This window comes from Panthera tigris, chromosome B4 (assembly GCF_018350195.1).
Source record: "Panthera tigris isolate Pti1 chromosome B4, P.tigris_Pti1_mat1.1, whole genome shotgun sequence".
Taxonomy (NCBI): Eukaryota; Metazoa; Chordata; class Mammalia; order Carnivora; family Felidae; genus Panthera; species Panthera tigris.
The window spans coordinates 138,439,157-138,510,096 of record NC_056666.1 but is presented as its reverse complement, the minus strand read 5'-3'; the positions used below and the strand labels follow the sequence as shown (position 1 = coordinate 138,510,096).

At 54.2% G+C, this 70,940-nt stretch overlaps 1 long non-coding RNA gene across 2 annotated transcripts; it reads right to left on the bottom strand.

The window, feature by feature from the left end:
- Nucleotides 1-31,757: 31,757 nt before the first annotated feature.
- Nucleotides 31,758-40,624, bottom strand: LOC122240167. Of its 2 annotated transcripts, XR_006219528.1 has the most exons (7): nucleotides 35,440-37,341; nucleotides 35,174-35,334; nucleotides 34,935-35,079; nucleotides 34,103-34,253; nucleotides 33,781-33,881; nucleotides 32,441-32,585; nucleotides 31,758-31,827 (listed from the first exon to the last, which is right to left on the bottom strand). It is a non-coding gene; the product is annotated as an uncharacterized LOC122240167 (long non-coding RNA). The 2 variants fall into 2 exon arrangements; XR_006219527.1 differs by lacking the exons at nucleotides 35,174-35,334; nucleotides 35,440-37,341 and adding an exon at nucleotides 40,448-40,624.
- Between the last annotated feature and the right edge of the window lie 30,316 nt (nucleotides 40,625-70,940).

The following is a 70,940-nucleotide window of genomic DNA, read 5'->3' as shown; positions in this document are numbered from 1 at the left end:
TTCTAGAGAAGAGGTTGGCCTCACCTGCCAGGGTCCCCTCTGTGCGTTTTCTCCACATCGTGGTACCATAACTCTTCTCTCACTTGATATCTATTCTATGTGGTCAATGTGATTTTATTTTTTAAGTTTACTGATTTATGTTGAGAGAGAGAGTGAGAGAAGGGGAGGGACTGAGAGAGGGAGAGAGAGAATCCCAAGCTGATCCCACGCTCAAAGCAGAGCCAGACACGGGGCTCAATCTCACGAGCCGTGAGATCATGCCCTGGGCTGAAATCAAGAGTCAGATGCGTAACTGACTGAGCCACCCAGGCGCCCCAGTCTCAGTGATTTTAAAATGTTTTGCCCTGCCTTTCCGGTTGTTTCTGATGGGATGTTGGTCTACATCATCTGTCCCCTCATAACCAGAAGCAAACTCATGCTGATCTTTAGGGTTCTTTTCATGCTTGGTGTGGCCTTCTCCATGTCGCCTAGTGCAGCGTGAGTATTTTTGTTTCCAGGTCTATCTGGGATTACCCTGTGTCTTTAGTTTCCTGGGGGGATTTCTGAAACTAATCTGCATTTCTCATCCTCAAGGCCTGTTCTGTGTTGTCCAGGGTTTCGCACCTGTTTGTCTTAGGACACTGTTGGCTCCACACTCTGGGCCCTGGGGCAGGTGTGTGTGTGTGTGTGTGTGTGTGTGTGTCCGGTGTTTGTCCCGTGTGTGTCTGCACATGAGGACACTCAGAGTGTCCACACTACGTCTAACAGAAAGTTCAGGTTCCATGTGCACTAACAGCACAGGCTCAAGTTTGGTTTTACCGACATGTCATGTGTCCATTGACACCCAGGGACCAGAGCTGACCTCTGAGAGGAGGGTTCGGGGCACCAGGTGTGAACCACAGGCCCCTTTTCACAAAGGACATGGTACATGGTATGTTGTGCAGGAAGCCGGTCTCCATACGGGGCTGCAGCTGGTTCCACCCCAGACCCCCATGAGTGTGTCAGTGCTCCTCCCTGGGCCCCGATGAGTGTGTCAGTGCTCCTCCCTGGGCCCCCATGAGTGTGTCAGTGCTCCTCCCTGGGCCCTGGTGAGTGTGTCAGTGCTCCTCCCTGGGCCCCCGTGAGTGTGTCAGTGCTCCTCCCTAGGCCCCGGTGAGTGTGTCAGTGCTCCTCCCTGGGCCCTGGTGAGTGTGTCAGTGCTCCTCCCTGGGCCCCCATGAGTGTGTCAGTGCCCCTCCCTGCGCCCCGGTGAGTGTGTCAGTGCTCCTCCCTGGGCCCTGGTGAGTGTGTCAGTGCTCCTCCCTGGGCCCCCATGAGTGTGTCAGTGCCTCTCCCTGCGCCCCGGTGAGTGTGTCAGTGCTCCTCCCTGGGCCCCGATGAGTGTGTCAGTGCTCCTCCCTGGGCCCCCATGAGTGTGTCAGTGCTTCTCCCTGGGCCCCCATGAGTGTGTCAGTGCTCCTCCCTGGGCCCCCGTGAGTGTGTCAGTGCTCCTCCCTGGGCCCCCATGAGTGTGTCAGTGCTGTGTGGTAGGCCAGGAACCTCCATCGGTCTTAATTTCTGGCTGGGAAGTGCGTCTGTATTTCAGGCATGTGACGGACTCTCCTTTCCCTTTTCAACCCCATCTGTTCTTTTTACATTTAATGTGCGTTTAATCCCAACCTCCTGTGTCTGAAGCAGCATCAGAGGACCCTGAGGCCCTGTTCCGTCTTCTCTCCTGGGCAGAAATCCCAGGGGTTTGGGTTTCAAACATTATCACATCCCATTCCCCCGCTGACCCTAACATGAGTGTCTGGTCCCTATTTTCTGGGGAAGGAGAAACACTTAGAGAAGCGATCAGCTGTGTGACTTTGGAAAGCTCTGTGACACGGGGTCCGGTTCCAAAGCCCATCATCTTCCTGACGTGTGGTTCTGGAACCAGGCAGCACCTGTGTGCCTCTACGCCTTGGGGTCGGGAGAGCAGACGCTCCGCCCCGGTGACGTCAGAGGCCAGCAGGTGCACGGCTCCGAGTCCAGAAAGAATGTCTCTGAGCAGAAGCTTGTATCCTGTTTGGCACAGGAAGTGAAGTCAGTAAACATTAGGGGAGCAAAGGCTCAGTTTCCATCAACAGCAGGCTGGGCGCTGGAGGCAAGGTGACGTGGGGCCGTCAAAGCAGGTTCCAGTTCTCCTCCCGCCTCTTCTGAAGAGGGCTGGTCGCTCTGCCGGGCGCCCTCCTGCCACTGACTCTGGGCCACGGACGGAGGAGGAACGTGGCCCGAGGGTAGTGAGGAGACACAGCGGTTGGCAGCGATGAGCCCCGTTCCTGGACAGCAGGGAGGGTGCCCTGAGGGCAGCGTGGGGACCATGCTGAGCCTCTGATGGAGAGTCGGCGATGGGGTGGATGAGCGCGGATGCAGGGCTGTGTGAAGGATGGGGACGAAACTGAGACCAACCTGATGTTGCAACATCCCATGGGGGGAGAGTGGAGGGGGGTTAAATCTGCCAGTTGGGGAGCCCAGGCTCTAACTGGTGTCCTTACACTTTCCGTTAGGTCGGGTCTTAACCAGAAATCTATGACAAAATATTATTTCCCATTTTCCAACTGATCCTGAAACCTGGATCTTTCTAAGTCTGTCCTCGGCACAGACTTTCAAAGATCCAGACTGTAGCTGGCCAGGCCGCGGGGGGCACGCGGTTGTCCCAACCCCGCCCCCCACCGCAACAGCATCACAGGGTCGCTGGCTGATGGCCGAGTCCCTCAGTCTGACACCAGGCCGACCGAGCAGGGGCCGGAGGGGCCCTCAGCGCAGAGAAGAGGCATTTGATCACCTGCCAGGCCTGCGGCAGGGCACAGGGGACGGTGTTCCGCAAGGTGAAATACATCTCTGGAAACCCACTTTCCCAACGTTTCCGGCTCCGTCCTCGGTCCCCCGCGTGGGACCCAAGAGTATCGACTGTGCTGCAGGGTCTGTGATTCTGTGTGTTCTCACCTGGGAGAAGGAAAGGTGGAGAGGTGGTTTCTGGGAAGCTTTGAAAAGCCATTATCTAGAATCAGAAACACGAGCTGGTTTGTTTTGTTCTTTTATTTCCTTCTGAAAGCTGAGCAGTCAGAGCTCAGCCGGCCGGCTGTCTTCCGGGTGGGCAGGAGGGAGCCCGCGGACTCGGTGGCCGTCTACGATAACTGTCCCGCCTGAGCAGGTGACAATGACATGCAAATCACTCCCTGCGACCCAGAATAACAGATGACGGGAGAGGGTTTGTTGGAGAGCCGCATTTCCCGGGAAGGTTGAAGAAACCATCCGGCTGCTTCGGTCCCCTGAGCGGCCCTCCCCACGGCTGACCTTGTCTGGGGTCAGGGCGGCAGGGGTTGACTCCCACCCCCGGATGCCGGCTGCGTTCAGCTCGCTCGTGGGAGCACAGCGGCCGTCAGCTCAGGGAGGTCACTCTGTGATGGAGACACGTGTCCCTCGTAGAAGCTCCACATGCAGAGCCGGCCCCGGACCGGCGACAGAGGGCCGCACTCTGAAGCTGCTGGAAGTCGCGAAGGGACGTGATGGGCCCTCCGTCCTGGGGCCTGGCCTGGGGCACATCCTGGCCAGGATGACAGCTGAGTCTCAGTCTGACACACACCAGAGCGTTTTTGTTTGTTTGTCTGTTTTAACACTTTTTTAAAATGTTTATTTATATTTGAGAGACAGACAGAGGGGAGGGGCAGAGAGAGAGGGAGGTGCAGAATCCGAAGCAGGTTCTAGGCTCTGAGCCGTCAGCGCAGAGCCCGACGCGGGGCTCGAACTCCCAAAATGTGAGATCATGACCTGAGCCAAAGTTGGCCGCTTAACCGACTGAGCCCCCCAGGCGCCCCTCGACAGGAGCTTTGTGCCTCAGTGGCTGTGCCGACGAAAGCAGAACAGGGTCCTCAAGGCAGACAGCCTCTTCCGAGTCGGCTAATACACCCTGACTCGGGGACCCCACCGGGACACAATGTGCTCAGGAGGTGCTGACAGGGGTGAGCGTAGCCCCTCGCCTGGTGTGGGCGGGGCGCGAGGCCTTCCCTGATCGGAGTGGCACCTGCTCCCTGCCGTTCCTGGCTGGGTGGGGCAGCCAGAGCCGTCAGCGCATCGTGGACACGGGCATCCGTACGTGACTCCCGGTCCTCCCCAGGCCCGGTGGTCCTCCGTGCGTGATTCTGACGCTGACCTGTGCGGACAAGACAACGGAAGAGAAGGTGGCCTCCGGGCCTCCCCTCCGCTCCCCTGCCTTGCCTGACGGTGGGGCTATTCTCCTGGCTCTCGGCTTTTCTGCCGCCCACCCCCCGCCCCCCACTGCGATGTGCAGGGTGCAGAGTGGAGGCCAGGCCCCTGACCCCGTCTGACCTGCCGTCCAGGGTTCCGCACCGTCTGCCTTCACCTCTGAGTCTCTGATTCAAGGAAACCTCCACTGGGCTCAGTCCTCCGGGGACACCTGGGGACACGTGGTGGGACCTCAGTAAACATTTGCTATCTTTAACTCGGCTGAGGGCAAACCCAAGAGAAAAGTGTGCTCGAGGTGTGTTTGTTTGTGACCCACCTTCTCCGTAAGTGCAGGTTGAACCGGACATTGCAGGGGCGCCTGTGGCAGAAAACCCGTCAAGGGGACAGAGCGTGTCTGCGATGCGGACAAGCCACACCAAGTGGGGCACCCGAGGCGGAGAGCCGCCCGACGGGGTTCGGTCCCCCTGCTGGGGCTCCTGGGGGGGGGGGCGGGGACTGCAGACGTAAGCACTGTGCACATGGGGCCCGAGAGGGGCCCCTGGAGAGCCGCCGGGGCCCCGAGCCAGCTGCAGGTCTGGAGAGATCCGGCGCCCACGCAAAGACAGGCGAACAGCGGGAAAAGGAAAAGCGGAAACATGTGGCACAGCGTGAACGAATACCGTGCCTCTGGAGCAGGAGAACCACTCTTATCCGGGCTGATTTTCCCTCTGCTAGAGCCCATCTCGTGAAGAAGCCACGGCCCTGAACCCCTTCCGAATCAGCCTCAAGAACAAAACCGTACGTATTGTCTCCTTCCTGTGAAAGCATGATAACGATGTCTCCCTTTTGCCCCACCCCCTCCCTCTTTCCACCTGCCGGGGCTGCTGCTCAGGTCGGGGGCTTTGTACCCGCTGATCAAATAAATGCTGTTTCCATGCGGCGCCTGCTTTTCTCTCTTTCTCAGACCCTCGTGCCGGTGAGGCTCCCTCCATGCGGTCGGGGAACTTGCCCGATTGCTTTGCTGGTGTTTGAGGGATGGACCCTCCGCAGAACTCAGACTCAGCTTGCATCCCGAGCCCAGGAAGGCCCCCTCAACGTGCGGCACCCACCCCCCAACTCCACTTTCCTCTGGCATCGGATCCTGTCTACACCCAACGGAACTCCCTCTGACCCACGCGAATGCTTCTGTCTCCCCCTTCCAGTGGGAGCGCCAGGAGAGCGGGGCCTGCCCGTCCTGTCCCGCTGTGTCCCCCTCCCGCGGGAGGCCCGGGGCATCGCGGCTGGACCGGCACTGACCTGAAAAGGGCCACGCACTTGACCCCCCAGGGAACGGAAGGGGAAGCGGTTTCGGTCAAACGGGGCAAGCGTTACCGCGGGCAGATGATCATCTGAGAGGGATTTGTGGTTAAGACATGGGGAAAAATGCCAGTTCACAGACATATCAGTCCGGGTTTAGTAAGAGCAGAAGGGGAAAGATGCCGAAAACGGAGAATGTTCCGCAGGACGCAGAGCAAACATGGAGGAAGAGCTTAGACCCATGTGGACGCCGTGGAGCCGACTGCGTGGTCCTCACCCACCCCAGGCCCTCCCTGCCCTCCCCGTCCTCCCTGCCCTCCCCTCCCCCTCCCTGCCCTCCCTCACCCTCCCAGCCCGTCACCCACAGCGGCTGGGCTTCCATACTCTGCCCCCCCTCACCAAACACCTGCCTGTCTCAGGGCCTTTGCACATGCTGCCCGCCCTCCCCAGGAACGCGAGTCCCTAAGATACCCTCAGGGCTCGCTCCCCTGTTCACTTACATCCTGGATAAAGGGTCACCTTCGCAGAAAGGCGCACGGGCTCCTCGCCCCGACCCTGCATCCGCTCTGCGTTTCTTTCATCACCTGATACAGAGAATGATTCCTTTCTCACTTTTGAATCAGTACCTCTCCCTCACGTCACAGTTGGTGCAAGAATTTCCAAGGTACAGATTTCAGGAAGAAATTCCATCCAACTGCTTCTCCACCCGGTGGGTCCGGCCTCAGCCAGGACAGGAAGGAATAGTCGCCCTCGGCCGGAGAGGGTGGAGCCCCAACGGGCTCTTTGGCTTGAAAATCGCTGTCTGTGGCCTCAAGTGTGTGTGTGTGTGTGTGTGTGTGTGTGTGTGTGTGGATTTCATGGCGAGGAGCCTCCATTAAGCCTCTCCTTCTGTCCTGGGATAAAGCAGGGCAGGGAACGTCCCTCGTTCGCGTTCGCTCATTCACCCCTTCGTATACGGGGCAAGTGATTTGCGGGGGCTCCTCTGGCACCCGGGACCCTGTGGTGAGTCGGGACACTACACGGACCAGGTTCCGGGCAGCTCCTGGCAGGGCCGACTTTCGGGGGCACCCGCAGGTGGTAAAGAAGAGACTTTGGGTTTCGGGAGTGGTAGGAAGTGAGCCGGTGACAGGCGTGAGCAGATCAGGTCACATTAGCCGGCAGGTGGGGAGGGGTGGGCAACCAGGAGGGAGCTTGGGGGTGGCTGGGGCCGAGGTCAAAGCACCCAGACAGAAGGACCCCCTAGGAAGAGCGAGGGTCCCGAGAAAGGACACCCCACCAGGGTGGCTCGAGTTCTGCTGTCTAAGGAGGCGGCTGCTGGCTTGGACCTGTGCGCACAGAGAGGCGGAGCCCAGGCCTTGAAACTCCCGGAACCCAAACATCATGAGAAGTTCAGGGACAGAAAGGAGGTATTCGATGGAGAATCAAACGCCTGGGGGCCAGCACTGAGCAAGACGGGCAGGGAGGCGGCCTGCATGGGGGGGCCAGTCCTGGGCAGGCTGCAGACCTGCTCGAGCCCGCCCGTGTCTGTCCTGCCCGGTCCACCTGTCCGCTCTACAGCAGGGGCGTCTGAGTGCGGGGCTGGGACGTTCCGGGGCAGGCTGCCGTAAGATGCCCGACACCGTCACAGCGATGGCTGAGGGGCAACGCCAGTTCACGAGGGGAAAGGATCCACCCCTCCACTCGCTCGTGAGCAGAGAGTTACCCGAGCAGATGAAAACAGAAGCTTCCAGAAGGTCTCCCTCCCCATCGCTTGAGAGTTGGCTTGCAGCCCCACGGTGCCAGGCCCTGCCATTAACCTCCAGCGCTTTTCAATTAGCAGCTGTGAGGGGTCCTTGGCAGGTGTCGGGGATTTGCAGGGACGGGCCCCAGGGCATCGCCCCAGGACGCCTTAAAAGGGTCTAAGTGTTCTGTTGGAGGGACGCCCAGGAAGCATCGATCAGCTGCCGGTGGGACGCCTACGTGCGGGGAGGCTTCCGGCCCCAGACCCCATCCCTGCCTCGGGGAGAAGGGTTGTCGGTGGGGCCCGTTCAGGGGCCGCCACCCACGTGACTCGCTCTGGCATCTTCTGCGCTTGGCTCCCCGTGGCGGGTGGAGAGTGTGGGACCAGCGACATCACAACTCCCGGCCCAAGTGAAGGGCTTTGTGCCCCTCCCCCCCAGTAAGGACAATCCGGTTGAATGAACATGCTTGTGTCCGTGTGGCCACTAGGAAACCAGACCAGCGCTCCCCACTTGTGAGCTGCGTGGCCCTGAGCCCCCAGCCCTGAATGTCACCGCTTCCAGAATTTTCTGCATGTCCCAGATGTGCCACAAAAGAGTCCCGGGACCTTTGACAGCTTGCTCCGCCTCCCTGGGACTCACTTTCCTCGACAGACCCTGCAGATAACGGAAGCCATTTCAGGAGGACATTTGAGAGCACGTGGGGAGGAGAGCTCTGCCCCCACGTAAGGCTTTGTCCCCGTGTCCCCAGACCACCCCCCCTCCCCGGGGGTGCTTTCGCGAAGAGGCAGGTGAGAGTTGCAGCTCGCAGCAAATACAAAGGCCACGGGCGGATGCTCGCGGTGAGTTTCCCCTGAGAGGCTTCAAGGCACTGATTCTGGTGTGTCCCCACTGTCCCCGGGACCTCTGCGGCCCCTGGCCCCTCACCTCAGGGCAGATCTGAGCTCTTGCCCCAGTGGGCTTTCCTCCATAAAGAGGAGGCTCCTGTGGGCCACCTTGCGATGCTGGCCCCTCCCTCAGGACGCCGGGGCTGGGAAGGCCCTAGAGCAGATGTGAGGCCCCAGGGCTGCAGGGAGGGGCTCCCCTGGGGGTCCTGTCAGTGGGAACTGACTAGGCCTGTGCTGACTCTGGGGGGGTCTGCAAAGGCCAGGTGCCCCTCATCTTCCCGTGCTCTGAACAGACTTTCAGAAATTCCCTTCATTAAAAGACTACCCCCTGCCCTACCCCCCTCTCCCGTGCAGGGAGACGAAATCCTTGGAGAACCCGCGGACCGCAGGGCTGGGGCGGGGCGGGTGTGCCAGAGAGGGAGGACCAGCTCGCACCCCACCGGGTGGGGCCGAAGCTGGAGCAGGTCCCCCAACAAAGTACGAAACTCGAAACCTAAAATCAGGCCTGAGTCCCTGATGACCTAAGACGAACAAGGGACACCTGGGGGGGCTCCGTCGGAGGCACATCCGACTCTTGATTTCAGCTCAGGTCATCATAATGATCTCACAGTTCGTGAGTTCGAGCCCCGCATGGGGCAACAGTCTGGAGCCTGCTTGGGATTCTGTCTCGCCTCTCTCTGTTTCTCTCTCTCTCCAAATAAATAAAATTTTTTAAAATGTTTTTTAATTAAAAAAAAAAGACCGAATAAATTAGTGAATGGGGTTTGGAGACAAGTCTCCCCCAGCAGAGGATTCCAAACACATCCACAGATATCGGGCCCTGGAGTTGCTGGGGCCGAACCCCCTCCCTCCGTGTGGGCCGTGCACACGGGCTCCCCCCGGAGGGCAGGGTGGACGGGGGTGGGGGTGGGGGAGCCTCAGCCAGGTGACCGAGGCGGACACCTCGGGGATCAGTCAGGCCGACTGACGGCAGGCACCCTGATGGGGAGGGACGAGGAGGACCCTTCACCTGTGGGCTTCCTCCCGAACCCGGGACCCCAGTCCAACCCCGAGCAAAACGTCAGACGGATCCTGAGTCACGTTCTGGCAGGATTCCCGACCGGTTCGCCTCAAACCGGTCAACATCATGGAAACCAAGGGAAGTTGGGAAACTGTCCCAGCCCAGATGCTAAGCCGACGACAGCTACATGTTACGTGGGACCTTGGAACAGGAGAAAAAGGCATGAGATTAAAAAAGCAAAAACAAGGGGCACCTGGGTGGCTCAGTCGGTTAAGCGTCCGACTTCGGCTCAGGTCATGATCTCCTGGTTCGTGGGTTCGAGCCCCGTGTCGGGCTCTGTGCTGACAGCTCGGAGCCTGGAGCCTGCTTCCGCTTCTGTGTCTCCTTCCCTCTCTGCCCCTCCCCTGCTTGTGCTCTGTCTCTCTCAAAAATAAATAAACATTTAAAAAATTTTTTAAAAAGCAAAAACAAGAACAAAAATCAAGTAAAAAGCTCTAGAGAGACCCTGAATGGCCCAGTGACCCAGCAGGGAGGTGGGTCTGGTGCACAGGGGATGGTTTCATGCCTTCTCTGCTGTTTTTCTGCAAATCCATAACTGTTCTAAAAACAATAGCTCCTTTAAAGACAGCCCCCTGTGTCTGGAGGGGCCCTTTCATCCAGAGCACGCAGTGCCCCTCGAATCTCTCCAGGATCTCTCCACAGTGAAAACCTGACGATCTGTACTGTCCCTCCCTGAACACACAGCCGCCGAGGGTCCCGTTGCTGCCCCTGATGACGGGGACCGATTGCCGCGGCGGCACATTCTCCGGTGTCTCTTCCGGTCCCTCCCTTCTCTCATCGTCCTTGAGGGGAATATCCGCCTCAGAGATAATGGCCTTGGAATGAACACGTCTTATTACCCTGAAGGCTCAGCCCCCAGCGGAGGGCCGCGGCCAGCTCAGTGGACCCCGTGGGGTGCTCCTTCCGCCCAGGCAGGGAAAAGCTAAAATTAACACAGCCAGACAGCCTCCTCTGCTCCGAGCCAACCCTTCGGCACACATGCGGCCCGGGCTTCAGACCTCTCCCGCTGGCCCCAAAGCTTGGGTCAACCTGGATGTGGGCAAGCTGTTTCCAGGCCGGGAAACCCACCTGCATCACCTAGGAGACTTTGGAAGGCCCCAGATTCTGCACTGAACCTGCTTGCTCAGCAGTTCTGGGTACAAAGGGAGCACAGAGCTTTGCTGTGTGTGTGTGTGAGTGGAGGGAAGCGGGAGCCAGAGAGAGGGGCGTCATCTCAGACCTCGTCCTCAGGAAGGTCAGGCTCACTGCCACCGAAAGAACCTGGTGGCTGCAGGAGGGCGGGTGGGTCAGCAGCCACAGTCGAGGCCGTTTTCTCTCCTCCGGGGGAGCCGCTCAGGAGCGCCTGGCCACCAAGAAAGGGTGTGCAAAGCCTCCAGAGGGCCTGTCAGACGGACAGACAGCCTCCCAGCCCCTCTCGGGCCGGCACACGGGAGTGCCAGTCTAATAAGAGCCCCAAAGGCTGCCAGCAAGATGAGAGAGAGGGCAGAAGCTGGCCGTGCCCCGCCCCGGCTGCAGATGCTCTGCCCAGAGCAGACCCGAGCACAGAGCCAAGAGGAGCCCCCTGCACCCAGTCACATTTAAAGTTTTGGTTATCACACTGGACGCAGCGCACTAATAATGATCGACTTTCATTCCCTGGGAGTGACAAAGAAATTCAAGGACCTGCCTGTTCCTCTCATCCAGGGCAGGAGAATAAAGCAGAGGGAATTGAAAGGGTCAGCGGGGGGGAGAAAGCGATCCCGCTGAATCATGACATCCTTGTTTCTGCACACAGTGGCCGGCTGGCTGGCTATATATAACACCTGGGTGCACGCAGTGTAGGTCCGAGCGGGCACGGAGGGCCGTGCTCATCGTCGTCACGACCTCGGCATCGGAGTATACACACCGTGTGCGATATTGGAACGCAACGCAATGTGTTCGGCATACGGCCTTTGTGTCATTAATTGTCCTTCTGCAACGGGCACTTTCCACCCGGTCAGGGTTCTGCCTTGTGGGCAGGCAGCCGTGTTTTTAACCAAAGCCCAGCTGGTGGACCTCTGAGCCATTTCCCCCTCTGTCACAAGCAGGTGCCGCCGCGAAGATGAGGCCCCCACGGCTCTCGGTCGGCCGGCCCAGGTGCTGCCAGCTCCTGAAATGGGTGCCCTGTCCTCGACCAGCGGGGCGCTCTGGCTGCTGGCTCGTGAGCACCCGCCCGCTCTCCAGCGTGGCCCCTGGCCTGGACGTGTCCGGGAGGGGCTCCGCCCGGCAGTCTCCATCCTGGGGTCCGCCTGGCCCTGAGGGCAGCGGTCCGCAAGCCCCGGGCTCACCAGCGCCTTTGGGTTTCTGAATGAGGCAGGCACGTTCTCAGGGGAAATAAAGCCCCGAAATGGTGCCTCTTCCCTCATGGACTTCTAATTGACATTGTTCCCAAGGAAATGACAACACTTCATTTTCTCATGTCCCAAGGAAGTGCTTCCCCAGAGAGCACCGGGAATGTCTTTGCGGCCCCTGGCGGGACATCCGATGAACACCGCAGCGGGAACGACGCTCCCTGGGCAATTACACACGACAGTGACCCTCTTTATTAGGTCCCCATGCAGCATATCAGAATCGGCGTCACAGACCGAGCCTTGCCCAAATCCTCACAGAATGAACACTCGAGCCGGATTCAGCAAACTCCTACAAAAGCTGCCCCATGGATGGAGTGCATGTCGTGCACCAGACATCATTCCGGGCCCCAGAGCAACTATCGTGAACACGGTCAGGACACGATCAGTTGGCCAAGACATCAGACGGTGATTGGCTCTCAATAGAGCGTCGCAAACCAGGAGAAGCCCCGTGACCGGTGAGGGGGTGCGTGTGACAGCAGAGGGTGGCGTGGACACGACGTGTGGCAAACACTGGGGTCCGGGGCTCTCTCCGCAGTGGAATGACCTTCAGGCTGGGAGCGGCGGGAGACACAGAAGTTTGTGGGTCCGTGAAGGGCGGGGGAGGGGTGAATCCCAGGCACTGGGGAGGCTCCGGGCAAACAAGGGCTCCCGGGTGCAGGCACAGAAAGAAGGTCTGGGGGCAGGGCGGCACGTGGCGAGGTGGACGCTGCGAGGCAGACATTGTGGGGTGTGTTGTGCCCCCCAAAATACTGAATCCTGAACCCCAGTCCCTACGAATGGACCTCATTTGGAAACAGGGTCTTTGCAGAGGATCAAGGTAAGATGAGCCCATCAGATTGAGCCCTAATCCAATGACTGGTGTCCTTGTAAAAAGAGGATGCTGGGACACAGACATGCACAAGGGAAGACAGCGTGAAGATGTGGGGAGAAAGTGGGTATCTACAAACCTAAGAATGCCTGAGGCTGCCAGCAGCCAAGAACGGTTTCTTCCCCCTGGCCTCAGAAGAAACAGCCCTGCTGAAACCTGGGTCCCAGACCTGTAGACCCTGGAGCTGGGAGACAATAAAGTTCTGTGGTCCTTTGATACAGTAGCCCTGGGTCCCGGCTGGTGTCGCCAGTGGGTGGGATGCTGCGGGGCCACGGAGGAGCGTTGAGCAGGGAGGGGAGCCGGTCAGACCCAAGTTGAAAAAGATGCATGGTGGGGGCCCCCCGCCAGCCTGCAGGGCTCGGTCCCCCAGCTGGAGATGCTCACGAGGTTGCTTTCGAGGACAAGAGCATGCTGGTCTCCGTGAAATGAGCTGCATGCCCAAGTGGAGTAAAAATGTTCTCAGCCATGAGAAGAAACAGGAAAATGCCACTTGTAAGTCACCAAGAGAAACGGGTGCTGAGGTATTGCGGGGTTGGCTTAGCAAGTCAGGGCTTTTAATTTTTTTTAAAAAAAATTCTTTTTGAAGTGCATTTAGTTTTGAGAGGTAGAGAGACAGAGCTTGAATGGAGGAGAGGCAGAGAGAGAGGGAGACACAGAATCCGAAGCAGGCTCCAGGCTCCGAGTTGTCAGCACAGAGCCCGATGTGGGGCTCAAACCCACGAACCGTGAGATCATGACCTGAGTCGAAGTCAGACGCTCAACCGACTGAGCCACCCCGGCACCCCAACACAGCGCTTTTAAATCAACCCAAACAGATACACTGGATGGATTCTACTTCAAGAAACAACACCAGTTTCTTCAAAACGTACCAGTTACAATACGGACGTATTGCCATCTTCAGTCACTGGTAAAGGACTGCTCTCCACCTCAATCAACTGGAAAGCAGACTTCAGCAGAAAGAGGCCAAGCACGTGGGCCTGGGCCAGTTTCCATCCAGGAGCTGTGAGTTGGGGCCCAAGTGCAGCCAGGCCTGACAGAGGTAAGGAGGTGGGGCTGGACTGGAGACGTGAGTCCCGAGGCCAACGGCTGGGCTACAGACGCCAGCGTGAGAGTCTGAGGGGGTGATGGGGTGGCGGCTGGGGGCCAAGAAGTGTCTGGAGACTCAGCCCCCCCCGCCCCCATGCTGGGGTAGCCTGGGGTCCAGGCGTGCCCTGTGCAGACACCCACTGAGCACCTTTTGTCATTCGAAGGAGAACCCAGAAGAGCCCGAGACCTGCAGCGTCTGTAGGCCTGAGAGTAAGGGAAACAGTCTGGGACAAGAACCACACGCTGGGACTGATGACCCAGCCAAGGTCCACTCACTATAATGAAGTAAAAGAGCCTGACAAAATAAAACAGATCTGCCTTCCTTCTAGGGGGAAAAATAACACACACCGAAAAAAATCTCACCCCCCCCCTTGTAAGGAAGGGGACATAATCGACTTTCCCTGAAATGTGTCACCACAGTGTCCAGAGAATAATAAAAATATTACCAGCCACAAGAATGGGATGGGAATGGGTGCCCCATGGGTGACGGAGGAAGCCATCAAGAGACAGAGATGTTGAGTGGGATGGTGAGCGAGGCTGTTTAACCAGCAGTTTTCAACACATACAGTGATTTACAGAGAAGGAGGGCTGTAGTGAGTGAACAAACAGTGATCTCAACAGAGAAAGAACTGTGGTAGCAAAGAACCATACAGAAGCACCATATCTGAATTTTGAAAATTCACCAAAAGGAATCAAGAGAGATTGCATATTTCAGAAGGACACGTGGACGTGGGGACAAAACAACGTAAATCATCTTATTTGGAGAAAAAAACTAACAAGCCAACCAACAAATAAATAAATACAAGTCTGAACAGAAGTAACGAACAGAGCCTGAACGGCCTCTGAGATAACGCACGTGATCCAGCAAGTGCCTGAAGACCCACGGGGAGGGAGGGTGGGAGTGGACTGCAAACGAGTGTCTGAAAAAATAATCATCAAGTTTTTCCTGATTTTGATGGGAATAAAATCTAAGAAGATTCCCCTGCAGGATGAATTCAGACAGAGCCATGTTTATGCATAATCACAGACAACCAGATGAAAGTCAGATATGAAGAGAAAGTCTTCAAAGCAATAGTGAGAAAAGGTATGTTAGCCGCGTACGGAGGACTCATCGGAAACTCTGGAGCCGAGAAGAAAGGCGCCCCAGTGCCTTCAAAGTGCTGACGGGAAGGAAACTCACACCAGAATTACATAACCAGCATAATGGACTTCAAAATGAGTGTGAAAGACAGAAAGACAATTTTTGATAAGAGCAAGGTGAGAGGATTAGCCACCAATGAGCCACAACATACGAAACGCTAATGGGCGTCCTTTTCAGATTTGCAGGAGGAATCGAGAAACGTCAGGGGAGCCACTGTTCACAGAAGTGATCTTGTAATAACATCGTGGGGTGGGAATTACCGTGCACGGAGCTGCAACGTACGTGAGGGCGACAGCAACACAGAGGCAGGGGCGGGGGCCCTCAAACAGCATGACGTTGCTGTGGGCCTCTTACATCTTTTAGGTGTGATTGTTCAACATCACCTCTCAGAGACTGAGAGAAGTTAAGGATGCATCCTGAAATCCCCGAGCACTTAAACCACACACAGATGCACACACATAACACTAGCATATCAGCTGAGGAAATAAAATGAAATTCTGAGTTGTGTTGTGTCAAAGGCAGGACAAGGCGGTGGCAGGGGGAGGAACAAAAACCAGAGAGAGCAAAGAACAAAAAAAGTACTGTAAACCCAACCAAATCAATAATTACATGAAATGTAAATGGTAAATAACACTCCAATTAAAAGACAGAGACTATCAGAATGTATCAAAAAGCAGACTCGGGGCACCTGGGGTGGCTCAGTCAGTTAAGCGTCCGACTTTTGATTTCGGCTCACTACACGATCTCACAGTTTGTGAGTTTGAGCCCCATGTTGGGCTCTGTGCCGACAGTGTGGAGTCTACTTGGGATTCTCTCTCTCCCTCTCTCTCAAAATAAATGTTAAAAACAAAACAAAACAAAAAGCAAGATGCAACTCACTATGGGCTATTTACAAGAGAAAACTCCTAAACATAAAGACAGATCAATTGAAAGCAAAAAATGGGAGGTAGGATATAAAGCCAACAGCAGACGTTAGGTTTCTAGCATGGCTAGAATCTATCCGATAACTTCCAGTCCAAGACGAGGGTTTTACAACTAGAGATGAAACGGGAAATCTTATCAGGACGCAATAACCAGGGTACCACAAGGATGCATCATATCTGAGCCCAGTTACTAACAGAGCTGCAAAGTCCAGGAAGCAAAAACTGACAAAAACCAACAGACAAATCCACACTTATATTGGATAGAACAAATAGCAAAAAATAATAAAATAAAATAAAATAAAATAAAATAAAATAAAATAAAATAAAACTATTTATTTATTTTTATTTTTTTAACGTTTATTCATTTTTGAGAGATAGAGAGAGACAGAGCATGAGCAGGGAAGGGGCAGAGAGAGAGCGAGACACAGAATCCGAAGCAGCTCCAGGCTCCGAGGTGTCAGCACAGAGCCCGACACGGGGCTCGAACTCACGAACTGCCAGATCAGGACCTGAGCTGAAGTCAGACGCTTAACTTACTGAGCCACCCAGGCACCCCAATAAAACCAATTTAAAATTAAAAAAAAAAAACAGGGTATAAAAAACTAACAAAGATTTGAAGAGCAGAGTCAGGCTAACTGACCTAATTGGCGTTTCTAGAAACTGCACCAGACAACCGCATGACGCACATTCTTGACGCTCTCCGTGAGATGGTCCCAAACGTAGGTCATTCGTTGGGCTGGAAACCGCCTCCGTGAATTTCATACGATGAAAATCTTACGTGGCATGCTATCCGATTTCAAGAAAACTAAATTACAATTAATAACAATAAGAAATCTTTAAAAATCTCCACGTATTTGGAAATGAAACGATACACGTCTTTTCTTCCCGCTGTCGTTTAAAGAGTTGTGCAAACATCTGCACGATCAGTTTTAAAACACAGCGCGTGGTGTTTCCACCAGACTTATATACGGCGAATCCTCACTCCCACCACCGGCCCGAGGAGAACATCGACCTGCTTTCTGTCACTGTCACTGTGCCTTTTCTCTGGGTGTTTCATGTAAAGGGAGTTGTGCAATATGAAGTCTTTGACACCTGTCTTCTTTCACTTAGAATAATGTCTGTGAGCCTCGGCTCTCTTGTAGTGTCTTCCTTTAATCCCCGACTAATATCCCATTGCCTGGAAAGACATTTTGTTCAGCCATATGCCAGCTGATGGGCACTGAAATTGTTCCCATGTAGGGGCCACTGTCATCATCCATGCACAGACCTTTGTTTCCAATCATCTCGGGTCAGTCTGGGGGGGGGGGTGGCATCGTGGGGTTATATCTCGAACTTTTTAAGACAGACCACCTGTTTTCCACAGTGACTGTATCCTGCTGCGTTCCCAGTGTTCACGGTGGGAGCCAGTTTCTCAATATCCTCAACCACCCCGGGCACGGCTGGCCTCGTAGGTGTGAAACGGCATTGCTCCGTGGTTTACTCTGCAATCCCCACAGGACGACTGGGACCCGGCATGTTTCTTGTGTCTTTTGTTATGTGGATCTATATCTTCCTGGGTGAGATGTCGATTCAAGCTTTTTGTTTAATCGGATTAATTTTCCCTCTTATTGAGTTGCAGGGTTTCCTTACATATTCTAGACACAGATCCTCTGTCAGAGATATGATTTGCAGATATTTTTAATGGTAGGCAAGCAATTACTTTATTTTCTTAAGAATGCCTTTCAGAAAGGGCTGAAGTTTGTAATTTGATAAAGTCAGTTGACCACATTTTTTTTTTGTCAGGAATCACGCTTTTGCTATAACGTCTAAGAACTTTTGCTCAGCCCAAGGTTACGAGGATTTTCATCTATGCTTGATTCTAGAAGATTTTTAGCTTTCACTTTTATAGTGAAGTCTGTGGTGCATTTTGAGTTAAATTTTGCGTATAGTATGAGGTAAACGTGTACGTTGCTTTTGTTTTATATACGTAGATATTCGATTGTCCCCGCGCTATTTGTCAAAAAGACTCTTCTTTCCTCCATTGAATTCTTTTGACATTTTTGTCAAAACCAGAAACAGCCTCATAAATACGGAGAGCAAACTGGTGGTTGCTGAGGGGAGGGAGCGGGGGAAGGGCAAAGTAGGAGGAAGAGACCAAGAGGCACCGACTTCCAGTTATAAAATAAATAAGTCACTGGGGCACCTAGGTGGCCCAGTTGGTTAAGCATCCAAGTCTTGAATTCATCTCAGGTCATGATCCCAGGGTTGTGGGATCGAGCCCCGTGTTGGGCTCCACGCTGAGTCTGGAGCCTGCTTGAGATTCTCTTTCTCTCCCTCTCTCTGCCCCTCTCCTGATTATGCAGTCTCTGCCTCTGTCTCTCTCTCCCTCCCTCTCTCTCTCTCTCTCTCTCTCTCTCAAAAACAAAAAAATAAATAAACATTCAAAAATAAATAAGATAAAATAAATAAGTCATGGGGATGAGAAAAACAGCACGGGGAGTATAGTCACTAATACTGCAACAGCCTCATCAGGCGACACATGGAGGCTACATTTCTTGCAGTGAGCATTTTGTGATGCGTAGACTTCATGGAAGTCGCTATTCTTTACACCGGAGACTAATATAACATCGTACGTCAACTCCACGTCGATTGCAATTTTTTTCAAAAGAAGCGAATTGCCTAATAAGTGCCCCACGTTACGTGATTCCCATCATCTGAATGCTTTTCCTTGAACCGAGACCTCATTGTCTGGATGTCTGTGACTCTACACAAAATCTTGAAATACAGTCGTGTGGGTGTCTTCCCACTTGGTTCTTCTTTTCCTGCTTCCTTATTCTTTTTCTATATACATTTTAGGACCATTTCCACGCATAAACCTGCTTGGATTTGAGAGGGCTTGTGTAGAATTTACAGATGGATTTGAGGAAAACTCCCACCTTGCCAATACTGGATCTTTGGATCTAAGGACATGGAGAGTACCGTCTCAGTTTATTTAGATCCTTTATTTCTCTGAGCAAAATGTTTTATGCATGTTGTGGTACAAGTCTTGCGCCTTTGGGTTATATTTATTTCAAGGTGTTTATTCTTTTTGACACTATTGCGAATGAAATTGTTCAGTTAATTTCATTTTGGGGGTTGCTTACTGTTACTTAATAAGTTTAAAAAACTACAATTGATGTTTCTTTTATGAATTTTTTTAAGTTTATTTATTTTGAGAGTGTGCAAGTGAGCATGGGGGAGGTTAAGGGGCAGAGACAGAGAAAGAGAGAGAATGCCAAGCAGGCTCCACGCTGTCAGTGCAGAGCCCGACACGGGCCTCAGACTCACGAGCTGTGAGATCATGACCTGAGCCGAAATCAAGAGTTGGGTGCTTCACAGACTGAACCGCTCAGGTGCCTCATAAATACAGTTGAGTTTTCTATGTTGCTCTTGTGTCCTGTGACCTTCTAAATAAAACACGAGGGAAGAAGAAATTGTAAGAGACATCAGGAAAGATTTTTCAAATTTATAGTAAAAAATATAAGAAATCAAAAGTTTGTGAAATGCCTCTAAGGCAATGTTTTGTGGGGAAATTTGCAGTTTTAAATGTTTATACTAAAGACAAAAAAAAAAAATTTAAGTTTGATGTTTAAATTTCACCTGAAGAAACTAGAAAGAAAATTAGATTCAAAGTAAATAGAATGGGGGCGCCTGGGTGGCGCAGTCGGTTAAGCGTCCGACTTCAGCCAGGTCACGATCTCGCGATCTGTGAGTTCGAGCCCCGCATCAGGCTCTGGGCTGATGGCTCGGAGCCTGGAGCCTGTTTCCGATTCTGTGTCTCCCTCTCTCTCTGCCCCTCCCCCGTTCATGCTCTGTCTCTCTCTGTCCCAAAAATAAATAAAAAACGTTGAAAAAAAAAATTAAAAAAAAAAAAACAAAGTAAATAGAATGAAGTAAATAACAAACATAAAGCAGAAGTAATTTAATACAAAAAAATTTCTAAAGTTCCATTTGGGTTTTTAATAAGATTTAAAAAAACTTTGGGTTTTTAATAAGATTAATAAAACTTAAAGAACACCTTGCAGGAACTGACCAAGAAATAAAGAAAATGTAAATTATTAATATAAAGATGGAAAAACTCGGTATTAATACATAGCCTATGGACATTAAAGAAAAAAACAATTTATGACCAAACCTTATGCCAATAACAAATTAAACAGAGAAATCTTATGGAAAGCACAATTAACAAAATTAGCAGACATTACCAAAAGAAAAAAACAAAAAAACAAAACAAAACAAAACAAAACAAAAAAAACAAACAGAAAAACATGGCAACGTCCTTCACAAACACAGATAAGATAGTAATTCCTACTAAGCTACTACTGAATTGAATTTAGCAGAACTTGAATATAAACTACACAATAAGCAAGTGGGACTTCACAGGAATGAAGTCAGTGTAACATCCAGGTATCAATCAAATAACATGAACCAATAAAGGAGAAAACCTCATGATCATCTCAACAGGTGCAGGAAAAAATACTTGGTCCATTCAACATCTCTTCATCCGGAAAACTCGTGTCATACTAATAATTGAAAGGAAATCACCGGAACTGCTTGAGAGTGTCTGTAAAAAGCACCTATAGCTTCCATTACTTAACAGCAAAACACGAAGGCTTCCTTCCTAGGATTTTGGGAGAAGTCAAGGATGTCTGCTCTTCCTTTGTACACAGAAGAGGGGGCAGGAGAGTCTATCCAGTGCAATCAGGCAGGGACAAGGGATCAATAAAGATAAGGAATAAATGGGGCTCCTGGGTGGCTCAGTCAGTTAAGTGTCCGACTTCGGCTCAGGTCATGATCTCGCGGTTCGTGGGCTTGAGCCCTGCGTCAGGCTCTGTGCTGACAGCTCAGAGCCTGGACCTGCTTCGGATTCTGTGTCTCCCTCTCTCTGGCCCTCCCCCCACTCACGCTCTGTCTCTCTCTCTGTCTCTCAAAACTGAATAAACATTTTTTAAAAAGATAAGGAGTAAATGAATAAAGGCTCAAAAGGAAGACCAAACTTACTTCATTTTCAGATAGGATTGTCCGCTCCGGGCGCGGGTGGGGGTGGGGGCAGGGAGGGGGAAACAAGGAATCTGTCAAAACAAGAAAACAAGAAATCTGTCAAAACAAAAACCAAATGGTTTCTAAAACTGATAAGCGATGTCGGCAAGGATGGAGAATAGAAGTTCAATATGCAAAATTCAACTGTATATCTTTAGAGTGACAGCAAGAAAATAGAAAATAAATACATACGTACATATATTTATAATCATAGAAAAGCATATTTGTAAATAAATAGGACGAAATATCTGCAAACTCACCACCCAGAAAACTATAAAACATCTTTGGGATTAATTTAGGAAGATGTAACGAATGGAGAGGCGTGTATGTTCTGCATGAACTGGAAATCTCATTTTTCATATGGTGTCAGCTCTCCCAACTGAAGGAGAAGATTCAACACCATCCCAATCAAAATTTGCAAGTTCTTTGTAGAAATTAAGAGAGGCTATGTCTATAGCGTTTCTAGATCTTGGAGAGGCAATGATTTCTTAGAGGAGACAGAGAGATAAATAAAGTTTCAAATTTATTAAAGATTTCATCAAGATAAAAACTCTACTTGTTAAAAAATACCACAAAAAATATAAAGCCAGGCCACAGACAGGGAGAACATATCTGTAATACATACATCTAGGAAAAAAAATATAGTTTGTATACATTATATGTGTAAAATTAATATATAAAAATGTTTATACATTTTAATTCTCTCTCTACAGATAAATGGTGCATGCCACCTAAAGCCAAATGAGAACCACTTTGGACTCATAAGAATGGTTAAAATTTAAAATACCAACAACCTCAAACATTTGTAAAGGTTTGGGACAACTGGATCCCTCCTATATTTCTTGTGGAAATGCAAAATGGAACGACTACCTTGTAAAAATGGTTTGCTACTTCCTTAAATAGTTATGCATATCTCTACCCTATTACCCTCCATTGCCACTGAGGGAGGTAATGAAAACACATGTCCACAAAATGACTTTTATAAGAACGTTCCTGGCAGCCTTGAGCGTCACAGTCCCCAACTGGAGACCACACAAAGATGAACATGTTGAAGTGTATCCGTGCAGCAGATAGCTACTCCACAAAACAAGTCCACCACGCTACTAATACATGTGATGACCGAATAGATCTAGAAAGCACGCTGAGGGAAAGAAGCCACACGCAAAAGCATACATACCACAAGACTCTATTCATGTGAATTTCTAGAAGCAAAAAGAGTAATCCATGGTGATAGAAATCAGAACAGTGACAACCTCGTTAGGACGTGTGCCGGAAAAGACTGGACGTGGCTAAGAGACAAAGCTCTGCCTGGGTGGAAATGATTCAGATCCTGGTAGGGGTGCAGGCCCATGGGCACCTGCCTTTGTCAAAGCTCAGGGAACCGTATACTCAATACTCAATAACCGTGTACCTGAATAAAATTAGAAACAAAAATCCATGACGTACAATGGGAGAATATGTTTTAATATAGATCTCCAGAATGTAGCAGAGATTCTACAAAGTAATAAAAAAGAGGTAGAGACTCCCAGAGGAAAAAAAAAATAGGCGAACAACTTGAACAGGCACTTCTCAAAAGTAGACCTCTAAATGCGTAAACAGGGAGAAAAGATGTTCTCCATCATTAGCCATTGGGAAAGTACAAAATAAACAAGGCAAGCACTCTACTGTCACCAAAATGGCTCAGATGGGAATGGAAAAAAGTGACAGTACAAATACCAGGATGATGGGGATGGCCTGGGACTCTCTGCTCTTTTCGAAGACTGGGTATCTGTGAGTCACAAGACTTAACATGCTCCTAACAGTGGACCCCGAAAACTGCCCCCAGTTATTTATTTTGAGAGAGAGAGAGAGAGAAAGAGAGAAAGAGGGCAAGCAGAGGTGGGGAAGAGAGAGGGAGACAGAGAATCCCAAGCAGGGTCTGCACCATCAGCGCAGAATCTGAGATAGGGCTCGATCTCATGAACCATGAGATCATGACCTGAGCTGAAATCAGGAGTCAGATACTTAGCTGACTGAGCCACCCAGGCTCCCCTATATATACACTCTAAAAGGCATGTGCAATCATGTTTCTAGAAGCTCCACATGGAATAATCCAAAGCTGGAAGGAGTTGAGGTACCATCAGCCGTGAAGCAGACACATGAACCACACAGTGTCTTCACAGGATGCCCACTGCACCTGTGAGCTCTGATTCTGGCAGTGACACAGGTGGATCTCCCAGACCTCATGCTGCTCATGGAAGCCAGACTCTGAAAAGCCTCTTAAGTTCAAGATCGCATTACGTGGAATTTGAAATGCACACAGCCACGTCTAGCAAAACAGAGGGTGTGTATTATCTGTCGTTTCAGGGAAGGGTGGGGTTTAGAGATTGGGGGAGGGACCTCTCCAAGTGTAGCGTTGCTGATTTGGTGGGGTTGCTTTAAACCAATTCTTTGGCTACTACTTTAAGCTTGTGACTGGGGAACAAGAATGGCCAGCCTTCCCACCCTTTCTTGAAACTGGAGAGTGGTAAGATTTTATTCTCCGTGGTTGTCGACTGGGAGGGCAATTAGGAGGCACCAGAGGTGCTGGCAATGGTCCACTATCTTGACCTAGACTGTGGTGACATGTGTGTTTACTTGTGAAAGTTCCCAGACATCGCATTTGTGCAATTTACTGCATGTAAGTTTACAAAAAACAAAACAAACCCCCCCCAAAAAAACCAAGAACAAAAAACTTTATAAATGAAAAAGGTAATTTTATTTATTTTTTTAATGTTTTTATTTTTGAGAGAGAGACACAGAGTGTGAGCGGGGGAGGGGCAGAGAGAGGGGGAGACACAGAATCCGAAGCAGGCTTCAGGCTCCAAGATGTCAGCACAGAGCCCAACATGGGACTCGAACTCACGGACTGCGAGATCGTGACCTGAGCCAAAATCTGACACTTAACCGACTGAAGCACCCCGGAGCCCGGAGAAAAGTAGTCTTAAATAAAAGGCTAATGTGTATTCAAGAGCAAATTAGAAACAGGTTTTTTTTTAAAGGAAGCAATAGGGACTAAGAATTTAGAGTAGGAACTGAGAAGACACATCTGAGGAAATAACTCAAACGCAGCCCAGAGAGGTAGGTATGGAGCCAGTTTAACACAAGACCGGGGGGATAGCATTGCGATCAGGCCACAACAACAGCAGGCGGGATTGATCCTCACCATTTCAGCGAAAACTTCTATTCCTAGGAGGTCATGCAGTCGTGCAAACTACCAACATCATCTTCGTTTTATGGGTGAGATTTCAGAGGGACAATGGGGTTTGTAACATGTCCAAGGTCACCCAGCTAGGAACTTATGGAAGTAGGACTTAAACCCAGGTGGTCGTCAGAGATCATGTTTCAACCATCATTCGAAATTGTCTTAATGACAGAATGAGGAAGTCTAATATTTCCCCCACACACACAAGGAAAGAGAAAGCGAACAGAGAGGAAGGCATACTCACCGAGCTAAATTCCCATAATGTAAGAAGAAATGAGTCCCTCCAGTATAAGAAGCTCTCATATCCCGGCGCCTGGGTGGCTCAGTCGGTTGAGTGTCCGACTCTGGCTCAGGTCATGATCTCACGGTTTGTGGGTTCAGGCCTTGCGTCAGGCTCTGTGCTGACGGCTCGGAGCCTGGAGCCTGCTTTGGACTCTGTGTCTCCCTCTCTCTGCCCCTCCCCACTCACCTTCTGTCTCTCTCTGTCTCTCAAAAAGGAATACATACTAAAAACTAAAAAATAAATAAAAAAGAAGCACTCATATCCAGGCCGGATAAAGCCAACTCCACACCTAGGGATGCTTTTAGCAAAACTTTCATCCAGTGTGTCCAAGACGGCCTCTGAAAACCAGCCAGGTAGAGAAGGACGAGGGGGACCCCATCGTCATTCTGCCCGCACCTCCCCTGCATGCTGTCTACCTGCCTTCCCAGTCCTGACACCCGCGGCTGTGAACTTGCCAGCTGCCTTCTGTTGAAGGCAGAGGTCGGCGGGGGCCTGCATCCAGCACCTCTCCTCTGGAAGCCCGTGCCTCGAAGGCCACCCCTCGGGGAGCTCCAGAGCTCGCAGGACCTGGTAACACCTCCCTTCTCTTGCCTTTGCGGTTCCCAAGACCTCCTGCTGCCAAGTGTGGGCTGCCTCCTGACCTGCATTTCCTGCCTTAATTCCACCTGCAGTTCCATTACTACTGTTAAATCTTGCCCTTGAACAACACAGTTTGAACCGCACAGGTCCACTTATACTCAGATTATTGTCGATAAATACCATACAGGGCTATAAGCGCATTTCGTCTGCTTTATGATTCTCTTAATAATGTTTTCTCTTCTCTAACTTACCTTAGGGTAAGCATACCATATGTAATAAATATAACACACAAGATGTGTGCTAATAGTTTAGGCCATCAGGGAGGCTTCTGGTCAATAGTGGGCTCTTCGTAGTTTAGTTTCTAGGGAGTCTAAATTATACGCAGACTTCGGGCTGTGCAGGGGCCGGTGCCCCTAGCCCCACAAGGTTCAAGGTCAACTATTCCACTTCGTTAACCTCTCCGTTTGCTCCATCCACGAATTCTGTTTTCTACCGAGATCCTGATCGATACTTGTTGCTACCACGAGGCACCAGGAACTTGAACCTCCAAATGGGATTTAGAGACTGGGTTTCTCACGTCGTGGGTGAACGCACGGGGCCCCCCTTGCTGGCCCAGAGTTTTGAATAGTAACTCCTGTACCTGCGGTACCTCGGGAGTGCTGGCACATGGTTGTGAGTCATGAAGCCACTGTTTCCCCTGAGCACCATGGCCACAGGAACGGAGACGGACATTGAGGTAATTGCAGGGTATGTGTGGCTCTGATCACATCCCTGGAGAGACTTTGAGAGCAAGTTAAATTAAGGGTCTTGTGCCGTGAAGCATGCTGGGATAACCAGAAGGCTTGTAGGGCAGCCAGAAATGAGTCTCTTCTCTTGAGTGGCCCCAGGGCAGCTGTGACTGAGGATCAAATACATGATACAATTGAGCGGTTTGCAGAGATTCAAAGTGGACATTGTGTACAACTCACAAGTTTCCTAACTTCCACGCTGGGATTAAGGACGGATTGGAGGGGCACCTGGGTCGGGGGGCTCAGTCGGTTAAGCGTCCGACTCTTGGTGTTCAGCTCAGGTCACGATCTCATGGTTTGTGGGATCGAGCCCCACGTCAGGCTCTGTGCTGACAGTGCGGAGTCTGCTTGGGATTCTCTCTCTCCCCCTCTCTCTCTGCCCCTCATCCACTCACACATGCATGCGCTATCTCTCTTCCTCAAAATCAACAAATAAACATCAAAGGGGCGCCTGGGTGGCTTGGTCGGTTAAGCGTCCGACTTCGGCTCGGGTCATGATCTCACAGTCTGTGAGTTCGAGCCCCGCGTCGGGCTCTGTGCTGACCGCTCAGAGCCTGGAGCCTGTTTTGGATTCTGTGTCTCCCTCTCTCTCTGACCCTCCCCTGTTCATGCTCTGTCTCTCTCTGTCTGAAAAATAAAAAAATGTTAAAAAAAAAAAACACAAAGAACTGACTGGAAATGAGTAGGACCTATGGAGATGTTTGGGAACACACAAGGAGCTGGGGACTTTGAACCTCCAAACACCCATGGGGGTCTCTCTCTGGCAGAAGCTGCTGGACTCCTGTTTCCGATGAGTTAACATCCTGCTATATAAACACTTTTCCGTGACCTCATAAGGGGATGCCAGTTTTCTCAGGACTCCCTCCCAAGCCCCTCATGTACTTAAATCTCAGCTTAGCCCAGAGGGACGGTTGCAAGGTCTGCTTTGGGAGAAGGCGGGCAGCGTATGCGCAAAGCAGCCATAAGATCTCACCCGTTTGGATCAGTAGGTACCTAAGAACCCTTAGGGATGGATTCTGGCAGGCTAGACCGGAAACAAGGCAATTTAAGCTTGGATCGGGGCAAACGCGTTAGTAAGGACGCACTGGGCCGGGATGTAAAAGTCTCCACTCGAGCGGCTGGGAGCTCTAAGCATGTGCTGTGCCTGGACGCTCATCGGACACCCCACTGGTTGAAGATGAGTTACACAAATCCTTCCTGAGTGAGGTGACACGCTCCCGCCAGTTTGCCCGGGACCTGCTGGGTTTTAAAACCAAAACGTCCTCTCTCCCGGGCAGACTGGCCACCTTGGTGGAAGACTGGAGCGGTTCTCTCCTATACAACGCCGAGTTCAGCAGCCCCTAAGCCTCGCACAGGGCACTTCTTTCCCCGGGACATTAAGAACCCCTTGACCCCGTGGTGGCTGCCCTCTGAAGGCCGGTGTCATGGCGGCAGGCTGCGTCACTGGGCTCCAGTGAAACGTAACGGCAGTGAAATAGGCAAGTTTTCTCACTCGTCCCTTATTCAATGTTCTGGGAATAATGTCTTATTCTGGTGCAAGAAACGTGATTCGTGTCTCCATAGTGATTCACGACCTCACACCCTGTGCTTAGACTGTAGCCAGTTTACGGAACCGAGGCCCTCTCTCTGGGAAAGCCCAGTCCCTCTGGCGAAGGGCCTCACGACGCGTACTCGGAATGTGCCCCAGTCCTTCTCCAGAGGGAGATGTGGCCATTTACCAGGACAGCTGTCAGGAAAGGGAAGTACTATATGCTATTCAGAGTTCAGGCTAACCCCTGGAGACCCAGCACACCAGCGTGGCCAACAGGGAGTCAGACGATCCACGGAGCTTGGCTTAAAGTGGTCTCACCCCGGGTCCAATGGGTCGGTCGGGCCACCCCGTGATTATCTGTGCGGGTTTTGAATGTGGACTCGGAAGAGACATTTGTAGCAAGCAGCATAAATCCCGCATGGTTTTCCTCTGTCTGGCAGGATGGCCAAGTGCAGGTCCTGAACTATTCTCTCCCACAACCGGGATAAGTATGGCCGTGCCACGTGCCTGGCGGATCTCGGAGGTCTGGCCCATCAGCAGACGGGGCGAGGGCAGCGGTGGGGCTTTGTCTCGTCGGCCGTTTCCTTCTGTTCTACGGCCGGAAGCCAGAAGCATGCCGAAGAACTAAGGACGAGTTTCAACCCAAACACTGGTGGCTGCTGATGGCGGCTGCTGATCGCAGCTACTGTTCGGGTGTAGCTGATGAGGTTTGGGGGTGATGGTGGGGTTCACGGGGTTCGGAGCCGATGGCCAAGAAAGAATTCTTGAGGATGTCTTTGGTGCAAAAAGGTGATTTTACTAAAGCACGGGGACAGGACCCCTGGGCAGGAAGAGCTGCGCTGGGCTGGCGTTGTGCATGGTGACTGGTTATGGACTTTGAAGTTGGAGGGGGGCAGTAGAGGCTAAAGGGAAGCCTCCAGAAGGACTTTCATGTGCTAAAGAGGACTCAGAAGATACCTGAGGCCTGGCTATTGTCAAGCTAAGGCTGTTGCCCTCTAGCAAAGCATTGACATTAGGAAAGGTAGGGGATACCTGGAGAAACGTTCTACTCTGGATTTGCCTCCAGCATTTGCCCGTGGGCTGCAGGCTATAAGGACTCGTAATTTTATCTACATTTCCTTCTTGGCTTTGTTCCCCACATCACTATGGAGGGGAGGGTGATGTTGGGGCTCCAGGAAACAGTCTATGGTTTCTGGAGATGAGGCTAATGATGAGACAGCTTTTCTCTTGTAATTTACTGAGACATTTGCAAACTCATCAGTTTAACCATTTGTTTTCTGTCCTCTCCGTTGTCCTGGGGCAGCGGGAGGGCCTGAGGACCGTCCCAGGTACCCCACCTGGGGTGGGGGCAGTGAGCTAGTTTGTGCTTTGCGCCCAGCTCGCCTGCTGCTCCCGAATCACAGTAGGTTAACCCCGGGCTGCAGAACCGGATCCCCAGCTGTGCTCTTTGCTGTGTCAAGAGAAATTTCAGTTTAGAGCCTCCTGGTCTCTGGTCCTGGGAAGTGCTCCTCAATTTATTTGGTGAGTTCCGTCCCCCACCCCGTGTGAAAGCCTCTCCCGAAACTTAAAGCCAGGGTGTGTGACGTCCTGGACTGATGTACTCCTTTTTGCTCATGCTGTCTCCTGTCATCATTTCTTTGTCTGTAGGTCCCCCGTGGGTCCAGCCTCTGGAGAGTCCCTGTATTGTCATTCTAAGGCACCTTTGAGCAGAAGCCAGACTGGATGGGTGTGTTCCCTCTGCCATCGAGAGGATGGCGGCATCTGCAACACCTTGCTGAGTCCTCTGTCCGTCGTGAAGACCTTACCAGACGCGTTCGTACACGAGCGAAGACTTGTCTTTTCTCCTCTTGAGCGGGAAAGGTGCCACTCTGCCCCGTCATCTGTGACTCAAACTTTCCTGGAGTCCGAGAGCGGTCCCCAGGCCAGTAGACAGTTAGCTTTGCCCAAAGATGACGATGTCTCATGGTTGCAGGCAGTAAATGACTGAGCGTGTCACGTGACCGTGGGCAGCGGTGGGGGCGGGGGGGGCCTGCTCACAGCTGCCGCTGTGCCCCCATCAGCCCTCTCGTCCTTGGACCGTGAAGCTATCCTCATTAGCGCTAAATGCGACGTTGCCACCAGCAAGGTCACTGGGAGAGACTCACACTCCTCTGTCGCCTGCACGACACCAAAAATAATGAAAAGACCATCTCCCAAATCAGGTTCTGGTGAGGCCCGTGGTGCCCTGATGGTGACATTAGAACAGACTAAATTTTTGTCATTAAAACGCAGCCATTGCCGTGGACGAGAAGGAGCCCCAGAGAGCGGGCTTCAGATCTACGCCTTGTTTCCCTGAATTATGGAGAATTAACCAGCTTCCATCCCTGCTTCCGGAAGGTGCTGGCGGTCTCTGGATTGGAGGGAAGGGGCCCACGTGACCACGGAGCCCGGAGGGGGTGGCGTGTGTCTGATTTTGCCTTCAAGAACAACAACCGCAAAAATGATATTCGATCATTAAAAGCAGAGAAGAAGAGATATTTATATACGAAATGAGTGCTTTTGATTTGATCCCTGGAGTAAAATGTCATAAATAGCTGTTAATTTGGGTCTGTTTACTCAAAATGTAATGCCTGCAGAAAATCTATTTGAATCATCACGAATGTAATAATGTCTGCCAGGAAGAAGGCTGGGAGTGATAGCAGCAATTTGGGCTGAAGCTTGAGGATACTGGGGCTGGCATCTGCCGAAGTGGAGCCTAATTAATGTCTGTGCGCTCCCCGCCAAGCGGGCCAAACCCGCAGAGCATCAATCACAGGCACCGGCCGGCTCCGCGGGCCTCACCGCAGCGAGAAAACTCACTTTTTTTCCAGTGCTAAATATTAGTGCTATTAATATGTGGCCCTCGACTGTTTTCTTAACTCTTTTGATGAAAGGGGTTAATTATCACGATGATTATTTCATCATACGATTTGGTGGCTCTGCCTGGTGAGACAAAAGACGCTTCCCAGGACGAGAGGAAGGATAGCCAATAAAAGTTGTTACATGTAAACACCACACAACGCTCGCTAACAAATGGCCGCATCCCCGGTAATGATGTCCCCGGAGAACGGCGCTGGCGGTGGAGCGGGGACCTTTGGTCCCGGCTCTGTAGCCGAGCAAAGACAGGAGCGGGGGCCATTTGTTTTTCCGGACCATCCAAGGGCGAGTGCCCCCCGCCCCATGAGGCTCCTGCTCTTGCCACATTGTTTTTTTCCTGGAGTATTTCAGATATCACAGTATTTGGGTCAAAAGACCAGAGGAAATGCCCTTAATTTCGCGTCCCTTTCAGCCACCCTGGGCTGTAAGAGTTCGTTTCAAAAGCTGTGGAGTGACTGTGAGGGGGCTGCCTGCCTCCCGGGCCCTCCTGTGCCCTGTAGGCCTGGGGGGAGCCAGCTCCAGAGAGACCAAAGTCTTTAGCCAGGATTGAACACACTCGACACCATTTCCAAGCCCGTTTTCTTTCAGAAGAGCTAAGCTACGGACTCAGTCCCCCTAAAACCCCCATCTGAGCCCACGGGATTGGGCCGTGGCTCCAGGGTATGGTCCGTCCCCGTCTAGGGCAGCCCCAGCTGGCGTCCTCACGGGCAGCAGGCTGGTTCAGGTGGACAGGGACGCAGCCCTTTCTTTCCATCCAAAACCGGGAGGAATGGTGTCTTGTCCTCCGCAGGCTGTGGGCCAGAGGTTCCCACCCAGCCTCTTTCTGGGTGAGCGTCTCGGCCTCTAGGGCCTTCCTCTCTCCCGGCGTCCCTGGGGGGCTCCGTGCTGTGCCCAGGGCAAGCGGCTGCTGTGGCCCGCCGTCTGTCCAGACACTGATCTCGCTCCCATCCCCTCGCCCAGACGAGTCCAGCCCCTCCCCAGGCTCACACTGGCTGCCACTCAGGGCTCGCGTTTCCTTCTGTTTCCTTTCTATTGCTGTTGTGGACACAGAATCTCCTCTGCGGGACTGGGCCGTCCTTCCGACCCCTGATGACCTCTGCTTTCTCCCTCTTAGCCCGGTTCCTTCAGAGCCATGATGCATCTGCCCCTGCGTGCCCTGTGTTGGAATAACTCCAGTAATCTCAGGGACGCCAAGACTTTCTCGTCAGTCTGGGCCGCGCAGGAGTCAAAGGCCTGGCCGGGCCATCTACCCCCTGGGCTGCCAAGCAGGTGCTGGTCTGAGGCCCAGAGTCCTTCAGGGGCGAATACAAAGCAAGGCGAAATGCCAGCCGAGCACAGCTAACTGTCATGTAAATACGAACAGAGGACCTGTAAGATAATTACGGTGGAGTCGCTTCGGTGATTCTGACTCCTGGGTTGTTGGGGTAACTCCCCACAAACACACCCCCAGCTCAGGTGCTCTGGACACGGGAGGTTCGCTACAGGAGGCTCCTGGAGCAGAGACTAAGCACCAGGAGCCATCGGTGGGAAGGGACTCCGCTTCTGTCATAGGGCTTCATACGGCACCTGCTACGTGGCAGGAACACAGCAAGTGGTGACTGGGTGGGTGGACGGACCGGTACAATCACAAAATCAAAATACAGAGCAGTGTCTCTGCTGCCCCAGACCCTGTGGTCTTGGCCAAGTTCAGCCACTCCGTTTCCCCCGGAGACCCTCCTGAGGACATGGTGAGCCCCTCCTAAAGCCCTGGTTTACTGTCGAAGATAATTCACTCACAGACACGAGAGCCTCCGTAACGCGGGTCAGACTGTCGAGATGTTTCTCGAGGCTGGAAATAAACGTATAACAACACTTGCATTTGGAAGCTGTCTTTAATGCGGCGCTAAAATCCCACCGGCAGCAGCCTCACCGTCGCCTCGAAGCTCAGCCTGTCGTTTCTGCAAAAACACAGAAACGAATTAAGGGGGAAGAAAATGAGAAGCTCAGCAGTCACGCCCTGCTGAGGCTGGCTGGCATGAGCGTGGGGGAACCAGCGGCAACGTCCGGTGATGCTAGGGAGGCCACTGAAGATGGGCCCCGGAGGGAGGCTTTCCGCAAAGAAAGGGGACATGGCCGCGAAGCTGGGCTTGTGGCTCCGGGAGGGTGGACAGGCCAGTAGAGCCCCGCCAGTCCCACCACGTTGTCTTCCGGTGCTTTCTCCTCTCTGCTGGGCCCGCCCCCCCGAGGCGCTCCCTTTCCGTGGAAGGCCAGGCACCAGGTCACCTATTACGGACGAGGGGACTCGGACTCAGCCCATGGCTGGCGTGGGGACTCCTGATGTAATAAAGACAGTTAATTAGGAAGGGGCACCAATGGATTTCATCAGATGCGCTCATTTCTCTCTGAACGACAGGTCAGGCTGCGCTCAGCTGGACGGCAGAGCCCCAAAGTCCCACCCTGGGGCGGCCCAGGGACCATGTCCTTGAGACGGGGGCATGAGGGCGTGGGGACCCCTGTGAGCTCAGCTCTGAACTTCGCCCTGATCACCCAAGCGTCTGAGGCTCTCTGTACCTCAGCTCCCTCGCTGGGGCTGCCGAAGCGCAGACAGCATCGACGGGATGCGGCCGCCGGGGGCGTTCGAGGGGCAAGTGCAGGTCAAGCGTCCTCAGTGCTGTTCTCCTGGCCGTGATTGTGTCACTGCAGTCCCCCCAGGACACTGTAGGACGCACGCGTGTGTGATATAATCAATAGCAAAGCCAGGAAACATGTGGCCTTGAACCCCCACCCCAAGGGAACCCCCACCCACACAGGCCTCTGAAAATCTCGGAGACACCCCTCAGGGAGCCTCCTGTTGATTCAGTTTTTTGAATGCATTTTTTTAATGTTCACTTATTTTTGACAGAGAGAGTGAGAGTGGGGGAGGGGCAGAGAGAGAGGGAGACACAGAATCCGAAGCAGCTCCAGGCTCTGAGCTGTCAGCACAGAGCCCGACACGGGGCTCGAACCCACAAACCGTGAGATCATGACCTGAGCCGAAGTCGGACGTTTAACCGACTGAGCCACCCAGGCGCCCCTTGAACCTATTTGAACAGAGGGCCCAGGCAGTGTCCGGGCTGAGAGTGCTCATCTAGATGGCCACACTTTGCACCAGGACAGGCCCCAGGACACTAGAGACCCCGTCAGAGTCAGGGTGAAGCGTCTGGGCTCTGGGGAGTGAACGGCTGAGCGAGAACCAGCTCTCGAGCCCTGCATCGCGGGCACCCTCCACCCCAGGCTTGCTCCAGCATCCGTGGAGTCCTTGGTGCCATTGCTGCTGAGCCAGTGGATGGATGGGAGAAGGCAGTGACGCCCAGCAGGCCGACCGGGGCGGGTGGGCAGAGCCGTTGCAGGGACAGCCTGGGTGGAAGGTGGAGCAGAGCTGGGAGGTGACAGGGAGAACCCTCTTGTGACCCGTCCTCCCAAATAGCACAGGGCTGGTTCCGCATGAAACCTCAGACCAAGCACAGGGACGGAGGGGGCCGGAAGGAGCAGGTGCATCCACAGCCAAGTGAGGGAGGGGAGGGGCCTGGGCCCTGCACTTCCTGGACCCCTGTGCAGCCAGGACACAGGGTGCAGAAAACTCCCCTCTAGTGCCTGGGGCTCCCAATGCTCGTCCTACCCACGCCCGGGGGCTGGGGGAGGGGGCGTGAGGGGCCCCTGTCAGGGGGAAAAGACAGGGGAATAGAGAGAGCATGGTTATACACGAAGCGATTCTCTGCAGGCTTCATCAGTAAGCGTCTGTTAATAAACACCGACCGCGAGAGCAGCCTGGGGCACACTCTGTCCACCGTGCGTGACAGGCAGGGGGCTCCCAGTCCACACGGGGACTCAGCCATGGGTGAGTTTTCTAAGAAAGGCTGTTCACAGCTCACATGTGATGGAGGAGGGAGCCATCTTTTGGCCTAGAGAAGTCAAGGTGGGCTTCTCGGATGAGGAGACATCTGGAGAGGATCTTAAGGTTCTGGGTTGCACTCTGTGAACGGAAGAAGGTTGTCAGGAAGGCTAGGACACCCGAGCAGGGCTGTTTCCTTCACCCCATCCTCGCCCCTTCCCTGTCTACGCCCCTACACATGCATCTAATTTCCCATGAACCCAAAAGGAGAGATAGCCACAATTAATATCTTTATGCAAATGTTTTGTGCCTCAGGGCATACCCTTGCTGTGATTTATGAACAATGATTAAAAATAACTCACTTAATGTAATCTAACATGAACAAATACGAGGAGACGAGATTAAATTAAATTTCTTCCCCCCGGAAAAAGAACTCTGAAGGTCACCAGCCTCTTGGAAACACAGGTGCGTTCCTTCATTGGTGTTCAAGGTTTCAGGCCCCAAGATGGAAGCCTAAAAATAGAAGAGGCTGCATTTAATATATTGTCCCGAAGTTAAGTCTCTGCTTCCGGTGTATCGTGAGCCCCTGTAAGGTTTCTTTCTGCCCTCAGAGTCAAGGTTTGGAGCTGGGAGGTGCTGGCATGTTTATTCAACACTGGGGTCTCCCCCTCCCCCCCCCCGCCCCAGGCCCACGTGCTTCCTTTCCAGGAAGGGCCCGGGGAAGAGATCAGCAGCATCCAGAACTTTTCCTACAATCCCTACTTTAGTTCAAATTACTAGTTTCCAGGTGCAAACCCCGCGTACAGCTTCCCAGAAACACAGCTTCACGAGGTCGCAGACCCAGGACCTGGAGCCAGGTTTCCACCTGCACAGGCTGCCCGCGCATCCTCGTTGCCGAGTCAGTATGATCACGCCACGTGGGGAGGGTCGGGAAGGGCACATTTGCGGGAGAAAGGCAGAGGACAGCGTTTCGCATAGGAAGTAATTTTTAAACCCAAGACCGAGAGCAGATACGAAACATAAATCATATGACGTGGCCGTTTAAACATTTATCTGCCGTCCGGAACTATCACACGGGCATCTTGCTACGCCCACACCGGAAGAGGTCACACGTCCCCGCTTGGATGGGACACACGCACGCTGACTCAGGCGGCACGCCCAGACGTTCCCTCTGACATTCCACCTGCCACCTACTTGACAAGGGGACCAGCGCGGTCGGGAAGGTACGGAGGGGCCTCTCCCCGGGGCGTCTGTGCCCTCAGCGTCCTTCCTGGGGACGTCCTGACATTCTGGGTCGATTTCTTGAGCTCAACTCGTGACGGCACCAGTGGGTCTTTGTCTGCAAGAACACGTGCAAAGACACCGAGAGTCAGGCAGGTGACACATAATGTGGGATCATTTGCACCACAGGACACAGCAAAAGCCTCGCAAACCTCAGCGACCCCAGTGTCTCCCATTTCTTTGCGATGACAACCATCCATCCCTCTGTCCAGATGGGCAGGCCGCCAGCCTCCACCAGGTCACTCAGACGCCGCTTTGCACACACTCAGCGCGAGGGGCTGGGGGCCGTCCGTCCCTCTGTCCTGCTGTCCGCCTGGCAGGCCCGAGGAGGAGACAGCTGTTTATTTCTTTTCTCTATGCAGACAACATGCCAACGTTGTCTCATTTAATACCTCTGGTGATTCTGAGGAAGTCTTACCTGCATAATAAGAATGTCTCATTGACGATATTCATTCGCTCATCCGTCCATTCGGCACTCCCCGAGCGCCGACTTCTTTCCAGGCGTCCTTCCCCGTAGGGGCAATGTGGCATCAGCCATAGAGAAAATGGTGCCGTCCTCAAGTTCACATTCTAACGGAATACCGCCTCTCAAGTACAGTCTGATACTCGTTGTCGGTCGTATAAAAGAATGCCGTATTTCGTCAATTCTAGGATGAACCATTGCTCGTAGCGCCTTGGAAATCCGGACGTATTTAGTCATGCCTGTTGGCCACTTGGTGGTCTTCTCACAGTGGTCAGTGCCTGGGCATGTGCGCGCCTGAAGCTTGCAGAATGGGACCAGTGGCTTGGAAAATCCAGACCCCCAAGTGGATCATCCCCTTCCGGAGTGCTACATGAGTGCTGGGGATCACAGAGGAGCGTGCTGTGCGGACAGTCAGAAATACAGGAAATTCTTAATCGACAAGGTCCAGAGAATCAGACTGTAACTATGAAGCAGTCTTAAGAATACAGAGGTTGGTCAGCGGAATAACGGCCCCCCAAACTGCCCGCGTCCTGACCTCCGGAAGGCTACGAGGCAAGGAGGAATGAAGGACGCTAACCATCTGACCTGGAAATAGGGAGAGTGTTTGGCTGCTTCTGAAGGTGGTGGGAGGGGCCGGGAGCCAAGGGATGTGGAGCCTCCAGAGGCTGGAAGGGGCCGGGCCGTGGTTTCAGCCCGGGGACGTCCACGTCAGCTGTCTGACCCACAGAACCAAAGGGTAAGAATCTTGTGCTGCTTCAAGCCACTCAAGTCGTGAAAATGTGTTACAAATCGATTGGAAACCAATACAAACGCAGTAGCAAGTTGACTTCACTTCCATGCTGCTGACGGCCACACAAAAGTGGTGTGGTTTGACAGTCCACAAGGTGCATGCCAATGCCACGTGGTGGGAGGGCGTGGCACACAAGCAGAACCTCTGGCGGTAGCTGAGGGTGATCAGCGGCACTCGGAGACACCTTACGTCTGATGAGTAAGTAACGACCAAGTGACGTAGTTATCCATGCACCCATTCTTGATGTGGAAACTGAGGCTCTGTGGGTCCTCGTGCTGCTAAGTACGGGCCGTGATCTCATTCCTCAGCTCACTCCCAAGTCCTTGTCTATCCCGGGGCATCCTCCTGGCCCGAGGTTGTGTCCAGGTCTCAGGAGGAAAATGCTGACCTTGGAGCTCAGATCTGGGGACTTGGGATCCAAGCCACGTGATCCAAAGGGCGTGGGGCCCATCCTCGCCTTCTGGTCCCGGAGAAGGAGAGTTGTGCTGGCCCAGCTTTGTGCCCCAAGGCCGGCCTGGAGTCCTGGCCCTCCTGCACAGGATGCTGCGGCCAGTTCTGAGTCTGAGAGGTCAGACGGATGGGTCTCTCTCCCGATGGCCCGCACCAATGAACGCCTTCCGTGCTCATGGCCTCGGGCTGGCTCTCTGCAGCAGCGTTTTCTAGAAGACTCAGGCGCTAAGCGCGGGTTTGCTCTTGCAATTTTGCAGCAATGACCCTCTGAAAATAACTCTCACAAAAATGTCACTTAGGGATCTTTACGGCCAGAGCTGTCCATCCGTCTCCCCAACAGGCCAGCTCCCGGCAATCCTTGAAAAAGACTTTTCAGAAAACCTGTGCAAATAAATCACTAATTCCTCTTCTTCCACAAGCTAGACGAACACAACTTTATAAACTTGAAAGGTTAAAGAAGGAGGAGGTGCCTCCCCCCAGGCTCCGCACGCATGGCGGGCATCCGCGGGCCTCCTCGCCCCCGGCCGGACTCCGCTCACGCTGTCGACGAGGCTCACGTGCATCCCGCAGTTCTCTCGCGCTGTGGTCCCTCCACCCCACGGGTCGCCACAAGCACCGTTTATGGGCCTTCCGGTGTGAGAGCAAGAGAGGGATGAGGTTTGCGGAACTCACCCTGAGCCCCTGGGAGGTGAGCTGCACTGACCATCCTTTACGGGAAACGAGGCGCCGCGGAAATTTGTCACCACGCACCTCGAGGGCCCCGATGTAGCCGCTGGGAGCCAGGGGCCAGGAACGTGCCCTCCCTCCGCCCAGGGGCTGCTGGTCGTCCACCGGGCCTCACCTGCCGAGCTCCTGTTCCCTTGGCCTCTCCTGAAGACCTTTGTCTCAGATCCCAGCAGGTGCCCCACAGTCTAATCCCCTGGGCAGAGACTGTATGAGTTCTCTGCAAAGAAGTGGCCCAAGACGGGAGAAAATACCAGGAGACCCGCAGCCTGCCCCCACCCCGGGCTGCGCGACTCCAGGCAAGCCACTGACCTGCCGAACCCTCCGGGTCCCCATCTGTAACGCGTGACAGCCACTCCCCCTCAAAGGCCTACAGGGAGGAGTATTTGGGGTTTGAGACGGGAAGGTGCAAGTGACGGCTTTTGAGAGTGATGGCTCTGCGGGTGGAGGGCGAGCGTCCGCCTGGTGGGGGGTTTGCCGGAGAGAGCAGAGGCCTCGGGATGGGAGGTAGCTCACCCAGCACAAGTCCTGCAGAGCCTGCCTGTTCTTCCAGGGCTCCCAGCAGCGCGTGGACCACTCCCTCGGGTACCCTCTCCCCCTGACCTGTGACCCGTGCCATCCCCTGGATCCCCGGGAGGCCTAGAGCCAACACCCAGCAGGCAGAGCAGAAAGGGGATGCCTGTCCCGGAGCATTTGTAGCAGGCCTTTGGGGTCCGTCGGGACAGAGAATGGTGTCAGCACCACATTTTTTGCAAGAACCTGTTTCGCAAACACGTGCTCCCTCCCGCAGGGGCCCTCCCCACGGAGGGTCCGCGGTCCGAACATGGAAGAAGGAGGAAGACTGGGGGTCGGGAGGCCGGGTTCTCCCTGGCCTGAGGCGCGATGCCAGGTGAAGTTCGCACCTGCCCTCATCTGCAGAGGGGACTAAAGGGGCTGCGTGCGCGGACCCGCGGAGCCTCCCGCGAAGGGCAGGGGAGCCGGTGCCGGTGAGGACACCCCGGAGAAGGAGAAAGACAGAGCCCCCTCGTCGTGCCTCAGCCCTGCCCAGCGCTTCCCGGGAGAAGTGGTCACAAGGCTGCCTCTCACCAGGGAGCGGAGGGCGTGTAGAGGGTTTTTGGTCACTAATTTGCTCGGACGGGACCCAGGAGCCACGTCTTCAACAACCTAGCACCTGGTCCGAGCTCGCGGTCAAGGAGAAGGGCCAGATCTTGGAGGAGGGGCCTGGAGGGGAAAGGCACAGGTGCACAGGGAAGGTCACGTGTAGATGTCACCAAACAGCCGGTCACCTGCGGGATGGCCCTTCCCCTTCAGAAGGACACGTGGCCAGAGGAGACTGTGCTCTGGCCCCAAAGACGCCAGTGTGTTCATTGTCCCGGGGGGAGGGGACAGGGTTTGGGGCTTTCTGCTGTGGGGTGATAGCACACCCTCCTGGACCACTTCGGTCACATCTCGGGGCTTCCGGGTCAGTCCTCGTATTGACCAGTCCTAGCAGAAATCCCGTCACATTGTGTAGCCAGAATCTCTGACCCTCCATATCTGACTGGCTTCCTGCTCCCCCTGCCCGCGGGTGACCTGCCTTCAGCAAGACTCCTGTCGGGTCACTTTAGTCAAGAACTACCCCTCGGTCTCAGCAACCTCCGGGCTCCCCGACCCCGCACCTTGGCTGTAAATCTCCACTTTCTGGTGGTTTTAGGAATCGGATCTGGTTCCACACTGGGGTCACTTTCCCTCTGTTGAAATAGTTACCGAATAAAACTGGTTTTTACCATTTTGACTACCAACTACCGTCCGGCTCTGGTTTTCTCTAACAGGGACAAGGACGCCGTCTCGGCAGTGGCGAGGGCAGAAGAGGAAACCCACAGGGGACACAGACGTTGGGAGGGACCCCAGTGCCACAGGCGGCCAGGGCGATACCCTGAGTCAGCAGCAGGTGTTACAGGATGAAATTGAGAATCACGCCCAAGGCTAGTGAGCCAGGACGCGGATACCCAGCAGAGCTCAGCCAGTTAAGCATCCGACTTCGGCTCAGGTCCTGATCTTGTGGTTCGTGGAGTCAAGCCCCGCATCGGGCCCTGTGCTGACAGCTCGGAGCCTGGAACCTGCTTCGGATCCTGTGTCTCCTTCTCTGTCCGGCCCTCCCCTGCTCCTGCTCTGTCTGTCTCTCTCTCAAAAATAAATACACATTAAAAAAAATTTTTTTAGAGCATGTCTTGTGGTTTGTTTCTTTCTCGTCTCTTTCCTCCCCTTCCCATGTGTTCATCTGTTTTTTTTCTTAAATTCCACAAATGAATGAAATCACGTGATATTTGTCTTTCTCTGAGTGACTTACTTCGTTCAGCATCATACCCTCTCGTTCCTTCCACGTTGTTGCAAATGGCAAGATTTTGTTTTTTGATGGCCAAGTAATATTCCATTACTCATACAGCCCCCCCCCACACCCCCCACATCTTCTTTAGAAACAATTTGACAAAAAGTGTTAAGTGTCGTTAGGACTGAGCCTGAATGTATGTCAAGTACTCACCATCACCCCGCACTGCCTCAGACAGACAGGGAGCAGACGTGGCCCAGGACCGGGAGCCTGCAGGGGCCAAGGACCCTCGGGACAGTGGAGGCACAGAGCCACTGGCCAGCACTGGGGACCGACAAACAACCAGCCCCACCCAGCCTGGGTCGGAGTGTCTGCCCAGGGGAGGTCGGCCGGGGCAGGAGAGGGGCCCAAGGACGGGAGGCTGGGTTTCACCGGGAGGAGGAGGAAAGACAGAAAAGGGGAAGCAAAGGAAGTCCAGCTGGGCCAGGGCAAGAATAACTCGGAGTCTATGGCAGAGAACAAAGGCATGCCACCGAGGTCCTGGCAGAACAGAGGGCGGCGAGGAAGACATCGGGGAAACTCGGGGAGGCAGAAAGCCCCTGGGGACGCCCCCAAGCAGATTTCCGGGACGCGCGGCCCCGACAGCGCCCCCCAGAGACTCATGGCTTCTCCATCAGCCGGTCCCTCCTTACCTTCATGAGCTCAGGCCATTGCTTCTCTGAGGCTCTCGGCACTTGTGCGGAAGCCTTCTTCTGCTCCTTCGTTCATTTGTTGCGGGACAAATAATCTCTCAGGCATTGGAATTGTATGCTCCACGGTAGCAGCTGGGGAGAGGAGACTCATTTTTCAAACGCCCCGGTGAGGGAGCCCTGGCCCCCAGACGGTGCCCTGCTGCTCCCCCCGCCCCCACCCCTGCACCACCGGCGGTTCCGTGCAGAGGACCATTTGGAGCCAAGAATATGTAGAGCTGTGACTTCATAATCTGAGATTTATGTAGCATTAAGTTCCAGCCAGTACATGGTAATAAAGGGGACAGGAGTGTCCAGCGCTCCCACCCTGCTGCGCGAGGAGGGACGGGGGCGGGAGCTGCGGTGGGGGGCCATCTCCCCGCGCCCGGGCGGTACACGGCTGGCGTCTGCAAAGCCCCTCGGAAGAAGGTCACGACTGCAGCAGTGAATTCCCAGAGGGCGCTGGAGATGCCTGGCTGTCCACGGGCTCAAGGGGCGGGTTTAGAACGTCAGGAAGGGGCGTCGAGTCCCGCCCAGCCGTGAAGTCCAAGCACGATGCTGAGCTGCCAGCACCTGCACGGGCTCTAGCAGAAGGGTGTTTGAGGAGCCAAGAGGCGCTTGTTGCAACGATGACTCCTCGCTCGGTGTTGCTTAAGGAAAAAGATGTCAACTCGTCAGATATGTTTTAAAAATTTTTTTAATGTTTATTTATTTTTGAGACAGAGAGGGACAGAGCATGAGCGGAGGAGGGGAGAGAGAAAGATAGAGAGAGAGAGAGAGACCGAAACCGAAGAAGGCTCCGGGCTCTGAGCTGTCAGCACAGGGCCCCACATGGGGCTCGGGCTCACGAGCTGTGACATCATGACCTGAGCTGAAGTGGGATGCCCAACAGACTGAGCCACCCAGGCGCCCCCTAAAGCAGCATCTTAACGGTCCCTTCTCGTTATTCGTGGTAGTTATATATATATATATATATATATATATATATATATGTATATTTATTTTTGAGACAGAGAGAGACAGAGCATGGGGGGGGGGGTAGGGACAGAGAGAGGGAGACACAGAATCTGAAGCGGGTTCCAGGCTCTGAGCTGTCAGCACAGAGCCCGACGTGGGGCTTGAACTCATGAACCATGAGATCATGACCTGAGCCGAACTCAGACGCTCAACAGACTGAGCCACCCAGGTGCCCCCTAAAGCAGCATCTTAACGGTCCCTTCTCGTTATTCGTGGTAGTTATATATATATATATATATATATATATATATAAATGTATATTTATTTTTGAGACAGAGAGAGACAGAGCATGGGGGGGTGGGGAGGGACAGAGAGAGGGAGACACAGAATCTGAAGCGGGTTCCAGGCTCTGAGCTGTCAGCACAGAGCCCGACGTGGGGCTTGAACTCATGAACCGTGAGATCATGACCTGAGCCGAACTCAGACGCTCAACAGACTGAGCCACCCAGGTGCCCCTCATCAGATATGTTCTATAAAAAATAAACCATAAGGGGGCACCTGGGTGACTCAGTTGGTGAAGCATCAGACTCCTGATTTCAGCTCAGGTCATGATCTCACGTTCGTGAGTTCGAGCCCCACGTCGGGCTCTGTACTGACCATGCTCGTGCCCTCTCTCTGTCTCTCTCAAAACAATAAACAATAAAGAAACAAACTGTAAACTCAGGAATACAGACACCACTGTGATTTCAAGTATCTTAAGGTCTGCGGAGAAGAATTCCAACATCCTTACTTATTTAATAATTCATTTTATCCAATGTTATTGGATAATAATTCATTTGTCCATTGTTATTTAAAACATTTCTCCTTTCTTCAGTGTCCTATTTCAGACAAAAGTCTATGGAATAAAATACTTTCATACCCACCACTTTATTTTCTCAAAGCGTAATATATTTCTGTACTTGGCTTAGATGATTCTCTTTTAAAAATAAAATGTTGATAAGAGAATTGAAGCATCCCATTTGCTCTTTTCTCTTCCCTAATCCCAGCAACCCCCCCCCATCACCAGACACACACACTGTCATGAAGCTGATGTTGTGACACATATATTTGCCAAGGAACTACAGATGTCATTGTTTTGAATTATAACAATTATAAAAGAATTATGTACAATCTATAGCATATCGGACACATACACTGAAACCCCTCTTTGTGGTCAATATTATGTTTTTGAGACTTACACGTTGGCAAACAAGTTTTGATACTTCAAATTTTCCCTTGCGATGAATAATTTTGTGTCTCATTTACGATACCTTTCCCCATCCGGAAGTCGTAAAGACATTAATGCTGAGTTCTGAAAGCTTTGAGGTTGTGCTTTTCTTGTTTGGATATTTAATCAACCTGGAATTTATGTTTGTGTGTGACATGAGGTAGGGATCCATCGTATTTTTACTCCAGACGGAGAATCTATTGTCTCAACACCATTTGTTGAAGGCTCATCCTTTGCTTGTGTTGAGAACCAGCTCCATTCCACGCAAACACACAGGGCCCTGTTTCGGAGCGCCCTACTTGGCCCATTTCTACCTTTGCCTGTCCCTGCATCAGTATGATCCTACCTTAATCGCCACAGGTTCACAATAAATGTTGGTGACTGGTGAATACGCGAAGGTCACAGCACAATGCACAGAGTCTATAATACCTCAAACGTGCTAAGTAAGGTAACGGCAAACTTTCAGGTCCCTTTCCAGCTATCTAAACAATAATTCAGCAGTGAGGACAAAATGAGGTCTTACAACTGTTGTTTGAAACCTTCACAGATGATTCAGATAATCCCCGAGGAGGAGGAGGACGCCGGCTGTGTGTATCTGCACTACTCGCGTTCTCTCTCTCCTTCTCTCTTCCCTTCTGGTGCTCCCTGACTTCTTCATTTATCACTTTCTGTCTGTTTGAAGACTTTCCTCTGCCAGGTCTTTAAAAGCAGGTCTTCTAGTGATGATCCCTTTCTGTGTGACGTCACCTGGGAATGTCCCGGGCCCTCCTGGAGGACAGCTTCGCCAAGACAGAATCCTCGAGATCCTCTCCTGTCCACGTTCCTCTGGCCCCCGTGGCTTCCGGTGGGGCACCTGCTGTTGCTGGATTGGGTGCCCACCTGTGGGTGACGTGCCATTTACCTCTGGCTACTCTTAAGACCTCTTCTTTGTCACTGGTTTCCGGAAGCTTCACTGTGATATGTCCAGGCACGGATGTTCTGGGGATTATTTGATTTGGGCTTGGCTCATCCTTCCCAATCTGCAGGCTTATGTCTCTCACCACCTTTGGGGCTATTTCAGCCCTAGTTCTGACCACACTTCCCTCTCCTGGGACCTTGGCTTACGGGTGATGGAAATTCGCTTATTGTTCATAGTCCCAGGGGCTCTGCCCATTTCTTTCTGTCTTTGTCCTCTGTGTTGAGAACGGGGCAATCCCTTTGCTCTGTCCTCAATTCCCAGACTCTGGTCCCTTATTTCCACCCCAGAAACCCCAGAAAGTTTATCTAAAGTTTCTGTTACTGTGCTTTTCAATTCTATGGTTTCCACCCGATACTTTTTTTCCTTACAACTTCTATTTCCCCACTGAGATTCTCTTTTTTTTTTTCCTTTTGTTTCAAAAGAATCTGTGACTGATCCTTGATGCATTTTTATGACGACTGCCTTAAAATCTGGTCTGATAATTCCAGCATCAGATTCATCTTGGCACCAACATTTGTTAGTTATATTTTCTCACTCGCATTGTGGTTTTCGGTTACACTGCGGACACTTTGTCTGTCATGTCTGGAGACTCTGGACCCTATTTAAATATTTTATTTTAGCAAGTTACACTTTGCTCACGTTAGCCTACAGGCCCTGGCTATGGTTACGCTAACAGCTCAGTTTCCAGAGTCCTTGTGGTATTATCTTGGGCTCCTTGGCTTTTCTGGTGCTGTTGGGGTCCCCTTTGGTCCCTCTCGGATCTGCCTGAGGGGACGAAGGGATTTGTGCAGACCAGGCCCCCATGTGCCTCTGGATGGGGGAGGAAGTCTCAGGGCTCCCTGGCCAGGCATCACTGGGGTGGGGTCCCCCAAACTCCTCATTGCCTATGAGATGAATAGGGCCCCCAGGTTGCGCCATTTGTTTTGGGGGGGGGGGTCCCTCTTGCCCTGCCCCGGCTGTCCCTGTATTGCTACTTAGAAGGGGCGTCTCAGGCCTGGTGGGGAAGGACAATGTCTGCCCTGGCCACTTATTTTTGGTGAAGCTCCCAACTGCTTCCTGTTGCTGGTGGTTCTGGGTTGTCGGGGGGACTGATGTTCGATCCAGGGGAGGAACCAGCCAGCTGGGCCTCTTCTGCTTCTGTCCGCCTGGGGGACAGAAAGCACTAGGGTTTCTGGCTTTCTCCATCTTGGGAAACTGCAGACCACGCCCCGTTGTCTGGACCAGAAACCAGGGAGTGGTCTTGGAATGGTCGGTTTGTGCAGCCTGCACACATGTGCTGTGTTGGGGGTGTGTTGGTGTGTCCCAGCTCTTCACAGCCGCAGCTGTGACCCAGGTCCAAGCAAGCTCCCCATTGCCCACATCTTCAGGACAGCATCCCCTTGGGTCACTGCTTCCTCGCTCCTCTGCAGCTGCCCGAGGGAGTGACGTGAAGGGACCCCGGGTCACAGCGCTCCTTCGAACATGCTGCGGGGTCCCGTCATACCTAGGCTAAAAGCCGCAGCAGCCCCTAGGCCCAGGCTGGACCCTCCCTCGATGTCATTATCCACCCCCCTTCTCCCATCACCCATGATGTGGGACCCCCTCCTGTCACCTGTGATGCAGTGACCCCCCTTCCCCCATCACCTGTGATGTGGGGACCCCCCTTTCTCCCATCACCCATGATGAGGGGACCCCCCTTTCCCCTGTCACCCCCATAGTGGCCGTACTTCCAGGCACAGACCCCACAGACTGCCAGGGCAGGGTGTCACTTTGTGCTCTCTCTGTGTGGGTTGTTTTTCTCATCTCCTGTGGCTATACCCTGACTGGGTCCCAACCCACTGCCACCCTCTCAAGAGAGGTTTTGTCCTGGAGACTCAAGCCTTCCCACCCTCAGGACCATCTTCTGGGACCTTGCCTCATTTTGCCTTTCCCAAATCACAGCAAGCGTTCAACAGCAGCTTATTTGGTTACTGATTTAATGTGCTGGGTACCCGCCTCCTGTCACAAGGACCCCCGTGTTGGCCCCCGGCCACCGCTGCAGCCCCAGAACCCACGGACCGTCTCCCACGGAGTAGGAGCCCGATGAGCACTGGGTGCAGAGTGAGCACAGCCAGGCGGGCAGCGGGGAGCCATGCAAGGTCTCGGAGCAGAGTCCCGGGGCTCCTGGCCCCTCCCCCACCCTGGAACAGTCTCTCTGTCGATCAGAGGGAGTGAGCGACACAGGTGTGCAGAGCCAGGGCCGGGATGGAGGAGGGGTTGCCTCAGCTGTGTCCAGACCAGACCCAATCCCAGCACCCTGATTTCTGGAGACCCCACAAAGCTAGGTGTCTGTCTCCAGCTGTGTTTCCAGCCCAGATCAGAAGGGACAGGAGCTCCATCACCTCACGTGCCCCGGAGCTGGTGGTGACGGAGCTCAGCCCGGGAACCATCCCCACTCTGCCGGCCTACGGACACCTGAGCAGACCAGGGTCCTTACGTTTATTATGGAGGGAGGTAGGGGAGAGGCGGGAGAGGAGAGCAGGCAGGGAGGGAGGCCAGCCTGGCAGGGAGAGGGAAGGGAAGAATCCAATACCCAGAAAGAGGCAGAGGCAGGATGGGAGACATAAAATTGAGAAATAATTCTCAAATTGGATGCGGGCTCTGGCATGGATTTATAGCATATTATGAGATTCTAATGCAAACCAGGGCTCTGGATTTCTTTTATTATTATTATTTATGCAGAAAACTGGCTGAGAGATCAGTGCGGAGATTCATGAACTTGAACTACGCTAGATCTAGTAGTAGTGATTTTTTTTTTTTTTTTACCTCTGCCTGTCTGGCTTTCAGTGTGTGTAGCTCTCAATGGGAAAATAATCTTCCCTTTGATTTCAAACGTTCTCTGAGTCTTTCAGAATCTTTGGGGCTACACTGGGAAGTTGGTAAGTTATTCACTCAAGAGCCTGGGCTGGTAGATATGGATTTATAGACACAATGTCTGTAGAAAAAGAGTCTCTGGACCCAGAAGGACCATGAAGCAATTTCACTGCAAAACATGGTCTTTTTTATTAGCCTCATCCATTCATTCATAAGCTACAGTATCGCAAGTGTGCAAAGACTCAGCCATCCATCCCCTCATTCATTCCGGGGGCAGGTATTGAATATCTGTTGTCTGGAGGGGCCTGTGGGGCGCTGTGCAGGATGGAGGGGAGGGAAGCTTGCCTGCTGTTTGTGAAAACCAGAAACAGAATTCGCAGCAATTTGCGGACGTCGTGTGACTCCCCAGAAGGGAGGCGTCGACTGGTTGTGGGAATCTGCTCACACATAGTGACGGGCTCGGGGCCCAGAACCTTCCGGAGAATCCCACTGCTCAGGTCTGACTCGCTCACGGACCGGGGAAAATACGTGCTGCGTCCTTGGGAGAAAAAAATGATTTTATTCACTTAGGTAATCGCTTTAGACATAAGCAAATGATGTCAATTTTTATTTTAACTTCTGTGGAACCTCAAGCATACCTCAATGCAAGGAGGTATCGTTTCTCACATATGCTTCGTCTATAATGTTTTCTTTTTTAATCTATTTTTTTTTTGCAGGTGACAGATACCGTTATCATTTCGCTCCTAAACGTTTCCAGGGTGGATCGCTGAAAAATGGGCATGTTCGTTTATAACCAAATGCCATGATCGCATCTGGCAACTGACAATGATCTGTGATGTTGATCCAACACCCAGTCCGAGGTCAAATACCCCATTATGAGCGCTGACGAATGTGGTTGGAAAGTCGGTGGGCTCGAACCAGAATCCCAACAAGGCCAAGGCACCAGTTTCTTGGTTGACTCTCCTAAGCCCCTTTCTTGCTCATAAGATGCTCACTCCCTTTAATTTGATGTGTTGACTTGTTCTAGAAATCAGAGCCGTCCTCCTGCAGGATGCCAACCACACAGGACACGCATGCTTGATCCTTGTGACGCCATTAAGTTGATCTTCTGTTCCTTATTTTTTTTTTTTAGAAATGGAGGGCAGAGGATTGGCTAGTCTCAGATAGAACATTTCTGGCAGGAGTATTTCAGAGCTGGAACCGTGTGACCCCCACTGCATCACATCAGGAGACACACCTTGTGACCGTCCCCCCTTTAGAGATGCTAAGATCCCCGGGCGCTTCTGGGTGCTGGCTTCTTGATCTCCCCAATGCCAGCTTCCCCGGCCGCCATTCAGCTACCGGATTTGTCCACAGATGGGCATTGACAATTAATTCCACAGAGGCTGCAAAACAGAGATTTCTAAAATTCTCTGCTTCCTTCTATATTTACCAACTTAGATTGTTTAATGAATAAACTCAAGGAACACGCACTCAGTGGCATCTGTGTATGTAAATTTATTTTCATGTGCAGTGGAAGGGGGTCTAATCGTGTCCAGCCCCACACTTCTGCAGAAGAGGGTGGGTGAGGAGTTATTTCAACCCTGTCCGTGTTTACTGAGAGTTGACTCTGCACGGGGCTCTTTGGAGAGGAGAGCTGAGATGCCTTCAAGGAGCATGCTCCCAGGGAAAGAGAGACAATGCATACAGTCCCTTATGCTCTACATTTAGTGACAGAGTCCTGTGTGAGAAGCAGCAGTGACAAAAGAGCAGATAAGATCAAATTTGCCTCCGTGGAACCAGACAATCCAACAAAAGACGGGACACGGATGTTTGCATTTGAAGGATGAGCTGAGCTTCAAGACAGATGTGGACAGAGCACCCAGCCGGCACAGAAGGGCCGAATGGCCCAGAGGCAGTTCTGTGGCACCGCGGAGCAGTGGTCGGGCGTGGATGGAACAGGGCAGAGGAACGGTGTAATTGTTCCTCCAAATCAGGACCTGCTCGAGACTCAAAGCAGTAACTCTGGGACCATCTCGGGCGAGCCAGGAGTTACAGTTTCCCTGAAGTCGTGGCTCAATGTAGGGAATGATGGAAAATGAAACCAGAGAATTTCGCAGGGATCAGGGCAGGACCCCGCTGTGAAGAAAACGAATCTGCAGGGTGTTGGTTTTTTCATCGGCATGATTTGGCAGAATAATGAACGCTCCCCGCTGGAGACACCCATATCCCTGCTCCCCAGAAACTGGGAACACGTTAGGTTACATGGCCACGGGGAGCTAAGATTGCACATGGGCAATGAGTGAGTTGCTGATGGGCTGGCTCTGAGATGGATCATCCAGAGCAGCCCAGTGTAATCACAAAGGCCCTAAAGTGGACGTTGGGGGCAAAGGAGGAGAGTCAGAGAAGGGGGTTTGTCTGTGGCAGTCAGGTCTGGGTGCTGCCCGGTCAGCAGGACTGGACCCTTCACTGTTGGCTTGGCAGATGGCAGAAGAAGTCCTGAGCCCACAAATGCACGTGGCCTCTAGACACTTGGGAGGCAAGGAGACAGACTCTCCTTCGAGCTCCAGAAACAAGCGCCTCCCTGCCAGCACCTGATTTTACCAGCAACACCCACATCAAAGCTCTGACCTCCAGAACTGTAAGATAATAAGTTTGCTGATTGGTCACACCAGCCACAGGATACGACACCATTGGCTATGATAGGAATAGGGTGACTTTTTTTGGCTTGTTTTTTTTAAATTTTTTTTTTAACGTTTATTTATTTTTGAGACAGAGAGAGACAGAGCATGAACGGGGGAGGGTCAGAGAGAGGGAGACACAGAATCTGAAACAGGCTCCAGGCTCTGAGCTGTCAGCACAGAGCCCGACGTGGGTCTCGAGCTCACGGACCGCGAGATCATGACCTGAGCCGAAGTCGGCCGCTTAACCGACCGAGCCACCCAGGCGCCCCGGCTTGTTTTTAATTTTAGAGAGAGACAGCACAAGCAGGGGGAGGGCCAGAGGGGGCGAGAGAGAATCCCAAGCAGGTTCCACGTCCATGTTCATTGCAGAGCCCGACGCGGGGCTCAGTCCCATGACCCTGGGATCTTGACCTGAGCCAAAATCAAGAGTCAGATGCTCAACCGACTGAGCCACCTGGGTGCCCCTGGAGCAGGGTGACCCTTAGATTTCATTTTGGGAACCTAGGTGGATCACGGGACTATTCATTAATAAAGAATAAGGAGAATAAGGACAGAGGTGATACAATCCCTTCCAGGGGACTCCAGTCGCGCCTCTTCAGTAACCACAGACTGTGACAACCTCAAGTACAGGTGAGGACCAGTCGGCTGGACCCACAGAGACTCTTCCAAAACACAAGTTAACATCTCTCCATTATGGGAGTGAGGAAACGCCTCGAAACCCGCTCAGCGCAGACTAACAGTAAAAACCCGGACACTGTAACCCAATGTCGGGTCCCTTTGCCCCCCCAGGCCTGGGGGTGCCAATCCGTCATTCCCCACCTCCTGATCTGAATAACCACCAAGTCCATCAAACTCTTGGCCTAGGAGATACTGATGCTTTGTTTATCCAAGCAAGATAAGCTCCTTTTGAAAAAAAAGTGTTGTGTTAAACTACGGGTTTGTAGAGAAGAACGCTCCCTTTGGCCTCAAGATTGTCCGTCGCATCACCTAATCTGGGGTAATTTTGGAAAGCACTTCCCCTGCCAGTGCCTTGTTCCACAAGTGGGTTCCTGGTATGGTCACTTGGTGTAGTTTAACCTTGAATGGGTGAGGAGGGCCTGTTCTGGGGGTCACAGAGCTCTTTCCTGGGAAGCCAGCCAAGTGACCCCAGCACCCCATCTCTCCTGGTGGAGGAACCCATCATACAGCCAGCTCAGGGGAGTTGCGTCTCAGTACCAAGCAGAGCACCAACGGGTTGAGGCAGGAAAGATTTGTTTCTTACCCACGTTCCACATCAGCTGTGGGTTCACTGCTCTGTGCGTCTTCCTTGATCTGGGGCTCGAGGAGAAGGAGGAGCCCGTATGGGCCACCAGTGAGCCCAGGGCAGGTGGGGAACCATATGGCACAACCACACAGCGGCCTTTCCAGCTTCTGCTGGGAGGTGGAGTGAGGGTGTCCTGCCCACATTCCATGGGCCAAGTGAGGCTGGACCAGCCTGGCGTCCCACTGAGGTGTGCGGATGGGGAGAAAATGATGCCCCACTTGGGTGTATGAGAACGGCTGGAGGTGATGGAAGAGACCAGAAGGAACCGTGATGAGTTCAGAATTCTCCTGAACGCTGTCGCCACTGGATTGGAAAATGTAAGCAGCCACTTCATTTCAAGTAAGGAGTGCGGAACGGGATTTCTGCCTTGGGATTAGAAATATCCTCTCTGACTCTTACTCAATGCCTTAGAGACGGGGCCTGCTAAGGAATTTTTGTGACGCCGAATCTAGGATAAGCTCCCGTGGATGTGACCTGAAGTTCGTGCCATCCGTAGTCTTTCAAACAGTCAGATCATGATGTCCGACACGGGGATTCCAAAATCCTCAGGTGCAATTTCTTTGTCGGCTTTTTAATTGAATTAGAATATAAATGAAGTAACGTTTGCATATCTTCTTAGCTCACGACTCTTTTATAAAGGGAAATAGGCAAAGCCAGATTTACAAACAGGATACCGCTGGCACCCCAGAGCCTTTCTTGCGACCCTCTCCCCACCCCCAGCACCCACCACTGGACGTGGTGTTCATGGGACGAGCCCGTCTCCCGCCTCAGAGTGATAAGATCAGTTCGTGTTGCTGTGGTCAGCAGCATGGTGCCCCCTCGGTTGCGGCTTGTTTCGTTGCATGAACAGATCGAAACCCATTCATACATTCTATCGCTCGCACACAGTTGCCTTGTTTCCAGTGTTTTTACAGCTGTGGCCGTTGGGAGCCCGTCTGCCCTTCTTTGTGTCCCCATTTCTGCTGGGCGGCAGAATCGGTTCTGGGTGTGCCTGGGTGTGTGCCTCTGGGTGCCTCGCTCTCTTCTTCTAGTTCTGTGACTGGCCAATTTTGAGGCTCCCGGAGGCGGCCGGCCAGGTCATCTGGAATTGTTTTAACTCCCCAGTAAGCTGAACTCTGAGCGCTCTGCGATGGCCCTTGGGGCGTGCAGTCCGCCGCGTTGGATGTTGGTCTAGCCAGTCGCGCTCTCTCCCATTGGTATCCGCGTGGCACCCTTCCTCCTCCTGCCATTTAACTGTCCACCTGCCTCCACTCCTCTTTTCAGTGTGATCGTGCCGTTTTTGTTGGAATGGGTTTTTTTTTAATCCACTCTGCTAATCTTCGTCTCCTATTTGGAACATGCAGTTAATTTTCGTTTAATGTACTCAATTGAATCACACGGAATTGCCACTATTTGATGATTTTAACCAACAAAAAGACAATCTCGTATGATTCAGCAACGCAATTACCACGGATTTGGTTTAAATCTCTAATCTTACCATTAGCTTTCTGTTTGTCTCGTATTTCCCCCTTTTCCTTCTCTTCTTGAATTATTTATATTAATCTAGGATGTTTTATTTCCCCATTTTCTTTGCTATTAGCTTGTTATACAACGTTTTCTTATCTCAGTGACTGAAATGGAGATTGTAATAGGCATCTCTGATACATCACAAACGACCTGAAATTAGCGGTCCTACTACCTGCTGGACAAGGCCTCACAGCGTCACCAGGCTGCCTCCTTTCTTTCGCCTCAATTCTTTACTAAATCTTCAATCCCTCCCTGCAATCGGATTATAATTCACGCCACGTACCATGTGACTTTGTCGCTCCTCCCACTCGAGGGGAGGAGTATATGTCCCAGAGCCACAATACTCAGCTGGGCCATGTGACATATTGGGGAAGGGACGGGGGTCAGAGTGGAGACACAACCCAACACCTCGCCAGGCAGCAGGTGCTTTCCACTCTTCCCATCATGCCTCATCCACTTCCCACTCGTGGGACACGTCGTCACTGTCCCAGGGAGTCCGAGGGGAATGGCCACAGTGGAGAAAACACAGAGGAACCCAGTGCGCCCCATCCATTGGAAACCCCACCTAATTAATCTTCACCTTAGATACCTCATTTTTCATTTCTAGCATTTCCATTTGGACTTTTACATAGCTTCTTTCTATCTGACAGAATTCCCAGGTGGTTCCCACCTCTCCGCGAGGTCCTGGGCAGCTGGCATTAAAGGCTCCTGGCTGGGAATTCCACCCTCTACATCACCTCAGCCAGCTTCTACTGGCACGTTTCTACTCATGACCAGGGGTCTCGCTTTCCTTCTTCCTTGGGCATCATGTAATTCTTTATTTTATCCTGGACATTGTTTTTTCAAAAAAAGCAGAGACCAAAGTTAATAATGTTTAAACAACACCTCCCTCCAGAAGAAAGCGTGTTCCCTCTCCCGCCAGATCATCTGTGTGTGGGGTTGGTGTGGGGTGAACGGATCTTCTCAGCATCGAGCTGTGTCTGAGTGTGAACCCGGTTCCGTCCACCCCTGGATTGGAGTATCTTGAGGGTGGTATTGGCACCACCTGTGACCTGAGCACTGGGCAGAATCCAGAGATCTCTTTGTGCTTTAGAGACCACACATGGGCGTTCCAAACCACACACATCTCTTTTCCTGCATTTCAGCCAGTCTGCCAGCGTTTGGCATTCCGGGGCTTCTCTGGTCTCTACGTCCACACCCCCAACTCTTTGCACTTCAGAAGGTGTCGCTACAACCTTCTTCCTCATCCCAGATTCCAGTCGGCTGCTACGGTCATTTAGCAAAGGTCTAGAGAGACTTGGAGGAAATCCCTCCTGGCCTCCTGGCCCGCTGCTGACCTTCACGGCCATTTGCACAGTGCTCAACACTAGACAGAGTCCAGGTCATGCACTCAGCTCCCATTGAAGCAGCTGGGCTCCCAGATTACCTGTGAACTGTGAGAAGCCCCACCATCCTTTAAAAGTCTGCAGACAATGTACTATCCCCAGTGTGAGCGACCCAGAGCCTGCACAACCTGGAAACATAAGAATATCAGACGGTGGAGAGAATAAGCAAAGAGGCCACTTAGCCCATGAGAACGTGTTTGACCTTAACATCCAATTCCCTCTAGGGACCAGCTAATCATTTCCTGAGTGAGTCTAGCACTGTGACTCACTCCTGGTTTTCCCTCTATTTTCCTCCTCTGACCGCCTCTGCTCCAAGCAGGAACCTCCCCCCTTCGCTGCACAGGGTTCAAGGAGGTCGGACTGAATTAGCACCTGACAGCTGATTCTGAGTCGCCCGTTTGTCTGTAGCGTGAACTTGTCTCTTCTCTCCCCAGAGCTGTCACCGGACGCTGTGCTGTGCTCTGATTTGCTTCACCCTGTGCCCAACGGAATGGATACAACAAAAGAGAACCTTTCTTCTGCAGGAAAAACACCAGAGAAGGTAAACCCACGGGTGCACATGGCGGTGGGCTGCTGAGGGGAGGACAGCAGGGCGTTTTCTTCTCTGTTCCGAGGAGGCCGAGGAGGCGAGGGCACGGCATACCCCACCTGCCATTTCTGAAGGCTCAGCCCCGACCGGGCCAGGCTCCCCCGAGGCTCCCTTCCCTGACGGACACCTCCAGTGGCATCTGAGGCCACTCTCCCCTCCTGGGCAGCGTGATCCCACCCACCTCTCCAGGCATATGTGCCATGGCTCCCCCCAAACTTACTCTCTTAGATCCGCCCCTGTAAGGACTCCGGTCAAAGAACAGTAAAAGGGCAGGATGTGGGGAGAGGGATCTGAGACCCCACGCTCTAAAGAAGGCATTTAGGGCACGGGAGCTCTATATAGTATCGTGTAGCCCAAATTCCTGAAATTCATGTTCCGCTAAACTCCACGTCGACGTTTGTTTTCAAGCAGAAAGATTGGAAGTTCACTGGGCAGTGAACTGTGTGAGATGAGGCTAACTATGGTAGAGCTCCGCCCTCCCCAAGGCAGTGTGCCCAGCGCAGGCAGACCCCCAGTCAGTGCCCGTCACTTTGATTGTCTTGGGTCCGACTGTGGCGTCTGGGTGGGGAGGGGGCTTCGCAGGTGGGGGAGAACGTGGAAGAAGGAATTCTCCGGCATGGGCCCAAGAGCCAGGGAGAAGGAGGTTGGAGGAAGGTCTTGAGGCCCCTCTCCAGACCCCGTCAATCCTGCACGCGGTGCTGACCATGGTGCTGACCCTGGTCCAGAGCCCTTGTCCTCAGAGGAAGGGATGGCATGGGAAGCAACAGCTCTCCCTCGGGAGTGGTGGTCACCCACCATGCCCCACGCCCCCGTGTGCCCACAGCGCTGCCCACCCACCCCTCCAGGGTTTCTGCCGCCCTCCCCGCATGCTGGTCCTGCCCCGGCCAGCACAGCATCTGTCCCACCTGCTGGCGGTCTCCCACCCCCCCGTGGCATGTGGCAGTCTGGCCGGTAGCCGAAACCTGCAGCTTGGTGCTGCTGAGGCCCCTTAGTGGCCCCTCATTGTGCACTACTCAACAGAGCAAGCGGGGTTCTCCAGGGAAGGCCTCGGCCCCCGCCCACCCAGCGCTCCCATGGCCAGGTGTGCATGATCTCAGGTGCCCCCTGGCCCTTTCTCCCCATGGGCCCTGGATTCCTCGTCCATGACTGCTGGCCTGAAACTCTGCCCACCCAGCAGGCCCCAGTTCAGATGTCCTCTGCTTTAGAAAACGTTCTCTGACACCTGCAGGCAGATTTTAAAAGTGAGTAATCATAGCAGACATTAAACAATATCGATGCCGAGCCCCGGCCGCGCAGGTGCTCGCTGAGTGGCCCCCGACACTCGGTGCAAACCTTTGTCACTGCAGTGAGGGCTACGGGCCGAGTACCATGTTCTCCACCCTTCTGCACATCCTTACCCCTCCTCCGTTGGAAGGACACAGTCCCGGCACACAGTGGGCACTCGATAAGTGTTTAAATGCAAAACTGAGTTGATAAATAAATAGCCCGTTTCCGTACACACTTTACCTACAGGCTCTGACTGTGCTGGGCTGTGTCCTCAGGGCCCTGAGTGACTGTCCTGTCCATGTGAGCCCCTCAGTGTCTGTCGGCCAGGCTTCCCATCAGTCTGTCCGGCTGCACGTGGCCTGGACTCCTCGCCCTTCCCGCCAGACGCTCCCACACCCTCCGTGGGCAGTGCGCAGGCTGTGTGCGTATTTGACTTTCCTGCTCCCCAAAAACCTTCCCTTCATGGATGGGAACGCACTGGGCAGATGGCGTCATGTGGCCCACACCTGTCATGGTCACGGAGGCACTGATTGGAACGAGACCGGGGCAGGCTTCGCCTCCTGGGGTGCCCAGTGGGGATTCCTACCCATTTCTGGATCTCCCTTGTGTGCGGCATCTCCCAGCAGGCTCGCGCTGAGAGAGGGACAGGGACTGTGGACAGACCCCTGCAGACGCGCCCTGTCTCTGAGAGGGCAAGGGGCGGGGGCAGGCTGGGTTCTGTCAGCAGGAAAGGGTGTCTTTCTAGCTCTGCGCTGGCTAGAACATGCGGACGGCCTGTGTTTGGAAGATGAGTTCCCTCGACTCTGCACTGGGGCTTCCCTGCTCATGCAGAGGACGGCTGTGACCCCTCCTGTGTCTGCACAGACCCTGAAATGGCAGCTACTGCGGCTCTGTGGGGCAGGAGAGCTCATTCTCAGCCGTGAGGGGGGACCTGGCCTCTGGCAGGAAGGGACAGGAGGAGGGGGCGGGGCTGGGGAGGTGGGGAGGCCGGCCTGACTGTCGAGGTTCCAGGGGTGACCTGGCCCCGGCCTGGCGGGCAGGGGAGTGGGGTCAGGAGGCCCCAGGTGTCCCGTGCTGAGTTCCACTCTGCTTACCCCCCACCCAGTGCGCACTGTACAGACCTCTGTGCGGGCAGACCAGGCGGGGCCCCTGGAGGTCTCTGCAGTCCAGCCTCCTGCCCCCGCATCGGGGTTCGGGGGACAGAAGTGACCCGGCTCCTATGCGCACTGCAGAGGCTGGAGAGATAGGAAACTCTTGGCTTGAGAGGCCGCCCCGCCTTGGGTCGGCACATCGGCTCCTCTGAGCCCACCTGCGAGCCCTGGAAAAGCCTGTCGCCAGCCCCCGTCCTGGGATGGTTCCACTGTGGGAAGACCAAGCAGTCCCTGTCGGGCAAGTGGAGGCGGGAAGACAAGACACAATATCGGGGGTGCCCGACCCCGTGACCCAGTGGGACTGCAGGGTCCACGTCCCTCGACTGCCAGCACCCACGGCCCCTGTCCCGGCCCTCGCTCACGGCACCCATGCCGGTCATCAAATACCTGGCCGCAGACGGCCTGGTTTCCAATACTGTGGAATTTCAGAAGCAAAAAAGAAAGGAATTCTCATAGCCAGTGGTTCTGGTGACAGGGGCCAGAGGGACGTCCCTCAGACGCCCTTGTGTCAGGATGGGCGGCTCTGGAGCACGACTCTGTGACCTCAAAAGCTGGAGGAGGAATCCGAGCCGGCTGCCATGTCTCCTGTTCCGCTGAGTGCCTCCGCGGGGCCGCCGCGTGGTGACAGCGTGCTGCTGTCCTGCTCCCGGGGGCTCTTCTGGCCTCGTGGTCGCTGAGGCCACACCGAGCTGGACAAGCCCCTTCCCACAATCCCCCATTCGGCAGACAAGGAAACTGAGGCTCCCGAGGACTCAGGAGGCGGAGTGAAGACAGGCACAGTCTCCTGAGTCCCCCGAACTCCTCCCGTCTCCTCAGAAAATACACAACCACGTAGCTGCGTTTGGCTCAGTCCCTCTGTTTACATGTAACAGGGCAGATGGACGGATGGAGAGAGGTCGGGAGCAGGGGGAGAGAGAAGACGAGGACGGGGAGGAGGACAGAGAGACAGAGACAGAGAGACAGAGAGAGAGAGAGACAGAGAGATAGAGACCCATGGAGACAGGTGTCTCCGAGAACGACCCTCGGCCCACCTCGTGCCCACCCGGGGACGCAGGGCAGGAAGAGCAGGTGAGTTTAGCAGAGCGCGGGCCTCATTCCGCAACCAGCACCAGGCAAATTAAGCCATAATTGTAACTGCTTTTGTCTCCTGATGATGTTTTGTCTTCTATGACAATTTCTGCAGAAATAATTGATTTTATGGCTTGATTTCATTCCTTGCCCATCACGTTGAAGACATGAGCACATAATGAGCTGTTGTCTAACAGTCACCGAGATTAAGCAGCAGCAGAGTATCTGGATTAATCAACCCGATTATCTGGAGCCGGACGGACAAACCCCAGCCTGCAGCCTGTCCCCTAGCACGTGTCCGAGAGTGCACGGCCATCCCCAGGTGGTGCGCGTGGCAAGTGAATATCCACGTGGTGTCCCGGGGAAAGCGCCCTTTACACCCAGACCCCACTTGGGGCCGTCGCTCTGCCGGCTCCAGGAGGGAGCCCCGGCGAAGCCCCCCTTCCTCCCGCTCTGTCCCCTCTCCCGGCACAGCACCTGCCCACGTGCACTGGCTGGCGGCCGCTTCCCTCCCCGCTGCCTGGCCCGCAGGTGCACCGGGCAGCCCTGCCTGTCCTCACTGGTCCTGCACCCGCACGGCCTGTCCTCACCGCAGCGTCTGGCTGCTGTCGACTTATTCACCACGATTCAGGTCAAGAGCCACTTAACCCTAGAGGGTTCCTCTGTCCCCCAAATCTTGGGCCAACGTTCCTTCCTCCAACTGTGATAAGTTTGTGGTCCTTTGATGTCTCCTTGGCTCAGTTTCCTCCTGCAAAGATTCTGGCAGCGCCTTCTGCACCCGGTGCACAGCGCGGGCATGCGCTCCGAGCCACGGGCCCCCTCCTGCCCGGCGGGCTGGTCTCTGGGCCCCAAACTTACAAGGCCTGCTGCAGGTTCGCGCAGACGTAGGGTCCCTAGCCCTTGCATTTCCTGGGACTAACACAGCAGATGCTGGAGAAATCACAATCCATGCGTGGACGACAAAGATACACTCAAGGGCGTGCAGTATTTTTCTTTCTCAAGCTTGCGTGTTCCGTGTGTTTGTTTCCTGGGGCCGCTGTGAGAAATCTGCATAGACTGGGGGGGGGGGGCTTGAAACAACCAACATCTGACCCCAAGATGGCAGGGGACCAACTCACTGTCCCAGCTCCCATGGCCCCCGTGTTCCATGGCTTGTGGCCACACCACCCCGGCTGTGCAGCCAGGGCCTCACGGCCGCCCCCTCTGTGCGCCTGAGTATTTCCCTGCCCTTTTGCAAGCATTTGTCACTGAATTGGGGGCCACCCTAACCCATGGTGATCTTATCGAGAAAATTTAATCACACCTGCAAAGATCCCTTTTCCGAATAGGGTCCCATTCACGGGTACGTAGGGCCCAGGACTTAGACGTTCCCTTTTGAGGGCACATGATTCAACCCACCGTGTTCCTTATAGTCAGGGACAAGGACAAAACTGTCCTCTGGATTTCTGCAGCTTCCAGAGCCTAGTTCGCAACACTGCCACGTGCTAAGTGCAAATAGACATTGGAGGCGCTGTGTCAGGAAAAGTTGGTCCAACAGGGGGTGTGGAGATGCCAGGCTATTTGGGTGATTTGCATATGGAAAACATCTGAGATGATTCACGCCAATCAACGCTCCGCTCAGAAGGGGCAGCAGGGATCAGGCCAAGTCCCTGCCCTCAGGGAGCACACAGCCTTCCTGGTGACAGACACACACGCGAATCCCTATAAATCAAGGCCGACCAGGACTCACGTGGGTCACTGAGAGAGCTGTCACCTGATAGCTGGGAGGAGAAGGGACAACACTCCAGGTCTGAGGTTGGAGGCCGCTCTGGGGAACTTCAGGGTAGAGGGGTGATTCGTGAGATGGAAGGAGCAGGGTTTGCAAAGGAAGGGTCGGCTAAGGGCTCCCGAGGTCGGTGACCCCTAGGGGATGCCTGGCTGACATGACAGGGGGATGACGGACAAAGGCAGGTTCACTACAGCTTGACGGGTGCTGACTTTGGCCTCCAGCCCTGCAGATCCCAACCTGGTTCTTCTCTGCATCACCTCTGCTAATTGTCAAGAACATTCCAGGCCAGCGCTCCTGAGATGGGTGGAGGCTGAACTTGAGTCTGTCACCTTGGCCACGCCAGTGGGAAGCAGGAGGGGCCGGGAAGGCAGTGGGGGGCTGTGGACAGAGTGCCTTCCCAGTCCCCCACTCTCCCACCCTCATGCCGGCCCGCTGAGGCCCCCCCCAGCCTCCCATAGAACACCTCTCGACCCCCAGAAGGAACCCCAGGCTCTGCCATGCTCCAGCTGTGGTCAGATTCCCCCTGGGTGAGCTGCGTCCTCCTATGCAAAATGGAAACAGTAGTAGAACCTATCGTGTCAGGCTGTTTGAAAAATTAAATTAAATGTTACGTGCACACACACACACACACACACACACACACGGGTGGTCAGAGTTCGCAAATAAAAATACAAACCCCGCGACACTAAACCTTTATCAGCAAAAGTGTGGTCCCATGTTGCATGGTGTTCATTGCACAATGTTTGTTCATCTGAGACGTGCATTTAACAGGCGCCCCATGTTTTTTCTGGCACCTTCACATGTGCACACATGCATGCACGCACACACACACGCACACGCACCCTTTACAACAGCACCAGGGACTCCCTTCCTGAACCTCAGGAGACCGTGATTTCCTTCTCTTCGTCACCTGGAGTCTCGTAATAGGTATTCAGATGTGCTGCCCTGTTCTCTCGTCCTCCCCGATAGATGTCGACTCCAGGACCCGTCTGATATTTCCGAACCACAAATCAGACCCTGACAAACCCTTTCGGGAGCCCTCTGCTGGACCTCAGTGCGGGTCACCGGCCCTGCCCCCTTCCCGCTGGCTCTTCTCTCCTCCTTCGTTATGTTCCTGCCGAGCAGGCTCTTTCACATCATCCGTTTGTTCATTCATTCATTCACTCACTCAGTCAACAAAGCTTTCTTGAGGCAACTACCATGGGCCAGACTGCAGGCACTGGGGGTGCAGAGGGGATGGGGACAAAGGGATAGGCTCACGGAGCTGCTCAACTACCCTCCCAGCCAGGGCTGCGTCCACAGAGGGGACAACTTCACGGAGGAACACCTGTGCCGTGAAGCTGATGGGCGCTATTTTACCGAATCTCCACAACATGCTCTCAGGCTTATTTTTACCCTATTTTTCAGGGCAGCAGTTGGACGTAGGCCTGGGGGAGAAATGATACACCTATAGCACGGTTAGGCCGCGGCTCAGCCGGGACTGGTGGGCCCTGGGGCTCTTCTGCACAGAGGACACAGGCCGGGTGGGGGGGCCTCTGCTGCTGGAAGGGACAGTTTCCGGGGGGACTGGTCGGGTTTGGGAGCCAGACGTGGGCTGTGGGGGTGTGCCCTACGGGGACTTAGTGCCCATCACGCAGCTGGGTGTTTGGGGAGCTCCCCCTGTGCATCGCGCTGGTTTCTGGAAGCCCTGAGCAACTGGTGAGAGTTTGGGGATAAGGCGGTATCTTTAACACCGTAGACTTAACACACAGAGGCCACTGCAGCCCATCCCAGCAGACGGCCGGCAGGTGCAAGGGACAGATCTGGAATCGAGGGGAAATTCATCATTGGACTCCTATGGATTAACCGCATTGATCCCAATGGAACTACGACCAAAGGGCCATCTGCATGGGGGAGAAAACTCCAAGTTTCTCAGGCGAAGTGTGAGTCATGTTCAACATCTGTACTCAAGGAGTAGACCTCGGGACTCATCCCTGTGGTCATGAGGCTGTTGTAGACCAGTGTTGGGCTCCTCCCCACGGACGACTCACCAGGGACACACCGAGTCATGTTCAGATTCTCACTCCGGCAACTCCCCGGGTGCTACAGGTTTCCGTAGCAAAGTCTCCCAGAATCCACCCACATTTCCACCTAGCCTACATCAAGCGACCCCACACACCCCTCCACTCCCGTCCCTGAGGACACGCGCAGCTCCCCTCACATCTTTCTGTGCACTTTCCTCTTGGAAGCCGATGAGCTGTGGGAGTCACAGCCCCCCAGACTGTCTCTACGCAAACTCACATCCAACCAACTGCATGACAGAGCAGAACAGTGTCTATAAATTCAGGTGATTTTTGCAACTGTCTCTATTATTTTTTGCGCCTTTATACAAATGATTGGTATGAAAAAGACAGTTCTGAGAGAGAGGCGTCCTAGCTAATAAGCCGTGTGTAGAAAACGAGGCAAAGGGAAAAGTCGAAGGCGGGCACTAGTGTGACCCCTGGCAGAGACGAATGAAGCGGGAACAAGGGCCATCTGTCCCCTGGGTCCCTTGGTGGGACCTTCAACGAGAGGCACCTGTGTTCAGTGGGCACCGTCTAGGTGCTGGTGACGATGATGGTGTATTTGCTGAGTGTTCGATGTGTGACAGACAGTCTCCCGTGTAACCCTCACAGTAGTGTAGAGAATGTCAATGGCACCATTTCACAGACGGGGAAGCTGAGGCACAGAAAGGTTACATACCTCTCTGCAGGGCACACGTCCACTGATTATCTTTGTGTGTCCATATCCAACAATCGCTGTGCGTCCCACCAGGCCCAGGCACGCCGAGGGTCAACACAGAGAACACGGCAGTGTCCAGGGGAATAAATGGCATCCCTTGAAGGAGTTGTTACACGGCCAGGACCCCAGGACCTCCCGGCTGAGGGCCAGGAAGGCACAACACAGGAGCACCTCTCAACACAGTGGTCTGGTGGGTGGGGGCGTGTTGACAGGAGTAGGTGGGGACAGCACCCCTGTGCCACGAGGGCACCGGTTCTCTCCGCTCAGGCTGGTTGCTGGGGACACAGAGTGGGTGCTGACGTTGAAAGACGGGTGGGACTCGGGCTCCTGGGCCCTGGACGTGAGGCCGGAAGGGCAGTGGGCAGTCCGTGCCTGCAAAATGAGGGTGACAGGAGGTTCTGGTGGGCGTGTGGGAGGGAAGAAACATCCAGAACCACGGTGTTTGCCAAGCGTCGTGAAGCGGCTGCTGGCCCGTGTTCCCGTGATATTGCTGTCCAGACACTTCATGTAAGCAAGACCCATTGCCATAGAAACATCAGAAGTATAGCCTGCATGGAACGGTGTGCTCTGGAAGATGGCTGGCGAAGCAGAACACTGCCCGGGGCGGCCTGGGCACAGCCCGTGGGGGACGTGGCCCCTCTGCGGGCATCGCCCCGCTCCGTACCCTGTCTGCTGTTTCTGTCCCAAGCAGAGGAAACCAACGTGGACAAGAGCCTCCCGGGGACGAGACGCCCTCACCCACGGTCTCCGCCGGCCCTTCAGGGCAGCTGTGACCCGTGTCACGGGCAGCCACCCCCTCCACGTTGTCTGTGCCACAGCTACACCGAGCTTCTGCCCATCTGGCCACCTGTTACCTGCTCCTATGAGTCCCTCACCCAGGCGGCCCCAGAGCCTCAGGGGTTCCCACCCTCACTCCACCCCATTTCCATTTCCTGGGTCGTGTCCACAGGGACCACTTGGGGCTCTCTCCTGGTGTGCCGGGGCTCCCGGTGGAGGTCTTCCCTCCGCACAGCCCCCAGGCAGCCACACAGAGACACTGGCTCCTCTCGCGCACCCAGGGGCCGGCTCCAGGGGCTCCGGGACTACGAGACCCACACAATACCGCATGGGCCCGCACCCCCTAACTTCTGCCCGGACCCCCCCACCCCCACAGCCCTGCGTTCTGGGCAGGAGAGGCACACGGCCTGCGCCCCTGTCTGTGGCACTGGGCGTCCTGAGCCTTGAGGAAGCAGGACAGGTGCCCTCTTAGCAGCTGCTCACCATGGATCTGCAGCCACGTGGGGCCCGGTGACGAGTGCTGGGAAGTCCTGTCTCCTCTCTGTTCTGGTTCCTGTTCCCAACCAGGCCGGGCTCTGCAGGAAAAGGCAGCCTTGCAAACAGGGGCTTGGGCTGGCCTAGCGTCTTCCAAAACAGCCAGGCTCGGACCCTGACTTGTGTCTGTTCGGGAGAGTGGCCGCTGTGTGCAGACGGGGCCCTGCTCTGGGACTCACTCCTGAAGGCGGTGGCACAAGCCGGGAGCAAGCCCACTTCCTCCCACCCTGCCCCCGCCCTGGGACACCAGGGACACGGCTGGGAGCCCTCGGGCAAAACTCCAGTTCTGTCCCCTCCTGGATTCACGCAGAGACTTTCCGGACGCCCTGTTGGCTGGTTGGAGCCCAGTGACCACGTGTGACCTGTGAGCTGTGAAGACAGTGACGTCCCTTGGGGGGAGAGGCAGTGACCCGCGGGATGGAGATCCCCAAGGGAGCCTCTGGATCCCTGAGCCACCACGTGGAGGGGACTCACCCCAGTGACGAGTCTGGAGGGTGGGTTTTGCTTGTCCCTGCGGCACAGCCACCCCCGGCCTGACCCACAGGGGCCCCAGAGGAGAGAAGCCTGGGCTCTCCACCAACCCGAGGGTGCTCATGCCTGTCCCCAGGGGCCTGTCTGAGATCCCGGCAAGTGGCTGGAGCCCAGGAGAGGAGCCAGGATGCAGCTCTCAGTGTCCAAAGTCCCATCCGGGCCGGTAGAACGGAGGCGAGCCTCCTGCCCGTGGCTGCAGTGAGGCATCTGTGGTCTGTTGTCAGCAGCATCCGTGGCTACGAGGGAGAGCAAAGGACATCTGTCCCTCAGGGGAGGCCCAGAGCCCGACTCTCCTTCCCCCTATCCCGACACCAGGCCCCAGGGCGGCCTAACGCTCTGAGACGGAGAGAGCTGCACATTTGCAGGGGTGTGGCCCGACGATTCACCCCGTCGGTCACTGATGACCTCCTCAAACATGTCTGGGGACAAAGTTGAACTCCACTCCATCCCTGCCCTCCAGGAGGCCCGTCCCGTGGGCAGCAACGTGGAGACAGACGGTTCCACGCAGGGCGGTCCCCCGGCCCCTGCCCGTGCTCCCCGCACACCAGCCCGTGCACGTCCCCGCAGTGGAGAGCACATCCGGAAAGAGGTGAGCTCTGCCCGGCTCAGGAGTTGCGGCCCTCTGACAAGGCCGGGAGGGGGGCTCTCTCTCGCACTCGGAGGTCGCTTCCAGGTCGACCCAGGCACCACCAGGGACAGAGGCAGGAATGAACCAAGGAGGGAACGAATGAATGAATGAATGACCCCTCCCGTCAACAAGCCCAGGCCGGGAGCCCTGTGAGCCACCCAAACGGAACCACAGCTCCCTGAGAGTCACTCTGGAAAAAACCCACGACCTAATCCTTCAGGGGCTTTATTTCAAAAGACACACAAAAAGCACGTTTAATGTAATGTTATGCTAACGCAGCGGCAATGTTCAAAGGCAGCACCTGTGAGAGAACAATCACTTCTGCACAGTAACACCCCTCCCCGCAGCCCTACTGAGTAACCCGGCAGTCTCAGCCCGCCCCCTCCCCGCAGCCCTAGAAGACCCTCCCCCGACGCCCACACCCCTCCCCAGGAGCCTGTGTGCTGGGCCTGAGCACCCCTGTCTGCCAAATGCCTCCCTTCCTTTCGGGTCCCTCTTCCCCTACTTCCTCCCCACCCTCCTCCCCCATCCTCCCCCCTCCCATGGGCCCTCCTCCTGCTTCCCTCCACCCTCCTCCTCTCCATCCTCCTCCCTCCCATCCTCCTTCCCCCATCCTCTCCCCTCCCGTCCCCCCTGCTTCCTCCCCATCCTTCTCCTCCCTCATCCTCCCCCCTCCCACCCTCTGTCCACCTCCCCTCCCTCCCATCCCCCTTCCCTTGCTTCCCCACACCCTCCTCCCCCATATTCCCCCCTCCCATCTGCCCTCCTCCTGCTTCCCTCCACCCTCCTCCTCCCCCATCCTCCCCCTTCCCTTCTTCCTGCTTCCTCCCACCCTCCTCCTTGCCATCCTCCACCCTCCCACCCTCCCTCCACCTCCCCTCCCTCCCATCCCCCTTCCCCTACTTCCTCCCCATCTTCCCCCTATCCCCCCCTACTTACCCCCCACCCTCCTTCTCCCCCATCTTCCCCCTCCCACACCCTCCCCCTACTTCCCCCATCCTCCCTCCACCTCCCCATTCTGCCTCCACCTCCTCATCCTCCCTCCTCCCCCTACTTTCTCACCATCCTCCTTTCCATCCTCCTTCTTCCCCATTCTCTTTTCCCCCCTCCCTCACCCTCCTCCTCCCCTTCCCATTCTCCCCCTCCTCCTTCTCCCTCCTCCCCATCCCCCGCCTCCTCTCTTCCTCCTCCCCCTCCCCCTCCCCCCTACTTCTTCTCCCTCCTCTCCCCTCCTCCCCCTCCTTCCTCCTCCAGAGCAGGAGATGTCCATGAACTGCCTCACTTTGTCACAACAGCAACTTCTGTCCTTCTGCTCACCAGTGCCCTATGGAGGAATTAGCTATTGCACTGAATGCTCCCAGAAGGGTCCTAGCCAGGGCAGGTGCCTGGGAAATGTCCCCGCCACGCAGCGGTGGTGGTGGCAGGGAGTCAAAGGTGCGTTGTATGCGGCAGGCCGAGCAGAGTGGGGTCCGGCAGGGAACCAGGCACAGAGTCAGGTTCTCAGGACCCAAAGTTGTGGAGGTTTGCTCACATCCATGCGAAGAGGTTATCAGCAGATGTCTCTCTTTGGGGACTAGAAGACATTCCATCCAAAAAACGAGGCATCCTCCTGAAGGCTCCAATGGTGTGCCACTGCCTCAGCCCCTACGGGCTGCTTCCTGACTCCGAGAGCGGGTTTGGGTCTGATTGATCTTTGTGCAAGTAGCCGGCCTAAGTGGATGGCCATTAAATGTTTTAGCGGGTGAATTAGTTCATCGACAGGCTGTGGCTGCTACACCCATGACGTTGATGCCAGAAGATAATCGACTTTGCCTCCAACGCCTGCCCCGCATTGAATTCCTACCAAGAAAAATTAAACCCTAGAAGCTCTTTGCTTCAGTCTGGGTTTAATTGGTCAGCAACCTGTTAGTCAAGATGGTGGAACCAATATTCTGTGGTTCAGAAGAAAGTTCTGACCTGGAGAGAAACGTGCCCTCGCCGGAGCAGACGCTGGGCGTCCAGGGTCACGTAGCCGAGAAGAGGCTGGTGTTTTCCCCTTGGTACAACTTTTACCCCATCTAGTGATAATATTACCTGGAGGGGACCATTATTTTATGTGTCCCGGTACATATTGGATACATTCCTCAGTACTTTAATATTTAAGGCATGTTTTCTGACGCCCCAGCGCTCCTACATTATGAATTGTATAAAATTTATTGGAACCCGTGTCTTGTCAAAACTCCTTAAAAGCATCAATGTTTATAACACGGCTTTGCTTGAACGTGTTCGAGACGGGAGGACCCAAGGGGAGGGCGTGTTGGCGATGAGGTCTGTCCGTAATGAAGATTGACACTCACCGTGGGCTGGGTGTGCGTAGACCTCCCCAAGGCGAATCAGCATGCCTGCCTTTTAATTAACCTTGAAAGAACTATTCTCCAGCACGGAAACCTTTTCGGGTGACCCACAATGAAATGGAGGCACCAATTACCATAATAACACTTAAACTCCGTCGTGTATTTAACGTTTGTCTAGCGCAGGTGCCTAGAAGGGCTGGAACGTGCCAGTTGTGACCGGAAGATCAAGCGACAGCCTTAGCGGTAACGCAGGTGGGGAGGCCGCCTCAGCCCATGGCCTCGCTTGCCCCTCTCAGGGGCTTGAAGCGAATCCTGCGATGGGAAGGAAGGAAGGAAGGACGCTTTCCATGACTGCCGTCCCTGGTCTTCTCCCCGCTTCTGAGAGGCTGCCATGCTCAGTGCTGAGGCCTGAGCCTTCGGGTCGCACCAGCTTCTGAAAGTCGCGTGTGCTTGCGGCCATGTGTCCTGGAGGATGGCTGTGCCTCCCGCCTCTCCCGGGTGGTTGGGCTCCGAAGGCCGGGCCTGGTGTGTGCTGGCTGTATCAGTCAGAACATATCATGGCTGTGTAACAAGTAAGTCCCAAATCTCAGCTCCACCCAGAGGCCCCACTCTGGCTGCCGCTGGGGACTGCTGTGCTCCACACAGTGACTGTCCCTCAGGCTCACGTTCTGCCCCGGGGACCCCCACGCCTCCCTCTGCATCCAGTCTGCAAATGGGGCTTTGTGGGGGCAGGTCTGGGAGGGGCAGGCCCCTTTCTGCTGGAGGACAGAGCGTGGGGTGTGCGCACCCAGGGGGAATGAAGGGCACTCTGCGGACTCAAGCGTCCCTCTGCCCCTGTGGTGGTGCCTGGGTCGGTCTCCACAAACAGGTCCCGGCCAGGGCAGGAATGGTCCTGCTCACGGCTCTGCCGCCCCCCCCTCCCATGCCCCGGCCAAGGAGGCCACCCAACACGGGATTCGTGAAGCTTTGAACGTGTGCATTCATCAACGGCAGTGCAACCATCGGGGACAGAAGTGAGGCTGGGCCGTCGCCACGTCCCTGCCTATGACACTGTGCCAGCACCCTGCAGATGGCAGGAGAGACTCAGCCACCACGGGTGACCTCACAAGGTCATCCTTCTGGTTACTGGTCAATTTGGGAATGGAGCTGTTCTTTCCACGGCTGAGCTGAGGGCTGTGGGAGAAAATAAGTCTGTCCCCAGAGGGAGGGACAAGGAAAAGGTCCAACATCCCGGGGGCCTTCAGGGAGGCGGTGACAAATTGCTTTTCCTTCCCACGCCTGAACCCAGAGGGATCCCTGCCTCTCAGCGCCCCACACCTGGTACAAGGCCAGCGACCACGTCCGTCCAGGCGCCCCCAGACATGCATCTCCTCCCGGGGCACCTCAGTCTGTTCTGTGCACTAATTACGACCTGTCATCTGGAACGAATACCTCATGTGACAAGCGAGATAATTAATATGCTTGCAGAAAACTTTCTTTTTTTCTTAATTAAGGCACACGATTCCTTTTAAAGGCTAGAAAATGTGTCTATTGTCTCTAGTCAGAGCACGTACACAGGAAAGTCTGCGTAACCCTGCTGTTTCCATATATTGTGCTTTCAGTTCTGCCTTTTTAATGTAAAAATAGTTAGCAGTTAACATTTCTTGGAATAAAAATCAGCCAGCAAGCGTCCAACAGACAATAATAATAATGACGGCTCTTGTTACAATGGCTGTTTAGGGGCATCTAACACGCACGAGGCATTGTCTCGAATGTCCAGTTGCTGTACACGGAATTAGAATCGTCCCGATTTTACACACGAGAGAAAACGGGGCGATCAGGGTTTTTAAGACAGCTGCGCCATTACAGGCTTGGAAATGGCAGAGCAGGGCTTTGAGCACAGAGGCTCCCGGCCCAGGACCTGGCTGCCTCTCGGGCTGTGACGACCCAGGCACCGTTCCCCTGCTGCCTGGACCGGAAAGCCTAGGAAAAGCATCTACAGGAGGGAAGGGCGGGGTATGGACCAGGGGTCCCTCTGTCCCCCGAGGCTCCTGGCCATCCCCCGAGGGCAGGGAGGGGTCCCTACGTCCAATGTCCAGCCCAGAGGTAAACCAGGAAATAGCCCCCCCCCCCCCCCCCGTGAATCACAGATGCTGTGCCGTGGGGAGGGCCCAGCTCAGACCCCACCCCTCGAGAAGCTGGTTCCCTCGCTCAAGGTCACTCGTGAGGACAAAGTTCCCTCTCTCAGCACCCAGTGCTGTCTCTGCCCCCTGGAGGCAGGCCTTTGTGCATCCCGGTGTATGCTCCTTCCTGTTCTTGAGGGATGTTGGACTGTGTGGCTCTGGCCATCGAGGGAAGAGGGAAAGCCACCGGTTTCTTGTGAGGGGCTCCTTCGAGCTCACGGCTTCCACGGAGGGCAGAGCGCGCAGGGCCCGTGTGGCCACGGGCCGGCGAGTATCCGAGAAGTTGGAAAAGGACCCTCATTGGCCCGAACCCCTAGGGCAAGGTCGAGTTTTCCCGGAAGGGCTGAGAGCTCATCTGGAGGGCAGGGCAGGCGAGGAGGGCTCCCTGGGGAAGGTGGCCACACCGGGCACCAGGATGTCGTAGGAAAGCTGGCGCTGTGTGCAGTCTGTGCTGGTGGGGACTCAGGGATCGGGGACGGGGGGAGGCTATGTCCACGTCCCACCACCTAGAGGAGTCTGAGGACGCAAGTGACTCCTGGATCAGCCTCCCTCTGGGCTGGGGCCCGGCTGAGCCTGTCCCAGGAGGCTGGCGCTGCTCGTCGGGATACATCACGGGAGGAAAATAGGGGGGAGCCTGGCCTGCTTTTGATTAACGGCCCATGTGGCTGAAGACAGGAGGGCGGTCACACGGACTCCTGCCAAAAGCAGAGCCAGGGGAAGATGCGACCTAGGGGCCAGGTCAGGGGTGCGCAGCCTTTTCCTGGTACAAGCACCCTGCAGGGCCGTGGGTCGGGCCTGGGAGCAGAGGCCAGGATGAAAGGTCGGAGGGAGGCCCTTGGAAGAGGGATGTGGGCCCCGCACCAAGGCCCAGGTCAGATTGGAAGGAGGAGACAAGAGACACTGATAGGAGAGCCCAGAATTGGGGACCTGGGGCTGAGGGTGACCCCGGTCGGTGCAGGGTGCCCACATGCGCCCCGATTCCATCACACGGGCTCCAAGACAGGACAGGACTGTGTCCAGGTGTGGACAGCAGGGAGTGCTGGGCATGGCAGGGCCAGGCGGGTCAGGAGCACGATGGCGGTACATGCTGGAGGCTTTGGCCTCGGAGAAGACCCTTCCTCTCCCTTAGCCTCCGTTTTAGACCCCCTACCACTTAGCCGCCCTCCCCAGCTGCGCCTGTGACGGCAGACATGGAGACGCTCGCTAAGAAAAGAAGAAACCTACCCGGGTGACTGATTATACCCCTTTGATCCCTGTTTCGGGGCTGGGCCCAGAATGCCCACCTGGACCCCAGCACAGCCCCCTGGCTCAGGCCCCCCGGGATGGAGCAGGGAGGCCTACCCACTTCACATCACCAGGCGGGCCCTTCACACGGTGAGTTCACCTGACCCTCAGGCCTGCACGGGAGGGTAGGCACACACAGCAGGCTGCGTTCAGGAAAGGCGGGTTCCGAACCCTCATCCCGCGTGCGGTTGTGGAAAACACTGAGCCCTCTGTCCATCCACCCTTCTGGGCCCTCAGTGCGTACCCAGTGCCTACCACGTGCCGAACACCGTTCCAGGCACCGGTGATACGGACGTGAGCAAACAGGGAAATTCTCCGTGACCTAAGGACACGTACTGACTGCAGTGATGGAAGCAAATAACAGACGGACACATACGCACGGGCAGGGCAAGAGGTGGTGAGCGCCACGATGAGCAGGGAAGGAAGAGAAGGGGCTTCGGAGTGGGGGTGGGGGGTGTTCTTCCCTTTAAAAGGACTTCAGGTTTTAGACCAGTTTTAGCTTCACAGAAAAATTGAGTGGAAAGTAAAGACATTTCCTCGGGGTGCCTGGGTAGCTCAGTAGGTTGAGCATCCGACTTCGGCTCAGGTCATGATCTCACAGCTCGTGGGTTCGAGCCCCGCGTCGGGCTCTGTGCTGACCACTCAGAGCCTGGAGCCTGCTTCAGAATCTGTGCCTCCCTCTCTCTCTGCCCCTCCCCTGCTCAAGCTCTGTCTGTCTCTCTCTCTCTTTCTTTC